Source organism: Cricetulus griseus, chromosome 3 (genome assembly GCF_003668045.3).
Source record: "Cricetulus griseus strain 17A/GY chromosome 3, alternate assembly CriGri-PICRH-1.0, whole genome shotgun sequence".
Classification (NCBI taxonomy): domain Eukaryota; kingdom Metazoa; phylum Chordata; class Mammalia; order Rodentia; family Cricetidae; genus Cricetulus; species Cricetulus griseus.
The window spans coordinates 274,507,215-274,575,172 of record NC_048596.1 but is presented as its reverse complement, the minus strand read 5'-3'; the positions used below and the strand labels follow the sequence as shown (position 1 = coordinate 274,575,172).

The window sequence follows — 67,958 nt, the reverse complement described above, 5'->3', positions numbered from 1 at the left end:
CACCACCCGCTCAGCATTAGCCAGCCAAGTTGTTGTTCGAAGGTTGAGCCTGAGGAACGGGGGCATGCTTGCAGTCCCTCTCCCTCCAGAACATCTATGGCTGAAAACCAATCCTTCTCCCAGAGAGGAACCAGTGTCAGGAGGTCCTTTCCCCACAGCCTGGAAGAAAGATTGCCTGTGAGGCTTGGCACGGCTACACCAACTTCTTGGCTTCAAAGAAACTCTTGAGGTGCCTCATCTGCCAGACACCAATGGCCACGAGGATGAGTGTTTGCAGGATGGACCACCACAACACTCGCTGGTTGGTGCTCTCACTGGTTTGCCGGAAGCGCTCCTCCCGCCACTGTGGGGGAGATGAATGGCAAGTCTTTAGTACAGGGCTGCTAGAACACATGGGTTCCCAGCTTGCAAGGATGTCCCAGGGCCACCCACTCTGCCCACCTTCCAGCCAAAGGCCTATGGGGACTACCTTCATCATCGACAGTCAGCTGACTGCCAGCAGACTAAGCATTTCTCCTAAGTCTGTCTGTTGTCTGTCAGGTACAGTCCTCACTTGACCCTTCCTGACACCTGGAGAAGAAGTAAGGTGGTGGTGACAACCCCAAAGGACAGAGGTGTCCTCAAGTGCTTAGTATGGACTTCCATCCAGGTCTCTGAATCTGCTCCTTCAACATCTATGTGTCATATATTCAGACTGCAAAGTCGTGGGCCGTGAATACATTTTTGTTTGACTCACACAGTAGTTTTTTTTTTTTTTTTGGGGGGGGGGCTTGTATTATGTTTTCCTTCAAGATGTGGTCTCACTGTGTATCAGACTGGTCTGGAACTTGCTATATAGACCAGGCTGGCCTCAAACTGCCACTGATCCACCAGCCTCTGTCTCTAGAACACTCAGATTAAAGGCATGTGTCACCTTGCCTGTCAGCATCTAAAAACTAGGGAAATGTCACACAAAAACCTGGATCTTCGCCTTTAATCCCAGTACTTGGGAGGCAGAGGCAGGTGGGTCTCTGTGTGTTTGAGGCCAGCCTGGTCTACAGAGCATGTTCCAGGACAGCCAGGGTTACACAGAGAATCCCTGTCTAGAAAAAACAAAACAAACACAACCCCTGGACCTTTATCTCCTATTGGGGGAGGGTACTGCTAAAAACTCAGGTTTGCATTTTTGCAAGGAGGCCCTGGCAGACACTGTACAATTTCCCTATTTAGACAGGTAACTGCCTCACAACTCCTTAAGGTAACAGATTCATTCATGGTGCCGTTCTGGTTCCTAGTCACAAATAACTTAAGAGGCTCTTGGTTCTGGCAGCAACTTTGGTGCTGGTGTAAATCACCACGCTGCTCTTCTGCATGTGACCGTGAGGCTCCATTACGAGATGGACCCTGTAATACCCACTCACCTTTTAGAATTGCACTCTGGCATAACTAAGCCCCCTGGGGTTCCATAATGAATCTTTGCTGAAACTCCTGGCTGAGGCAGTGGCAGCATCTGAGGAACTTGCCACGCCCTGCCCGGCCCGGCCTGGCCCTGGCCATGCCCTGCCCGGCACCCACCCGCTGGTAGTTCTGCTCTTTCTGGATCTGCTCCACTTGCTCCACTAGCTGTCGCACTCTTAGCTGCAGCTCACTCAGCTTGTCTTTGGCAGCGATTTCTGCGTAGTCGTTCGCATGCTCTCCTACTTGGATGTCAAGGTGAACTCTCTGGAGAAGAAAAAGTGAGGTGAGAGAGTCAGGCAGTCCTGCTGCCTTTGAATGCCAGACTGGCAGCTGATTCTTCTACTTTCCTTCATTTTTTTATTCAGCTAACATGCTGAGACCCCACTCAGAGCTCCGGGCACACAAGCAAAATTGTTCTGACTAATGCTTACACGGTTTGTTCTCTGTTTAACTGTGGCTTCTGCAGATCAGAAATGCTTCAAAAAGCAAGAACAAGATTTTAAAAATACATATATTTAAAAAGTCAACTATGGTGACTTTTCTGATCATTCTCTAAATCAACTCAGTGATTTGATATACACACATACATCAGTAACATTGCATTAGGAATTATAAGTAACCTAGAGATGATAAAGTATATGGCAGGATATGTATGCATTGTATTAAAATACACTATTAGGGTCCTAAAAATGGCTATGCAAACTGTTCAGCTACTATGTCCTGTTATGTCCACAGGAAATCCAAAGGCTTTAAAAAGGCACAAAACCCAATATCTGTCCACCACCCCCACTCACAGTACCAACACCCCCCCACACCCCCCACTCCCGCCAACATAACTGACTGAAAGCCGTTAGTCCCACATGGATGGACCCACTTACCAGCATGCCTCCAGCAAAGAGGGAGAACTTGGTGGAATTGGAGTGAAGGCAGATCTGGTGTTCACCAGGGGTATGGGAGGTGAATGTGAACCTGCCCTCAGAGCCATACTGCCGGGCCAGGATGACCTGGAGACAAGGAGGAGTTTCAGTCAATGATGCTTAGGAAGGCTGGAAAAGAACGGTGATAAAGGCTCCAAGTACCACCAGAGATGGGAAGGAGAGCCTCAGACAGGTCCGTCGCAACACTAAAAGATTCAAAGTTACTCAGCCACAGTTACCAGCAGGCCTGAAGGGCCTGGCATCAGGCTAGCAAGAGACTGCACCCAGGAAGGACTTCACTCATTTTTAGCTCTTTCCATGTCGTTTTGTTGTTCTTGTTGTTTTGGAGACAGAATCTTATTATGCATCTCTGGCTGGCCCAGAACTAGATAGCCTGCCTGCCTCTGCCCCCCAGGGGTTGGACTAAATACACACTCCACCATGCCCACCTTGTTGCAAGACTTTTTTTTCTTTATGTGTTATGAGTGTTTTGCTTGCATGTGTGTATGTGCTCCGTGTGCATGGCTATGAGTGTGTGTCAGTCATGTGGGTGATGGGAGAAGTGAACTCAGGTTCTTTGCAAGAACAGCCAAAGCTCTTAACTGAGGCTGAGCTCTCCAGGCTCTTGATGAAAGGTGACCCTAAGTCACTACTACAACTATTCTGATGATAAGTGACAAGGAAACTATGCTGATTTTCGTCTTAAAAACATTGTGTTAAGGCCTGGAGGTGGTGGCGCACACCTTTAATCCCAGCACTCGGGAGGCAGAGGCAGGCGAATCTCTCTGAGTTCGAGGCCAGCCTGGTCTACAGAGCGAGTGCCAGGATAGGCTCCAAAGCTACAGAGAAACACTGTCTCGAAAAACCAAACAAAAAAATACATTGTGTTAAAATTAAAGGCACTCCTTTTTTTCTGGCCTTAATAAGAGCTTTAGCATTAGCAACTTTTTGATATCCATCACAAGTGAACTTCCATTTCACAAGCTAGAGAAGTGGTTCAAGGCCACTATCCGACTTGGAGGAACCACGCAGCAGTCACTGAGAACTCGACAACAGCTGCTACCTGTCCGGCAACCGCGGCCCAAGCTTGAAGGGAAAATCGGCATCTTTCCACATCCCCACCTGTCTTTCTCACTCGACCAGATAGGCTCGGCGAGGGCAAGGGCGAGCTCACCTTGTCCTCGGGGTCTTTCACCTCCACGAACATGCCAAGCCCAGGGGTGGCTGGCTGGTACTCCTCGCGCTGTTTGTCATACAGCTGCGTCCGATAGTTTCCTGGAGAGATGCGGAAAAAGGGAGATGAGACGAGCCTGATGCGGCGCCGGGTCAGCTACCCGGGACGGTTCGCATCCCCAGCCCCGCGCGCGACCACTGATTGTCCCAAACGCGCCCCTTCGCCCCCGCACCGATGACCATGGTCTCGTCCGGAATTTCCTCAATAAAGCACTTCTTCTCTGTCTCCCCAATGTGGAAATACAGCGCGTCTCCGCGGGCTGCAAACCACAACAGCAGCAGGAGGGCCCGCATCCCTCGTCCCAGCAAGTGTCCGGGTGGGGTCCCGGAACTCCGCACGCCTTGCTCCGCAGCCATCTTGCCCCACCGGCCTGCGCAGGCGCAGACCGCCGAGCCACGTAGCCCAGCGGAGGCTACCGCGGTGCCTGCTGGGACTGCGAGTTCCGCCGCCTGGACTACAAGTCCCAAGATACCCCGCGCCTCCGCGCGGCAGTACCTGATTGGGGCCGGTCTGTGCAGGACTCCGATTGGGGTCTCCGAAATGGAAGGCGTACTTTTGATTCCGCTAAATAGCGAGATGACTGGTAATGGTTGTCAGACTTTGATAATACTGTGAAACCGAGGCAGGTATTCGAGGTCGCAGAAAAAATATGAGCAGAGGCAAGATTCGAACCTGTTTCGTTCAGTAGTAATACAACTCTCCCTCTTCCCCACGCTCTTCCACTCACTCTTTGTTTTGAGACAGGGTCTTGCTCTCTAGCTCTGCCTAACCTAGAACTTATGATGCAGACCCCCTCCAGCCTCAAATTTGTGTGATCTTCCTGTCTCTGCCTCCCAAGTGCTGGGATATAAGCATGCAACCCCGTTCAGCCATCCTACGCTCTTTTAGTTACTGTTTGCATGGCCTATAGTTACCGTTTGTATCTTTTTTAAAGATTTGTTTATTATTATATGTATAGTGTTCTGCCTGCACAACAGAAGACGGCACCAGATCTTTTTTTGTTTGTTTGTTTTGTTTTGTTTTTTGAGACAGGGTTTCTCTGTGGCATTGGAGGCTGTCCTGGAAGTAGCTCTTGTAGACCAGGCTGGTCTCGAACTCACAGAGATCCACCTGCCTCTGCTTCCCGAGTGCTGGGATTAAGGCATGCACCACCAATGCCCGGCGGCACCAGATCTCATAACGGATGGCTGTGAGTCACAATGTGGTTGCTGGGAATTGAACTAAGGACCTCTGGAAGGGCAGTCAGTGCTCTTAACTCCTGAGCAATCTGTCCAGCCACCATTAGTATTTTTTTATTCATGTCTTTGTATGAAAAATGAACCTCTTAATCGACAATATATAATTAAATCATGTCTCTAAAAAGCCATCCTGCCAATCTCTACCTTTTAATTGTAGAGTTTATACCACTTGCATTTAATTGTCAACAAGATTTATAGCTAGCGTTTTTGTTACTTGTTTCTGTATGTCTTATGTTTATTGCTCACCAATATTTTATATATTTTGTAGAATTTCAGCATCCTTTCTTTTTGAAATAAAGTCCTACTGTGTACCCTGGCTGGTCTGGAACTTGGTATGTAGACAAGGCTGGTCTTGAACTCATAGAGATCTATATGCCTCTGCCTCCCGAGTGCTGGGATTGAGTTAATCTCTCCATGCTTGTAGAGCCCATGAAGGATACATATCCCTCTCTAGGCCTGAGATCGATGGAGATAAGGGAAGCAGGGAAGCCCACAAGGCAAGAAGAGGGTCCCACATTGTAGCTCGTAGAAGAGTGACTTGAAAATTTATTAAACAGGCTGATAGTGCAGAGAGATTCCGTGGAGCAGGAGGTCCAGAGGACACCATAGGAAGACGGATGGGGAAAAGCCACAGAAATGCTAGATCTGATCTTCCTTCAGGCCTCTGGGGTGCAGGAGGGCAAGAGACCTAGGTCCACAATGCCACTGGAGATCTCCCAGACGAAGCACTTGTACAAATTGTGGGCCTCAAACAATTTACTTTATAATCCATGAGAACCAGCAGCTGCAAACAGAAACAGGGCAAGGCCTGTCTACATAAGCAATGCTTATGGTCCTTGCTTTTGGTCACAGCCCAAGTTTTGTACTTCCTGGCTTCCTCACACTCCTGCCTCTTTGATTAGAGATGCCCCAGTTGTCCTGCTTCCCTTTCCTGATGGACCAATTCTATGGCATTGTCATCCCAAAATAAGCTTCTCTTCCATTAAGTTGCTTTGTTAGGAATTTGGTCACAGAGATGTAAAAGTAACTAAGTGCTGTGGGAATCTAGCAGAGTTGCTGTGTCAAGGGTAAACATTACAACACAATAGCTGTTTTCTAGACGTGCCTTAACCTTAAAGAGATTTTGGTGGAAACAGCTGACTGTTTTCTGTGATTTATAGAGTTGTGTTTCTAAGGGTGTTTACAGCCTTTGCATGACTTTGATCACAAGAAACTCCGGTCACACCTGAAGCTCTTGGGTTATTGGGTATTACAACAGTACACAGTGAAGACTAAAGTGGCAGTGGTGTGACATTTTCCTTCAGAAGGCATATAGATTAGATCAGCGCATATGAGGAACTTGTTTACTCAAAAAACAACTTTGTGCAACAGTCAATAAATGCCAGTGGCCATGTCAGAGGAACAGGAGGTGGCAGCTGAGCTTCAGGAGATTAGCCCAACAGAATGCAGGTCACTGATGAGTGAATCAATGAAGCATTAATCTAATTTTTGTGAATAAAAAATCTGAAGATAAATATTGGGGTAAGAACCTGACACAGCAGAAAAAAGGGAACAGCTGCCAGTTGCTTACTACGTCTTCCATTCCTCAGTCCAAAAAGGGCCAAGATCCTCTCTCAACTCCACCTTATTACTTCCTGTCTCCTCGCTGTGTACAGTCGTCCAAACCTCTGTGGTCAGTTAATGGCTAGCTCCACCCTCTGACTCCAAGCAAGCTTTATTTGTCAGAACACAATCAAAATATCACACATTTCCCCGTTTTTGTCTAAATAAAAAGGGAAGGTTTTTGTAACAATAACTCTTTCTGCCAGCTGCCTGAGTTCCCCTGCCACGTTAGGGCCCCCAAATAACACATGTAGTCTTATATTATTTACAACGCCTCTGGCCAATGACTAGGATTCCTTAATTGCTAGCTCTGTCTTAATCATAACCATTAACCTATGTATTTTATAAAGACTTATCTTATTGAGGACACCAGTGGCATGCATCCTCTCTTCCCGGGATCACATGGCGACTCTCCTCTTTACTACATTTCCCAGAATCCTCCTCGACTCCTAGTCCTGCCTATCTTGCTTCGCTATTGGCCAACAGTGCTTTATTTATCAACTAATAAGACAAACACACATAGAAGGACTTCTCCCATCAGGTTTTAACTAACATAGTAAAACTATATACAATAATTACAAAACTATAAAAATATATACAGGTGATAATTACGGGCCCAAGTGCTGAAATTAAAGGCGTGCGCTAACCACGCCCAGCTTTTTTCTGAATTTTTTATCAAGGAAAACAGTAACTACCTAGTGTTTACTTCTATCAGAGACCTGAAAAGGATATATTACCTGAGCAAATAGGAAGTGCAGAGCAAACAACTTACAAAACTAAGAAATGACAGAAACAGCTGGCTGCCAGCGTTCCTCTGTAATGTCCCCACTGTTGGAAAGCTATTTAAGAGGATGGTTGAATATACTGGAGACTCCAGATTCCAGCATGGGCTGAGAGCCCTCCTCATGTCTGTGTCTTGTCTTTATGCCGGTTGGGTAGCTAGGAGTTTCCCGAACCAGCATTTGCCGACTCAGGGATGGACCCGGGGCCATTCGGCTGGCTCTGATCGCAGCCCCAAAGACATCAGTCTGGAATAGATGGCCTCTGTAGCATGGGACTGATACGAGCCAGGCCCCAGCACAGACATTTCTGTGAAGCAGGATTTTTGAAGGACTGTCTTACCTTGTCTTGACAAAATTTGGCAGTCACTTTCTTTTGTGTCCTGCTTGTCCATTTTGGACAGCACATTGTCAGCAGTCGAGGCAAGAGCAGTTACTTGCCCAATGGCTAACATTGCCACAAAGAAGGTATAGCATGAATTCTAATTGTTCTTAATAATAAAAACTCAAGAGTCAGGTATTGGAGCTAATGCTGAAGACCAGAGAAGCAGAGTGGCCAGCCACTACAGAGTTCTCACCTCTATCAATGGTCAGACCAAAGAGGCGATCCTGTCCTCAGACTGCTCAGACTGCACTGCTCCTCAGACTCACCGAGATCCTGGTCTCTACTTCCTTATATCCCTCTCTCCACCCAGCCATAGGCCTCCTGTCTCCACCTCCCTAGTGCCGGAATGAAAAGTGTGTCACTCCAAGTGCTAGGATCACCTTTGTGTGAGCTCTGTTTCTCTTTAGACAAATGCCCTAACCTGTATTTCTTTATTAAACTTAACAGTTTGTAATAATAATTTTCAAGGACTAGAAATTTACATTACATTGTTAAATGAGCTGCATAGGTACAATAACTTAATGTAGAAATGTAACTACAGTATGTTCTAACAAAAATAACCTTAAATTTGCATCAGTATATAAAATATCTTAAGCAAGAGTAGAAACATATATACGGTATAACAAAAATAACCTACAATTTTTATCAATACACAAAAACCCATACCAAGGTAAAGTATTAAAGACTAATAGAGGGCTGGAGAGATGGCTCAGCGGTTAAGAACACCAACTGCTCTTCCAGAGGTCCTGAGTTCAATTCCCAGCAACCCCATGGTGGCTCACAACCATCTGAAATGAGATCTGCTGCCCTCTGCTGGCCTGCAGGCAGAAGACTGTATACATAATAAATAAATAAATAAAATCTTTAAAAAAAAAAAGACTAATAGAGCAGGGCAGTGGTGGTGCACGCCTTTTATGCCAGCACTTGGGAGGCAGAAGTAGACAGATCTCTGTGAGTTTGAGACCAGCCTGGTATACAAGAGCTAGTTACAGGACAGCCTCCAAAGCCACAGAGAAACCCTGTCTCAAAATAAAATAAACTAAAATGAAGACTAATAGTTGCTTTATTGGCTTAAAAATATTCAATAATGTACTCTTTTAGCCTGTCATTTCTATATTCCCCCCTTTTTCTTTTCAGAACAAGATCCCTGAATCTAATCTCCTTTGTTCAGCTTTTATCCTGATCATTATCAATTACAACTTGTAACCAAACACCCTAAACAATGACAAATGTCCATATCCCACTGAATGACCAAAACCCACCCACCCCACCTCTTGGGAATGTGGGTGTTGATGGGGGAAGTCCTTCTGTGTATATGTTTGTCTCACTGGTTGATAAATAAAGCACTGTTGGCCAATAGGAGAAGGAAGTTAGGCTGGCCTAGGAGAGAAGGAGGATTCTGGGAAATGTAGTAAAGAGTCCGCCATGTGATCCCCGGAAAGACAGGACACATAAGCTCGGCGTCCTTGATAAGTCTTTATAAAATATATAGATTAATGACTATGGTTGATACTTAGGACAGAGCTAGCAAATAAGAAATCCTAGTCATTGGCCAGCAGCATTGTAAATAATATTAATCTCTGTGTGTTATTTGGGAGCCTGTAAGGAGCCATTACAAGCTAGTGCGCATGCTCACTAGGTAACTTTGTAACTTTCCAGCCCTTGGTCTCCGCCCCTCCCGTGACGTCATATGGTCCGACGAGCTTCAGTCAGAAAGTAACACTTCTGAGGCTGCGGTTGCCAGCCTATATAAGGAGGGGTTTTTGGGTGTTTGGAGTCTCCGCCCTGTAAGCTTATGCTCTCCCTCTCAAGACGCATTAAAGCTTTACTGCAGAAGGATCCTGAGGAGTGTGCCGCGTTGTTTTTGCTGGCGAGACGGTAGCGCGGGACATGAGCCATAACATAGCGGGAGAACTCAGGCTGCTGGCTGGCAGAGTTATCGTTACAGGGTATCATGTTCTTAAAATTACTTCCTGTTGGCTGGGGATGATGGCATTTTACAGGGACCATGAAAAAACCTGGGAGAGCTAGGTATATTATTTGTTGTCCAGTGTCTGTGTGATGGAAACTGCAGGGCATACCTCAAGTCCTGGCTAGAGAAGCCCGTGAGCTACTAGCCACCTTGAAATGATCCTGAGCAGTTTGTGGTCCAAAGGCAATCTGTGGATGGTGTTTGTCAGCTTAGTGGCATTACAACAATACAGGTGGAATCGTTGTCCTGGGACCCCATCCTCATTTTTTGGAGACTTATAAAACGTCACTGTTAGCAATGGTCATGGTTCACTGCAGTGAAATTAAACATTTTAAATATCATATGCAGCAGATCTCAAAGAGGTGAAAGAACCCTAATTTGTTATGTACATCCCGAGTACCAAAGCTTAACCCCTGGTTACCCGACAGAGGTTTCCCCAGTTACCCGACAGAGGTTTCCCCAGTTACCCGACAGAGGTTCCCCTAGTTACCCGACAGAGGGTTCCCTGGTTACCCGACAGAGGGTTCCCTAGTTACCCGACAGAGGGTTCCCTAGTTACCCGACAGAGGGTTCCCTAGTTACCCGATAGAGGTTCCCTAGTTACCCGATAGAGAGTTCCCTAGTTACCCGATAGAGGTTTCCCCAGTTACCCGATAGAGGTTCCCTAGTTACCTTGAATCATGTACAGGAAGCAAGTTAACACCTTTTTCCAGAATCAGTACTCTGTATGAACATTAATATCGTGACAAGAAGTTTAAAAATATATATTAATTTTATAAATTTGAGATATTTATACCTTAAGAAAAGGGTTAAAGAGTCAAAATAAAACTGAAGAATTATGAGATTATCGGCAATAACAAGCATGCTTGGGTTTAGAGAAGGAGAGAGCCACGCCCCCATTCCAAAGTCTCTTTTAATCTTTCATTGAACTGGGACTACAAAAAGACTATTTGCCTTATGTGTCTGTAGAGAACAGCAGAAACAAATATTTGGGAAGATTTATGAAATTTTATCCTGTTGTAAATGTGATATACCAATAGGCCAATTTACTTTTTTCTTGGGACATTTCCTCTGGATGATTCAACCTTTTTTTTCAAATGTCTCATTTGTCCAGTGGTTTTCAAATTCTTTAGTTGGATGCCTTCATTTTTCTTGAAAGACAAAAACAAAACCCTTCCCCAACCCTAACATTGGGGAGTTTCCTTTTTGCAAGTTATATTTGATCAAATGAAAAGCATTTGTTAGAATGCCTTTTGTTACTGCTGGGTGGTGGTGGTGTACACTTTAAATAACAGCACTTGGGAAGCAGAGGCAGGTGGAACGCTGTGAGTTTGAGGCCAGCCTGGTCTACAGAGTGAGTTCTAGGACAGCCAGGACTGTTACACAGAGAAACCCTGCACAGAAGAAAAAAAAAAAAAAAGCACTTGTTGCTCTTACAGAGGACCCAAGATTCAATGATGATTCACAATACAAGTGTAACTCCAGTTCCAGGGCGTCCTGTGGCCTTTTCTGATATCTTCTGTCACCAGATGTGCACATGGTACATATACACACATGCAAGGAAGATATCCAAACACAGAAAATTTTTTAATTTTTTTTTTTTTTTGAGACAGGGTTTCTCTGTAGCTTTGGAGCCTGTCCTGGCACTCGATCTGGAGACCAGGCTGGCCTCGAACTCACAGAGATCCGCCTGCCTCTGCCTCCCGAGTGCTGGGATTAAAGGTGTGAGCCACCAACACTGGGAGAAAATTTAATTTTGAGACAGTTGCTCATTGGTTTCATAAAGAGCTAACTGGCCAATAGCTAGGCAAAAAGGGGTTAGGCTGAAGAGCTAGACTGGAAGAAAAAAATGCTGAGAAGGAAGGTGGAGTCTCTAGGAGGCTCTGAGAGAGAAGGAAGATGAGCTTCCTGTATTATGTAGCTCAGGTAGGCTTGATGCTAGTGGTGAACAGAGGTATGGCTCTTTTAAAAGGTCCTGCTGCTGGGACTAAGTAGACTAAGTAGAAATGCCTACAGCAGTGTGGAACAAAATAACTTGTCATAGCTGGGGTGATAAATGTGGCTCCTGCTGGTACCCCTGCCATGAGGCTAAAACTTACGCAGTTTTGCTTACCCAGGCAGAAAAGGTTACACACACACAGTGAAGCAGACACGGATATAAAAACTCTCTAAGAAGGTTACAATAGGTTTAAAAATGAACATAGGCTTAAAAAAAGAAAAGAGATAGGATATAGAAAGTCATAGAAAAAAAAGTTTAAAAATAATAAAGTAGTTGTTACACTCAGAAACCCTGTCTCAAGAAAGCAAAGAAAAATTACAATAAAGTGTTCAAAGCATCAGGTGGTGATGTATGAAGAAAAAGCCACACAAAGGTGAAAAATATACACGAGGAGTCTGGATCCAGTGTGTTATTGTATAGTCTTTGTTTTTTTTTTTTTTAAAGATTGTATTTATTTATTATATATACAACATTCTGCTTCCATGGGTCACCTTGTCTGCCCCTTGTTGATCTGCATTTGTTAGTCAATGTTGGCCTTTACCACACCATCTTCATATGCCAGATGTCTGTGGCCTTCTGTTTGGATTACCTCTGGAAGAAACATTGCCTACCATCCCTTTTCAGATGGCCTGGTTTACCACACAATTAAAACATTAACCAGCAGATTTTTCTTAAAATCCTTAGAAATCACTTCTAATCAAGTATCATCATATATGTGAGATCCTATTTCAGCTGCATTTCTAATCCATTCATCTATGGGTGCTGATCTTGTCTTTAAATGCCTAATCACTCTTTTGAATTTTCAATTAGCATTTTCAAAAGTCAAAGACTCAATTAATATTTTTCTAACTTCTGGATCTGATAGCATTCTATTTACAGCTAAAGTCAATCTTTATAAAAAAAATCAGTGAAGGGTTTTTTTGGACCTTTTTATAATTTTAATAAGTGGTTCAATCCTCTTCCCTGATTCTTCAATTTGGTCCCAAGCATTCAAAGCTGTAGTACAGAACAGACTCAAGGTATGATCACCAAATGTAATCAAATTTGCAAATCAACATAATGGCCCTCACCACAAGAGTTCCTGGTACCAACAGAGGCTGCAGGAGGCTCTGGAACCCATGGGACTGGAGTGAGCCTCCATGTAGGTGCTGGGAACTTAAACTGGGTTCTCTGCAGAGCTGCAAGTGCCCCAAACCACTGTGCCATCTCTACAGCATCTGGATCAGGACATTTAACACATGTTGGAAAGCTGGGTGGTGGTAGTGCTTGCCTTCAATCCCAGCACTCAGGAGGCAGCCACAGGTGGATCTCTGTGAGTTTGAGGCCACATGGTAGTGCCTTTATTAGCATGGCACGTTCATCTCCTGCTCCCTCTGTGTCTGGCTGGGGACTCCTCACCCCTTGGCCCTTCTCCTTCCTGCCTTATTTTATCCTGTCCAGCTATTGGCTAGGCAGCTTGTCCATTAAACCAATCACAGTGACATATATTCACACAGTCTAAAGGAATATTCCACAGCAAATCTGTTTCAGTGCATGACACTGGAGTCTTCTTCAGAACAAAATGATCAGAATGCTAGGTAACTTCCCTCTGCTATCCAAAGAACTGAACTCAGGGCTTCCTGCATGAAAGGCAAGTAATCTGCAATTGAACTTTGTCCCCTTCCCTTAGTTTTTGTGAGACAGGGTTATACTGAACGTCCTCTCCCCTTTTTCCTACTACTGGTGGTTCTGTCATTATTTTTTTAAAGGCCACTTTATCTTGGCCACACTAAAGACGTAATGGTTCTATGGACAGCAATCACCAACATGAATCTTGTAATTATCTGATAGTGACATTAATACCTGTCCATGGTAGCACCCAAGTGTAATCAACATACTTGGGAAGCAGAAGCTGGAGGATTGGTGCAAGTTGAAGGTCTACAAAGTGAATTCCCCGCCAAGGCAGCTACTTAATGAGACACTGTTTCAAACAAAACAAAACAAAAACAAAAACAAACCAGAAATAGGTTAGGTGAGATAGCTCAGTGGATAAAAGTACTTGCCTCTAAACACTTGCCACCAAGCCCTATAGTGCTAAGATCCACATGGTGGAAGAAAGTAATGATTTTCAAAAGTTGTCCTCTGATCTTCACATATACCCAGCGTCGCAAAGACACACATGCACGCAGGCAGGCACACAGGCACTCACACGCAGGATTGAAACTATAAAATAAGATAATTAAAATGTAATTTTCAAATCTTTATTTACTTCTTGGTAGTTAAAGTTCCAGATTCAGTCCTGGTTGATGACACCAACGTAAATTCCATATCCAACTACCAGAAAGTTTCAAAGCTCCACTGGCCAAGGCATGAGACAGACAGCACTGGAAACTTTAAAAAAAAGTTGGTTCCATGTGTCTGTATTTTTCTCCCACACAAAGATGCGTGGAGATGACATTTTAACAATTGAATGTTTAACTGTTACACATTTCAAATTCTCCTTTGTGTGCCCTTAAAGTCTTGCTCACACTGCCTTTGTATGTGCCCTAATCATTTCACCCTTGGCACCCCTTGTCACCCCGGTCTTCCAGGGACTCCCAATGACCTAGGTCTGGGCCCTGCAGTTCCGATCACAGAGCAGCACAGGTGAAGACGCAGGTACCCTCGGTGCCTCTCACCCCAGGCTGACCACGAGCCCTTCGGCTGTGGCTGGACGACATCTAGCAACCTTGCGTTTTCTCCTGCGTGCTTGTCCGTTGCAAAGCGGGAATAATTCGTACCTGTCCCCAAGCGCTGTGGGGGGAGCCAGGCGATGAATGGGAAAGTATCGCAGCACGGATCAGTTAATTCACTCTTCGTTTAAGGGACCGTTAAGCTCGCTATCTCGGCGCCACACGTGTCTCTCCGGCAGGTCGTGGCCTTGGGCAGGCACGCACGCTTAGGGTAGGATCTCGCCTCTGGGCTGCTCTCCCACGGAACGCGGGGCGGTGCCCTTGTCAAACATGGCGCCGGCGGTTTCGGAGGCGAGTGCGGCGGCGCGGACTCAGCGTGCCCTCTGACCTGTTGGCAGCGGGGGGGGGGGTGCCGGTGCGCCGCTGTTGTCCCTGTGAGGGAGCGGCGCGGCGGCGGCGGCGCGGCGGCGCAGGCGAGCGGCGAGCGGCGCGAGAGGCAGCATGACGCGGAGGCGGAGCAGGCCGAGCGGCGGCGCGGGCCGGCGGAACGGGCGCGGGCCGCGGGGCTGCAGAAGCCCCAGGCGCCCGAGCCGCAGCCGCCGCCGAGCCTGGAAGCGGGCGCGGGCGCAGGGCCCCCGGAGGCGCCCGCGGAGCCGGATCGCGACAGCCCCAGGGAGGAGGACGAGCCCAAACTGGCTGCAGGCCCTCAGGTAGGAACGAGCAAGACGACTGCGACTGCTCGGCTGCTTCCACCTCCCCGGCGCGGGGCGGGCGCGGGCGCGGGGCGAGCGGGCGGGCGGCGGGCGGGCACGGACATGCTGTCGGGCTGGGGCCCGATCCCCAGCGCGGAGCAGAGTCTTCACCCCCCTTGCCGGGAGTGCAGGCTGCACCCCTCTCGGAAGCCGGGGCTCAGCCAGCCCCCTGGCGACCCTTGTGAAGCTACCGGTGCCACCCCGACTCCGGAGCCAAACGTTCTGGGCATTCGGGTCCCCGGGGCTGGCTTAGGTCCTGAGACCACAGCTTAGTTCTCTGCCCCCCCACCCCCGCTTCCCTTTGGAAGCACCTGACTCCCCCGCCCCCCAGGAAAGCTCCTCTCGGGGCGCTGGAACCTCCAGGCTGCGCCTCTGTGCGCCCCCGCCCCGCCCCGCCCCGCCCCCAGCAGCTCCATTCCTTTCCCAGCACCGTCTGCAGCCACTGCCCTCAACAGCTGTACCTCTGCATCTGCCTTCTGGGACCTCCCTCCTTTCCCCACCCAGCAGAGCAGTTGGAGCAAACAGGCAGGCTGCCCCAAGACTGTTAGAACAACTCCACTGAGGAGGAAACCTCCTGTCCCATAAGGCGGCCCCTACTCCCCGCCCCGACCCCCGCCAGCCCTCTAGTTGGTGAATCCTGTGGGAGTAAGAGTATACGGGAGGATTCTCGAAGGCTTCCAGCTTGCCACCTGGAAGGTCACTTTCTTTTGAGCAAAAGAGAGAACAGGAGAGGCCGGGGTGGCGTGGGCCACAGTTGCTCAGGGAGGGTTGTGGCACCCGGGGCTGGGTGGCTTGCCCTAAGCTTGCTCTGACAAAAGAGTTTTGAGTTGGTTTTTTGGCTGAGCCTGCCAAGGAAGGCAGGCCCCTGCAGGAGTCTTGGAGGGTCGGATGCAGCGCCCGGATGAGGATGAGGCGTGGCGGAAGATGCGTTTGGCTCTGCAGACACTGCATCGGGCAGCAGGGGACTCTGGGAGGCTGGTGCAGCCTGAAGGCATGGCTCTTGACAGCCTTCTAGTAGAATCTCTGGAGTTGTGCATGTGAGTGGGGTTGCCATTTGGGGTACCATTCCCGGAAAGCTTTCCCTGACCTCCCAGTTACACCAAGTGCCCTCTCTGCCCACAACCCTCTTTGCTTCCCTCTGGTGGCACCACTCCTTCTGTGATGAAACTTGTTGATGTGTCTGTCCCAAGCCCTAAACTGTAAACACAAGGAACTCAGAGAATACCATTTTTTGTGATCCTCCTTACCTATCCCAGGCTTTGCCTTTACGGAGTAGAACTAACTGGATGAATACGAAAGAGAACTAATTAGCCCAGAACCTGTACTTACCGTAACCCAGTTTTGATGCTGGTCTCTCTCCTTTGTGTCTTGTATCACGGTGAGAAGATTGTTAATTAATGAAGATGTCACAACTTCTTGAATGTCAGAAGCCTGGCCATCATCGTGCCTTGTAGCCTAGGCTATGAGAAATTTCAAATGAGACTAAGAGGGTATTCTCCTCCTGCTGGGTCTAGCTTTCAGCCAAAGGTTGCTTCCCTTTCTAATATATTTGACCCCCCCCCCACCACCACCAAGAGTGTTGTTATCTAGAAGAGAGAGCCATGGAGATGTCTGTTGTCTTCTTCCTCTCCCATCAGACATACAATACTTTAGGGTACCTGTCACATAGAGAGGCCAGAAAGTTGGGGTGATATCTTAACATTCAGTTTTATTGAAATACAGATTTTCCCCAAAATTATAGCCTTCATAAACTCTTCTGATCAGTTTTTTTTTTTTAATAGATTCTCATCTAATCTACTTCTTGACCTAATAATTCATTCCTTTATTCATGCCAGGTGATTGGCATGGCTTACTTGGAACCTTTCCACCTCTCCTGTGTTTCTCCTCAGCATCTAGAACTAATATGATGCTTAACCACTGATACAGTTCTTTGTCTGCCTTTCTATAGAAGTTCTAAAATGCAAGAATCTTGTCAATCACTATCAGATCCTTGTTCCTAGTGATTAACAGATATTAGTAAACAATCTAGAGGTGTAATTACAATTTCCACGTTTTTCAAACGGAGAAACAAACCCACAGCAACTAAGTATTTACACAAATAATTCCCACTTAGAGATATAGGGCAAAGATCCAATCAAATAAGAATTCACTCTCAGTTACTCAAGGGAACGGGAGCATCAGCAAACCCTGCTGTGATTCTGCCCTGCTTTCTGCTGGGGGTAGAGATGAGAGTCAGGAAACAGCCTCTTGTGCCCTGGTCCGAAGTACCTGGTGTCAGGGTAGAGATGGTCATTGCTTCTTTGTTCATTGTTAGGCCTTTCTTACAGATCTTGGTTCCTAACCCCATACAGTTCTGTCTGGATGTAGAGTGGATAAGGGAGGGGACATTCAGTGTTAATGTCACTGCTGAACCAAGTTCACGGGTGACAAGTGAGACCACTTCCAGTCCATAGACTTATTCTAAGGTCCCAAACTCATATACTGTTTTAATTTTGTTTTTAATCTTAATGTAAGCTGCTATTCCGAAGGAAATGTGTGACAAGGTGTGGTGATTTGTGCCTATAATTGGAGCACTTGGGAGGCTGAGATAGGAGGATGGCTTTGAATCAAAGCTAGTCTAAGATAGGCCAGCCTAGGCTACATAGTGCATTTCAACAGCAATAGGGAAAAGATTTTTCATACTTGCATTTGTGCCTCTTAAAACCGTAAAGTCTCTCCCTGAGTCATCTCTAGTGTCTGAGTGGCGTGTGCTTCCCTTAGGTAGCCTGTGTTCCCGCCTCTTGGTTCTTCCCATACCTGTTTATGCATTTTCATAACGTGTACACGTTTACATACAAGGCCTTAAGATTATTTGGGACCCCCAAAGTCCTTTCACTTGTTCTAGCCCACTAAATCTGGTCTATTCACCCAACTTGCCCAACCGTCCTTTACTTGAAGATGGAGCTTAAACAGGTTGCTGCCTTATTAGCAAAGGATGGTAGTAAGGTAGAGGCGGGTCACTAAAAAGCAGTCCCAGGCAGCAGAGAGAGCTAGTTTGCTGACTTGAGTTCAATGCCCTCCTTTTCCTCCTGCTTTGTGTCTCAGAGCTGCTGTCTGTCCCTTTTGAGTCTCATCAACAAGGGAGTGGGAAGCAGCCTTGTACGCAGTGTCTTGTGGGTGGCAGGGGCCGTGCTGAGTGGCCAAGGCCAGCCCTACACTCTTTCTGCCAGCTGCTTTCAGTCTCACACCACTCAGCTGATAACCTGTGTGCAGTGAGCACCCAAGAGGCTTGCTGAGGAAACCGGCAGTGAGATCACCCTGCCTTTTCCCTCTACAGCATCCCCCGGGACAGACCAGTTTAGTGCAGAGGGTCTCCAGAGACCTGATTCTCCACTGCTCAGAGAAAATCTGTTCCCTCGAGGGACTGGCCGAGGTGATCAGTCAGTACCTCTATTCAGACCATTTCGTTATGTTTACTTCACTTAGCAAGCTTCCAAATGATCTCTGTAACCAGGGCCTTTGTTTGAGGTACACAGAAGGCCAAGGTAGTTCCTCTCCTCCAAGACCCTCCCTGCTGGCTCAGGCCTGCTCCGCTTTCATGCCATGGGGAGGAGATGATAGGAGCGGGCAACCCTGCTACCCAGTTCTCTGTAAGCCAGAGAAGACTCTCAGTGCAGAAATGCCAGTGACCTCTGACAATAAAGACTTGTCCACTCAGTTAAAAAAATTAATTTCCTCAAACTGTTCTCAGAGTGTTATTAGCTTAATGTCTGATATAACACCGTCACTTACTGTATCTAGGATTTGTTAGAGCAGGGACCATTTTAATTAAATCACATCAGGCTATGTATTATGCATGATCTTTATTGCTCAGTGCATGACTATTGTGTACCTCACAATGCCTGACTCACCGGTACTCTTTTAGGCCAGCTATGGCACATATACTGCCATACCCAGTAGTCCTCTTGCCTAGCAGTCACTTACTCTGCCAACGCTAAGTGACCCCACAATGCCAGCCTGTGGACTAACTGAAGATCAGAAGTGAATGAAACCTGGTTCCTGTCTTCGAGGAGCTAATACTGTTCAGGACATGTGTATAGTAAATGCAATAGTTCCAGAAGAAGGCACAGTGTTGGCTGCCTTTGAATAAAGGTTTAAATCCTGCATCCTCTTAAGTGGCCTTTAGAAGAGTTTCAGCCCTCTTGGTTTGTTTGCCCCTTTATAAAATGACAGTAAATCCAAGCTTATCAGGCTAATGTTAGGGGACCAACAATTCCTACCTGTCAAGCACTTGAACAATTGTAACTATTTTTGTAGGTGCTTGCTGCTTGGGATGCCCAAAACATGGTGACCCAGGGAAAGCTGAGACAGAAGCTCTTCAGAACCCAGTCTTAATGGTTGACTATTTCCAGAAAGTAAGGTGGAGAAAGCAAGTAGCCTCTACAGCAGTGGTTCTCAACCTTCCTGATGCTGCTGCCCTTTGGTTCAGTTCCTCATGTTGAAGTGACGCCCCAACCATAATTTTTTTTTTTTTTTTTGGTTTTTCAAGACAGGGTTTCTCTGTGTAGCTTTGGAGCCTGTCCTGGCACTCGCTCTGCAGTCCAGGCTGGCCTGGAACTCACAGAGATCTGCCTGCCTCTGCCTCCCGAATGCTGGGATTAAAGGCGTGCGTCACCAACGCCCGGCTCCATAAAATTATTTTTGTTGCTACTTCATAACTGTAATTTTGCTGGTCATAAATCATAATGTAAATATCTGATATGCAGGATACCTGATATTCGACCCTATGAAAAGGGTCGTCGCCCCCACCACCACCACCACCAAAAGGGGTTGAAACCCAGAGGTTGAGAACCACTGGTCTACAAGGGAGGCAAGCCCTGCCTGGACTCACTTGGAGAACAGTCATGAGTCAAGCTGATGTTCCACTGCAAGTGGTGTGGGCATTGAGGAGTCAATGGATGATGTGAAGTAGGAAGGCAGACTTGACGTCATGAGCCCTCTGTGATGCTGTGTGAGGAAGTGATTGCTCTCTTTAGTCCGTGTCGCCCTCACCGTAGGCAAACTAATGGCCAGATCCTTTGTTCTTTGTTCAACCCTATCCCAGACCTGCTAGGGCAGGAGCCCACCCAGGATCCACTTTTGGATTGTTCTAGGAGATTCTGAGTGTGGCTGGGTCTGGGAGCTGCTAAACTGGGGAAGCCTAGCATTGTGTGTGTATGTGGGGGGGTGGGTGTTTTGCTTTTTTAAGGGGCTGAAGGCTTGAGGATATAGCTCAATGGTAGAAAACTTGCCTAAGGTTTAAGGACTTGGGTTTGATCCCTAACATCATTTTAAAAAACTAAAACAGGTGAGAAAATTGGCTCTGGGGTTAAGAACACTTGCTGCTCTTTTAGAGATCTGGGTTCAATTCCCAGCACCCACATGGTAACTCATAACTGCAACACCAGTTCCAAGGAATCCAACACCTTCTTTTGGCTTCCGTGGGCACCAGACATGAAGGTGGTGCACATGCAGGCAAAACATTCCTACATGTACACACTCACACAAACCAGCCAACCCTGCCTTCCTCCACGTCTAAGGTTGTTGGTTCATTAATAATATTCAACTGCTAGTCTTCTGTTGTATATTAGCCTGCTATGTGCCTCTGCTGAATGTCTGGAATACATGATTCTGGAACAGTGCAAATGTCCTTGGAAATCCCGTGGTATTGTTGAGATAACAGGGTTAAAAAATTAAGATATGTGAGGTAAGGCCATGCATGGTGGTGCATGAATGTAATTCCGGCACTCGAGGCAGAATTTCTGAGAGCCCTGTTTTTTGTTTTGTGTGTTTGCTTGTTTAAGACGAGAGACCACCTCTATTCTAGAGAAATGTGAAAGAGCTTAGGGTAGTCCAGAATGAAGCCCAGTTCATTCTGACTATGTACTTGGATGATTTCATACCCAAGTTGAGTCTTTAGAACAAAAGGGAAAGGCAGTGCATTATGTAGCTGTGGAAAGGAGTATATAATGGTTCTTCATGGGCAGGTAAGAACTAGGGAAAGGCAAGCTTGTGTACTAGAAGGTTCTGAGTTGCGCCTTTCTATCATCCTCATACGGCACGTTAGGTAGCCATTAGCTGAGTAGCATGAGGAACATGTTGCAGTATCATAAACCATCCGTCTCCTTATCGTCTGGCTAAAGCTCTTGGTTCCCTTTTGATCCCCACCCCTCTTAGGATGAAAGAAGTAGCTATTTTTATTCTGAAAAAGGGTGTGGGGAAACTAAGGCAGGAAAAAAGGGCCAGAGGAACTGCAGACACCGAAGATCTTTATTAGGAAATGAGGGCCATGTTGTAGAGCATGGGGTTCAGAGATGCCTTGAAGGTCATTGTTTAGTCCTCTGTCCTGTGCTGCGAGTAATAAATTTGGTTTGGGCAAGTCTCACTTAGTAAGTTTCCCTATCATTTCTTCCAGGGCAGAAGAGGAAAGAAACTAACGGGTATTGAGCACCTACTGTGTGCCAGACCCAGGCCAGGTACTTTACATAATTTATTTCCTTCTGTCCTCACAACTCTGTGAAGTATGGTGTTATTCCCATTTCATAAATCGAGAAACCTGAGACTCAGAATTTGAGTAATGCTCTGAAATACTGGAAATGGCCGAACAACAATTTGAACTTAGAACCATGTCTCCAAAGTTCATGCTCTTTTCCCTGTGAGAAACCTGTCCTGGAGTTAAGTGTAGTAAAACAGCAGTTGGCCAAGGATTCAGTTAAGTGGACAGCTTGGGCCCTTCCTTGGCTACTTGTTCTGAAACAGTGGATCGGATAGGCTTGTGGGGTCATTAGATCAGCAGCCTCACTGAGTTGTCCTTGCTTGGCGTGCACACCAAAGAAAGTTCTCTACCAATTGACATTATAAAGTGAGCCTGTTTTCTTCCTCCAGGAAGGGCCACACTGAGTGAGAGTAGCAACCAAAGTTGCAGACCACTGAGATGGGGTTTGGTCAGCTCCCAGAGCATTAGCTGCAGCTGTGATTGCTATAATTCCAGGAGTCTTAGCTCTGGTTGCCTTCTTATCAGAGCCATGCCTTCAGCATAACATTTCAGGAAAGGCACTAGTTTTGCTGTTTTAAATTCTATTCGTGATGTTAAGTAGCTGACATGGTGAGCCAAAAGGGCAGTAAAATTCCATTTATTTGACACCTGTTATGTGACAGGCAACAAGCCATCCATGGTTTCTGAACATATGTAAATGATCACCAGCTACTCCATCTCCAGAGAGCTTCATTCTGCCAGGAATATGGCACAGTGTGACAGGTGTCATACTAGAATTACCCTAACTTAGAGCAGAGTTCCCTTGACCTTTGACTAGGGTTTTACAGGATGCTAGAAATTTACCAAGGGGTTTCCCAGCGTGTAGCACAGTGACTGACATAAAAAATTTTAGCTGCTATTGTCAGCTATTTTGCCTTGGTGTCAGGGAAGCTCTTGGAGTTTGGTATCTTGAGAGGAGAGTACTCTCATGGGCTGTTTCAGAATAGAATTTAGAACCTGTGGCAGGGCAGCTGGCTAGATACAGGATGTGTCTTGGGAAATCTGGTGCAAACATACATGAACTCTTGGGAGGAACTCCTAGGAGAATGAGACTAGGCTAAATGTTGAAAATCAGTCCAGCTTTAGAAAAGATCTTGGCACCTGTCTAGTCTGGTGATCAGGGTTATTCTCTGACACTTGCCAAACTGGACAGAAAGACCAGTGTGAAAAATTGAGTCATGCCCCAAAAGCTGCACACAACAAACCATATATACTTGTTGATAAGGATTATTGCCAGCACATAGTAGGTCCTTGGTTTGACCTCCAGGACTGGAATAAAAAGACCAATAATATTTAAGTTACCAGATTAACATAAATTGCAACTTTTACTAAAAGTAATTATGTGGGGGCCAGTGAGATGGCCCCGTAGGTAAAGCATTTACTGCTAACCCTGAGGACCTGAGCTCAATCCCTGGGATCTACATGGTAGAAGGAGAGGAAGACTCGGGGAAGTTGTCCTCTGATGTCCACACATACAGCATGTGTGCCCCTGTGCATGCATACTCATATACAAATAAATAAATGTGCTATTTTTAGAAAACAATAATTATATATTTAATTTATATGTTGAATAGAAGAATGTTCCTGTTTTCATTTTTGCAGACTTTTTATAAAATAAAAATGGGGGAGGAGGCTTGCTATGAAGTGTAAGAATCAGGGTTTGGATCCTCAGCACTCAAATAAAAAGCTACTGTGGTTTTATATACTTGTAACGCTAGCACACAACTGGAGGTGGGGCTATGTGAAGACAAAAGGACTGCTGAATTCCTGGCCCGCCAGCCTGCCAGCCAGAAATGACAAGCTCCAGGTTCAGTGAGAGACACGAGCTCAAGGAAATAAAGCAGAGTGGTTGTGGTAACACACATACCCCCACCACCACCACACACACACAAATAGAGTAAAGCCGGATTCTTAGGTTGAGAATGTACTTCAGATGGTAGAGTGCTGGCTCACCCGAGTCCAGTGTTGAAGTCTTCATATTCGTTTTACTTTAAAAATCCACTGTCTGAGCCTAGCACAGTTATGCATACCTTTAATTGAAGATGCAGGCAGATCTCTGATTTTTGAGGACAGCCAAAGCTACACAGCGAGACCTCGTCTCCCAATGAAAGTAAAAAAATAAAATCTGAGCCAAGTGGTGATGGCACACACCTTTAATCCCAGCACTTAGGAGGCAGAGGCGGTTGGGATCTCTGAGTTCCAGGATAGCCTGGGCTTCACCAAGAAACCCTGTCTCAAAAAAAGAAAGAAAGAGAGAAAGAAAAGAAATTCTGTTGTGCATTTCAGATAGATCCTTTACCAATGTGAAATCATGCTTTAGTCACTTGAAAAATGAGTTTCATTTATCATGCCAACAAAATAACATTTGTTAATGACCCACTGATTTCCTCAGACAAGTATTGAACACCCTAGAGCTCATGGTAAGTGATAACAAGCTTTCCCAAGTTCTAAGTTTCTGTTTGTTTTTTTTGTTTTTAGACAGATACTCACCCTGTACCCCAGGCTGGCCATAAACTCATAGTGATCCTCCTGCTTCAGCTTCTGGAAGTGCTAAGATTAGAGGTGTGAGCCACCATACCTGACTTTCAAATTTGAATTGTTGCTTGAAAGCTTCAGTTTTTATTATTGGCCACAAATTCTTGGCTGTTTTTCTTGAAGTAATGGGCTTGCTTTGTTTATATATTTTTGAGACAATGTCTGCTAATACTCATGTCTGAATAACAAAGACATTCTTTTGAGGTAAAACTGGTATTACATGAAGAAGAAGAAAACTTCCCCTTTGGTCTGTTTATCCAGGAAACACTGGTTGACTTAACTTAGTGCCTCTTGGACCAAGCAGAGACAGTTGGGCTGGTAAGGGAGCAGAGACACTGGTTTCGTGGCTACAGATCCCAGCTTCTCAACCCTGGTGTCCCTCTGCTCTAGTGATGTGCTCACTATCGAATGGGTTGCCTATGAGCAGCCCCACTGTGCAGAGATTCTGATTTCACTTGAAGAATAAAACAGTTACCCTGAAGTCTTTTTTGACAAGATACAAAATCAACATAACCACTAGAATTTTTCCTTCCTCATGTTTTGTTTAAAATTAAACCTATACCTCAGAGGCTCTGAAATTTAATCTAAGGTGAATGGGAACAATTAGTTGCTGCCCGGGGATTCTGGGTTTAAGAATTAGTTCCATGAGCCTTTGTGAGGGAAAAGTACAGGGTGTTTTCATTCACTTGATGACCATGTTTTTGTTCAGTGATAACAATACAGCTTTGAGACCAGCAAGTTGAAAGCCTAGGTTCACTGATTCAAGGCATAAGTGGCCATGTTTGTCAGAATTTGAAAAATAACAGGAGGTCACAGTGAGAAGAAGCCCCAAGCCAAGAACTTTTCTCAGCCGTAGCATTAATTAGAAGGCCCTGTAGCATTTCTAGGTCTTGGGATTCTTATCGCCCTCAACAGTTAAAGCAGAGTTGAGGCACCAGCCAGAGGACTCAGCTGAAAGACCTGTATTGCCAAGGTTAATAACCTTAGCAGGATTCTTGGACCCTTGTGGTAGAAAGAAAGTTTGCTCCTGAAAGTTGTTCTCCAGCCTTCAGCCATGTGCCATCGTATGCATGGACACTCACATGCACGCACACATGCACACGTGCACTGAATGTAATTTAAAATTAGTAGTTAAGAGTGCATAATGGCTGGGCGATGGTGGCGCACGCCTTAGTCCCAGCACTTGGGAGGCAGAGGCAGGCGGATCTCTGTGAGTTTGAGGCCAGCTTGGTCTACAAGAGCTAGTTCCAGGGCAGCCTTCAAAGCCACAGAGAAACCCTGGCTCAACCCCCCCTCCCCCAAAAAAGGTGCATACTGTTCTTGCCGAGGACCCGAGTTTGATTCCCAGCACCCATGTTGGGGTGGCTCACAACTGCCTATAACTTATCTCCAATGCCTCTGGCTTCCAAAAGCACTTGTAAACACATACATATAATTAGAAATAGTAAAAATAAATATTTGAAGCCGGGCGTTGGTGGCGCACGCCTTTAATCCCAGCACTAGGGAGGCAGAGGCAGGTGGATCTCTTTGAGTTCGAGGCCAGCCTGGTCTCCAGAGCGAGTACCAGGACAGGCTCCAAAGCTACACAGAGAAACCCTGTCTCGAAAAACCAAAAAATAAACAAATAAATAAATATTTAAAAAATAAATAAAAGTTAAAGCAGAGATGAATTGTCAAGAGACAGTCAGGTATAGATAGTGGCACACACTTGTAATCCTAGCACTCAGGAGGCCGAAGCAAGAAGATTGAGTTCAATGGCAGCCTGGACTTTTCTAGACAAGGTTTCTCTGTGTAGATCTGGCTGTCCTGGAACTCAATGTGTAGACCAGGCTGGCCTCGAACTCACAGAGATCCTCCTGCCTCTGCCTCCCGAGTGCTGGGATTAAAGGTGAGTGCTGCCCCCGCCGCCGCCACCGCCCAACCTCTTTTGTTTTAAGAGGTCTCAGCCAGTTTTAAAGAGAAGCAGCTCACACAAAGGTGGTTATAGCACTTGGAGCGACACGTCTTTAATCCCATTGCTAAGGAGGTGGGGACAGGAGTGATATGGTTGGGCGGAGAGAGGGATATAAGGCAGGAAGAGAGGAGAGAGATGCAGTTTGAGGAACAGTGCAGCCTAAGCAGTCTGAGGACAGGATTGCCCCTTTGATCCAAGCATTGGTAGAGGTGAGAATTCTCTAGTGGCTGGCCACGTTGCTTCTCTCATCTTCAGCATTACCTCTAATATCTGACTCTGAGTTACTATTAATAAGACCTATTAGAACTCTCACCACAGGCCCCTCCAAATTGCATGGTCCTGAAAAGCAAGACTTAAGTATATTAAACTTAAGAGAACACTGTGGATAGCCAGTCCCTAGTATAGACTTGTTAGGAACAAAACATCCAAAGGGCCTGGTCTGTCAATTGAGTGCTTACTGTTTTGATCCCTTTAGCTGAATGTCCATGTCCCTGTGTCCCGTCCCCTCCTTAGACCTTTGGGCAACTCTGTGCAATGCAGATGGTGTCCCTGCTTCAGTAAAAACTTAATTAGCTTTCCATGTCTGCTTCTTCCTGTACCAGGAAAGACAGCCTGCCCGATAGAGTGACTTTCATTAATAGCTAGTTCATTTATTTTGTGGATTAAGTTGGATCTAGAGTTACATTATTTCCTGATGGTCTCACCAAGCTGCTTCCAGCTACAATGCTATGACGACACTTCACAAATCTGATGAGTTAGCCTTGAGCCAGGCTCTGCTGCCCTGAGTTTCTGCATCCAAAAGAAAAGGCAAAAGAAGCTGGGTGTGGTGGCACAAGCTTTTAATCCCAGCATTTGGGAGGGCAGAAGGGTCTCGAGAGTCTGAGGGCAGCCTGGTTTACATATCCAGCTCCAAGATAGCCAGGGCAACATAGAGAGATCCTGTTTCAAAAAAAAAAAAAAAAGTTAAATAAATGAAACAAAGAGCATGATGTACTAGATGGGCATAGGGAAGAAGACTTCTCTCAGATTGTCTAGAGGCGTGTGTATTTAGGATGGGGCCCTTCAGGCCTGCTGGATTATTTGTGGGGAAGTGGGGATAAAGGGGTCTGAAGTAGAAGACTTCCTTTAGCAAAGGGACAGGTAGGGAAGTGCAGAGCATTGGGGACTTACACATTTGATGTCCTGGGTTAAAGGCAGAAGTTAAAATGTTTACAGAATCCAGGCATGGTGGGTTATGACTGTAATCCTAGCACTTAGAAGGCTGAAGCAGGAGGATAGCTACAAGGGCAGCCTTGGCTACAGTATGAGACCCTGTCAGCCCCTAACCCCCCCCCCCAAAAAAAAAAACAATATCTAACAAGTCATCTTGTGATCATTGTATATGACAAGTGCTTATTGGTGTAAGATTCAGTGACTATATATAGTTTCCTTAGTTCCTGTCATGGAATTAGTGCCACCTGTTTAGTGCTGGCCGAGGCTCTTCACATTTCATTCTCAAAGCTGACCCTACAAGTTAGGATTTCATCCCATTTTAGATGAGCAGAGAGTGGGACCTGCCAGTATCATACAGCTTTAAGTGATGGTAGCTCAGGATTAACACCAAAGCCAGTGTTTCCACTGCACCACAGCTCCACCTACAATTATTTAGACTCTAGGTACAATCACATTTGTTGCACACTCAAATTACAAGAATTCTGTTTGCTTTTGAAAGAGAATATAGAAAACATTTTTTTTTTGATGTATGTGTATGGGTGTTTTACCTATATGCATGATTGTGTACCACGTGGGTGCTGGGAATCAATCCCAAATCCCCTGGAAGAGCAGCCAGTACTCTTAACCATTGTGCCATCATCCCTCCAGCCCTGTGTGATCTCTGAGAAGGCATTTTTTGTACTGTGAGGTATACATATATGCACTTGCATTATTGTTCAAAACCATTAATTAGCCAGGCATGATGGCACATGCATTCAGCCTCAGCATCTGGGAGGCAGAGGCAGGTAGAGCTCTTCGTTCAGACTTACATAGTGAGTTCCAGGCCACCCAAGGGCTACATAGACCCAGTCTCAAAAAAAAAAAAAAAAAAAACCACAGAAACAAAACATTTGAAAAACTTATAGGCTATATAAAAGCTTGAAATGCACAGGTCCTTGTTTTGATCTCTAGCATTGAGAGACAAAAGATTGACTTAAAGATTTTTTTGTTTTGGTTTTTTTTTTTTTTGGTTTTTCGAGACAGGGTTTCTCTGTGGCTTTGGAGGCGGTCCTGGAACTAGCTCCTGTAGACCAGGCTGGTCTCGAACTCAGAGAGATCCACCTGCCTCTGCCTCCCGAGTGCTGGGATTAAAGGCGTGTTCCACCAACGCCCGGCTGACTTAAAAATTTTTACTCTTAAATATTTTCCGTGGGCAGACGTACTGGCATGTGTGCATGCCCACAACCCCATCACTTAAGAGTAGACACAGGAAGATGAGGAATCCAAAACCATCCTTTGCTACAAAGCCAGCCTGAGTTTCATGAGACCCTGTCTCAATAACCAAAACAAAGAAAAAAGCCCAGCAACTACAGCCCCATGTAATGATTGTAGGATCCTCGTGTCCAAGTGAAGCAAGAGCTGTAATGAAGACCCTCAGCCAGGTGTTGGTTGTGGTGCACTTCCTACACCCTAGGAACAAAGCCATGTGTGCTGGTGGCCTCCTGTTCTACCTGCAGTTACTACAACTCACCTTACAGCCTTGAGAAATGACCTAGGTACCGTTCTCAGAAAGTTCCCCTTTGGGGCCTGTGAGATGGCTTAACAAGTACAGGAGCTTGCTGCCAAGGTTGACAACTTTAGTTCAATCCCCAGGACCCACATGGTGGAAAGAGAGAGCAACTCTAGCAGTTTGTTCTCTGACCTCCACACAGGTGCCCAAATGTGCACACACATCCACACAACAAAAAGTCCATTTAAAAAAAGTCTTCCTTTACCTTCTCAAACCATTCTCCTCCACCCACCCTCCCATGCTTGTGACAGATGAGCCCCATCTGCCTTTAACGTTAAGCAGCTGCCTTGCACATTGAGACATCCCCCCACTTGTAAAATGCTTTTATCTCTGGTGCTCTGGCGTCCCTAGTGCTTTATTGCACTCCTGGGGTCACTTCTGGTTCCTTCCTTTTTGGAGAAACCAGGGACCCAGGGTAGTATGATGGCAACATGGCAGACTTAAGGATACTCGGATCCCAACTCATTGTCAGAAGGTGATGCCACATCAAACAACAATGGCCCCCCTTGCAAACATTACCTAGTGGAGGGTAAATTTGAAAGTTACACAGAGTTGTGGGACAAACCACCCTGCAACAAAACCATTTACTATTCCTCCTGAATCTACTGCTTGATGGGATATTGCTGCTGCTCTAAGTAGGCCTATCTGATTTCAGCTGGGCTCCCTCAAAGATTTGATTAGTTAGGAGCACTCCCATTTTCTCCAGGTCCACATATGGGGCAGGAGTCTGGCCAGTCCCTCATGGTGTGCAGAGGCAGAAGACCATGCCAGGCCATCCATGCAAGAATAGGAGGAGAAGTGCATGCACACTATTAAGATTGGTGCTGCCAGTATGTCTGCTAACATCCTGTTGGCCCAAAGGAAGTGACGAGGCCATGTGCAGTGTCAGTGAGAGGAGACTAGAGTTGGAAAATAGAGAAAAAACATTAATTGGGACTGTAAATATAATTAGGTTCCCAGTTAGAAACTTTCAGACTGAAATGACGGGGTCAGATTTGTTGTAGGAGGAAGAAACAGACCAGTAATGACCTGGGCCTGGGCTATGGTATGTGGCATTCTGCACAGCTCTGCAAGGTGGGTAGGAAGCAGAGCTCAGAGAAGTTAAATAACTTGCTCAAGGTCATCAGCTGATTTGTGGTGAGGCTGGGATAATAGTGCGTGTCTAGCCCCGGAGTCTAGGTTTTATTACCATCCGTACTCCAAAGAGCACCAGGGTCTGTCTTCCTGTTACTCTTTCTACAAACCCTCTTCTAAAACCCCACTGCCGAAGGAGCTGTCCATCTCACTCCCATTTTCCTGCCAGGTGAGGACTGGTCTATAACCTGCATAGAACTGTGGCCCTTCCTAGGCATTTCAGAGAGGGAGAAGCCTCTTTATTCTTTGATATTGAGGACATGAGCATGAGTTTTGGAGTCAGATTTACTGGGACTCAACCATTCACGAGCTCTGTAACCTTGGGCAACTCATTTAACTTCTTGAAATCTGTTTCTTCATCTTAAAAAATAAAAAAATGGGAATAAGAACACCTTGTTTGCAGAGCTGTTACAAGGACTAAAGCTAAATTATGTTTATAAAGTGCCTATCCCAGTGCCTGGCACGTAATAAGTGGTGTTATGAATACTGCTAGAGCCATTTCTAAGGACAGCCTCCCCTCCTGGGAACCCTGTGTCTGTGTGTTGGACAGGTGCCCCCCACTTCCAGCCAGTCTGTGCAGACTTGTTGCCTGCTGTGTCACCGCGAGCGCAAAGGCTGGGAAGAAGGCCCTTCACAAAATGGACTGGTGTTGCAGGGTGAGAAGCTGCCCCCTGACTTCATGCCAAAGCTCGTCAAGAACCTCCTAGGCGAGATGCCTCTATGGGTCTGCCAGAGTTGCCGAAAGAGCATGGAGGAGGATGAAAGGCAGACAGGTCGAGAGCATGCAGTGGCGGTAGGTAACAGCTGACAGGTGACCCCTGAATGCAGGGTCGCTTCCTCCCTGAGGAAGTCAGGCTGTTTTCCCCTGGCCTCAGGAAGCGCTGTCCAGGCTGCTCTGAGGAACCATCCGGCTGCACTCAGGGTACAAGTTGGGTTTAGATCTGAGGGTCGAAGTCATTGGCCTGCTAGTAGACATAGGTAGAGCATGACCTTATCCTGTTACCTGATGCCTTCAGTCCAATGGCTGTTTGAAAGGCCACCACTGTGACACAGGTCAGTCAGGAGACATCAGTCATAGCTAGGAGCCTTGGAAGCCTGCCATCTGAGTCATGTCATCCCGACTCCTCACCTTTTCATCCCCTGTAAACTTTCATTTGCCCATAATCAGTTTAGTTTCAAGACTTCTAGCTTGGTACTGGAAATGTAGCTTGGTGATAGAATGTTTGTCTTGTGTGTGCAAAGCTCTGAAATTATTCCTTGGTGCTGGAAAGAAAAGGAAGGAAGGAAGAGGGCCAGGGAGATGACTTGGTAGGTAAAAGCACCAAAGCACATGCCACACAAGCTAAGGACCTGTGTTTGAGTCCTTAGAACCCACATAAAGCCACACATGCTTATTTGTAATCCCTGTGCTCCTGCATCCTGCAGTACAGTTGGAGGCGGAGACAGGACAGTACCTAGAAGCTGGGGGTCAGCGAGCCTTTCTTACACAGTGGCAAACCAACAAGGTAGAAGGCAAGGACCTGCATCCAGGCTTGCTCTCTGATCTCCGCTTGTATACTCTGGCACATGTGTACCTCCACTTACACATACATGTACACACATCATACACAGATATTCAGAAACAGAAGAAAGGGCCAGTTGGTGGCACTCACCTTTAGTTCCAGTTGGTGGCACTCACCTTTAGTTCCAGTGCTTGGAAGGCAAAGGTAGGCAGATCACTGTAAGTTCGAAGCCAGTCTTCCTACATAGTGAATTCCAGGACAGCCAGGGCTACGTAGAGAGTTAGACCTTGTCTCAAAAACCCAAAGAAATAAATGAAAGGCTGGGGCTAAAGTGATGGCTCAGTGGTTAAGTGCGCTAGCTGCCCTTCCGGAGCACTGGGCTTTCAGTCTCAACATCCACATGGTGGCTCATAACCTGTTGTAATTCCAGTCCTGGGGGATTAATGCCTTCTTCTGGCCTCTGTGTGCATATGGTACACAGACATACATTCAGGCAAACACTCATACACATAAAATAAAGTCTCAAAACTTTTACAAAATAAATGGAAGGAAGGAGAAAGGAGAAAGGGACGGGAGCGTGAGCACTAAATCACACTTGTGATCCAAAGACCTTCCGTCTTGTTGGCTTCTTCACATGCAAGTGGCCGGTGTTCTTAGACAGGCTCTGCCCTAGGAGCAGCTCTTTGCCCACTGTCCACACAGCCATGGAACTGGGAGCACCATAGGCTCTTCCAAGTGCTTGCATGGCCCTTGATTGTAATTCAGTGGGCCTTGTGCTATTTGGCTTCAGTGTAGCCTGAGGGCCTGAAGGAGCGGAAGGTCCGCTCCACTGTCTGACCGTGAGCCTTTTTCTCTCTCCTTTCCAGATCTCCTTGTCACACACATCCTGCAAATCACAGTCTTGTGGGGGTGACTCTCATTCATCCTCGTCCTCTTCTTCATCATCCTCATCTTCCTCCTCCTCTTCCTGCCATGGGAACTCAGGGGACTGGGATCCCAGCTCGTTCCTGTCAGCTCATAAGCTCTCAGGCCTCTGGAATTCCCCACACTCCAGCGGGGCTGTGCCAGGCGGCTCGCTTGGGAGTCCTCCTGCCATCCCTGGTGAGTCTTGAAGCTTTGGAAAGTTCTGGGCCCCCTTCTATGTAGCTAGCTGTTTGCCTCTCTACTTTGGTCCAGTCAGTGAGAAATTTGGTTATTAAAAAAGTAAACATGGACCTGTTGTGATGCCAACAGGGACAACTTAGACCTTGATGATATCTGGGTGACCTACAAGACTCTGAAGTTATGGAATACTTGCCACAGAGAAAAAAAATTGCCCTCATAGCTGTCATTGGCTTAATACTGGGGTCAGGACGGGTCCTCATACTGTGTGAGGAACAAGTGGCCTGGGAAAGCCTTAGGGAAGTGAGAATTAGGTCATGTACACCTGCCCTCTATACCGTTGATAACCTGGCCACTTCTGCTTCCTTGGCCTCCCTGGGCTTTGTTTGTCTACCTTAGGGATAGCTGTACAGCACTGTGTTTCACCAAAGGAGACTGGCAGGATAGCAGACAGGCTACAGGAGTCTTCCTTAAACTCAGTACTAGTGCTCAGAGACCCAGAAGGAAGGCCTTTGGATTGTTACTGTCATAATTCTAAATGGAGGATGGGGTTCTTCGAAATGGTACTGTTGTAAAAGTATGTGAACTGAAGGCATAACTCCAGTTATCTTGTCTGTGCGGAAGTCATCAGAGGGTTTTCCACCTTCAGTCAGAGATCTGTAGCCACCCAGGAGCCAGGCATACCTTGGCTGCTCTGGTTGAGGCAGATCCCAAAGTTGCTATGGCTTCCTTTCTTAGGCCTAAGGAATGCCTACATGTAATACGTGTAAGTAGCTCCAAGAGGAACCCAGAGAAACAGCAGAGATATCCTCTGTGCACACCACAGCTGAGCCACAGCCTCCCTGGGCTTGGGCTTCTCAAACCTGTCCAGCAGACCTGCTATCCATATGCTCCTCAGGGGCCTTGTGCTGAGAGGCTGTGCTCTGGTCCCAGCAAGCAGGGTGATGTGGCAGTGAGCCGTGGGCTCTCCTTCCCAGGTCTGAACCCTCTTTCTCCCTCCACCTACAGGTGAGGCTTTCCCTGTCTCGGAGCACCACCAGCACTCAGACCTCACTGCTCCCCCTAACAGCCCTACCGGCCACCCCCCACATCCAGCATCTTTGGTTCCTTCTCACCCTGGCTCCTTCAGCTCACCACCTCATCCACACCTGCTGCCCACCACCCCGGCAGCACCTTGCCCTGCCCAGGCTTCAGAGTGCCCTGTGGCTGCTGCCACTGCCACCCACCCCCCAGGACCTTGTCAGAGCCCCCATCTGCCCTCCACCAGCATGCCACTCCTGAAGATGCCTCCACCATTCTCTGGGTGCAGCCACCCCTGCAGCGGGCACTGCGGTGGGCACTGCGGTGGGCCTCTCCTCCCACCATCGAGCTCTCAGCCACTCCCTAGCACTCACAGGTAAGTGAGTGGCGTGGAAGGCACCGCTTCCTTCTCACTGGAGCCTAAGAGTTATGGGAGACTTGCCAAGAACACTTTGAGGATAGAAATCAAGTGTAGATTGGGCTGGAAGAAGTAGCTCAGTGATAGCTCAATATGCACACAATGTTAGCATGCATAAGGCCTTATGTGTTCACCCTTAGCACCAAAACAAACTCTAAATTGAGAGATTTTTCCTTATAGGATTTTTTTGAGGGGGAGGTTGGTTTTTGGAGACAGGGTTTCTCTGTGTAATAGTCCTGGCTGTCCTGGAACTCTCTCTGTAGACCAGGCTGGCCTTGAACTCTCAGAGATCCTCCTGCCTCTGTCTCCCAAGTGCTGGGATTAAAGGTGTATGACACCACAGCCTGCCTTTCATTTCCAAATTTTTAACCAAGAAAAGTACTGTTGATAAGCATGCTACACCTGTGTTTGAATAGATGCAGGCGCTTTAGAGCCCTGGAAGCTCTGTGACTCTGTGGAAGCCATCTTAATATGAGTGTGTTAGAGGCAGATGTGCTATGGACACTGCCTGTTGTGCATCTGTGTTTCTCAGACCTCCTGAGGAGACCTCCCTGAGAGAGATCTCCCTGAGAGAGACCTCCCTGAGAGAGACCTCCCTGCCCTGCTGCCCCCACTCAACAACCTGCCGTCTCACTTGTCTGTCTCATGCTGACAATGATGACAGTACAGACTCGAATCCTGCAGTTTTCACTTAGTAGTACTGTGTTCCTGTGTTTTGTTCTTAATGCTCAGGGGCTGGGGCTGGAGAATGCTAGCTGTGGTTCATTTTTATTGGTCTCCAGTTATAAGACATTTAGGTAATTCCATCATTTTAACAGTATAACCAACATCTAAAGATGTACTGGCCTAAAGCCTTTTCTTCCTTTAGACTTCTCACCACTATTTCTTGGGAGGGTTCTTAACACACATTGGGAAACTGCTTTCTCCCATGCATAGTGTTGCATGCCTATAATCTAGCAATTGGGAAGCAGAGGCAGGAGGATCTATAGTTCAAGGCCAGCCTCATCTGTGTAGAAAGACCTACAGTGAAGGGTAAGTGAAGGCAGAGGGAGGACAGACACACAGCGAGCATGCGTGCAGGGTCCTCTGGTAGACGCAGAAGTCTCAGAGTTTAATCCCTAGCAGTAAGAGAGAATAGCTGAGGGGACTGCTTTTTATAGGGTTCTCCATGTAACCACCAGTAGAGAATAGTGATTTGTCTATATCTTCAGAAACACTGAATGTTTTAATTTTCCTAAAAGGAATTTTGCTTAATGTAGTGGAAGAATTGTGAACTTGGAGTAAACATAGGTCTATTGGTAACTTCTGCTGACTTTTCTAACCCTCCCATGTGTTTACTGACCTTTGCAACAGCAGACATGGGCTACACTGGCCTGCCCTAGACTGTCACCTTATTCTTACTTCCTCTGACACATGGGACCAGCTTCTGCAGTCCTCCAGCTGCTGCTGACCCATCACAGGGCTCTGGTTCTTCCCAGCTCTGACTCTGGGACCACGCAGCCTGTCTCATCTTTACTCTAGGAAAGTAACATGTATGTTAGAAGTTGCCCCAGCTTATTGCCAGAGTTGAGGCAGAGTAAGTGGAGAAAGCATGAGCCCTGTGCACAGGGAAACCTGGATTTGCGGTTTACTACCTGTTGTGCTGTCCTCTGAGCCTCAGTCTCTACAACTGTTAAATGCTGAGATTGATAGTGATTTTTACAGGGCTTCAAGGATGGCTAGATAACATGCTGAATATGTTTCTGGGTCCAGGCAGTGGCTCTTGTAGCCCCCAGGAGACACGTCTGCCTTTTTTCATCACAGAGCTCCTGATTAAGGAAGCTCTCTACCTGCTGACACAGATACCAGATGCAAATGTGCTGTGAGGACCCTGAGAAAGTAGAAGCAAAATTGTTTTCATTGATCATTTGGGGCTGTACCAGAGGAGCCATCCGCCCATGAGTCAGTCAGTTCAGATTCCTGTTCGCTAAGCACTTGCTGTGTGAGGTTGCGTGCTGTGTAATGGGACTCCTTCAGAATCTACGTGGACAGATGATGAGCAGCCCATTATCACAAGGCATGATAAAACAGCAAGCTCGTGCGCTATCCACACAGGGCCCTCACAGCTCCCACAGAGTCAGTCTTGCATTTGTGATGGCCTACGAGGCCGTGGAGACTCTTAACGGGCATTGCTCTTCCCAAGAGGCACTGGTGTGGCAGGTGAAGGGCAGCTGGAATGGCAGCTGGGGACGGGGACACTTTTCTAGGCTCCTGCTGTGTTCTGTGCCTGCACCACTTACTCTCACTTCTGGGCCCTTCTCCCTTGCAGCAGGGACCCTGGGTGCAAGGGGCACAAATTTGCACACAGTGGCCTGGCCTGTGAGGCAGATGAGGGTCTGGGCGAGGAAGAGGATAGCAGCTCTGAGCGCAGCTCCTGCACCTCGTCCTCCACCCACCCACGCGATGGGAAGTTCTGTGACTGCTGCTACTGTGAGTTCTTCGGCCACAATGCGGTGAGTGAGCCTGCCTGGGCAGAGAGGGCTGGGCAGCCAGGGGGCAGAGGAGAGACCCCTTGCTCATGGCAGTGATTGCCACACTGGGACTGAGAGTCCTTGCACCGACATCTGTTTGCTTCAGCCTCCAGGCATATTTGTGAGGTTGGGTTTTCCTAAAGTTTTGTTGGCTGTGTTTTTCTCGTGGTTTCTCTTAAGATTGACTTTTTTTCTTTAGGCAAAAGTAAAGGAAGTGGCAGAGAGAAAGCTAGGATTCTGATGAGGATGTATATGTGTGTAATCCCAGAGAAGTGAGTGCTTGTGCATGAGGAAGGCAGAGTGGAAGCAAAAAGTTCCCCAAGTGTGGCAGCCAGCCGAGGTACAGGCCATGAGCACAGATGGCACCAACAAGGAGGCTCAGACCAGGGTACATGCTGTCTCTAGGCAGGAAAGCAATTCAGAAGTCTCAGAAGGAGAAAAGGAAAAGGCTACTGGCTAGGGCAGAGCAGTTGAGGATAGGCGATGTGGAAGTAATTCAAAATTATTAGTCACATGAGCTAGGCATTGTTATCTTCATTTTAGAGGTGACAAAATTGAGGTTCACAAAGACTCAGTGACTCACCCAAGGTCATACAGCTTCCAAGTGATGAAGCCCGGACTCAAACCTGCTTGCCTGGCACCCCGGTCCTTGATCACGGAGCTCTGCCCTCGTCTTCTTACCTACCACTGCTTCCAAGTCTACTGAGGATGAAGTCATTTGGCCTTGGTGGCTGATGCTAGAGAGAATAATTGTCTGGCTTCTCACCACATACCTGGTGCCATCGGGTGGGAGCGCAATGGGCCTCCCAAGCCTAGGGTATAATATCAGCACCTCCCCTCCCCCAGCCACCCGCTGCCCCGACGAGTCGGAATTATACTGAGATCCGGGAGAAGCTCCGCTCGAGGCTGACCAGGCGGAAAGAGGAGCTGCCCATGAAGGGGGGCACCCTGGGCGGGATCCCTGGGGAGCCTGCGGTGGACCACCGAGATGTGGATGAGCTGCTGGAATTCATCAACAGCACGGAGCCCAAAGTCCCCAACAGCGCCAGGGCCGCCAAGCGGGCCCGGCACAAGCTGAAGAAGAAGGTGGGTGTGGGGGGGCTCAACTCTACTGCTCCTCCTCCCGGAGGGGTCCCTCACCCTAACCTCTGGGGTATGATTGATGCTGGCTGCCAAAGAACCTTGGTGTGGCTCAACTGCTATGGGAAGGTCTGGATGAATCTGGGAGGCACCAGGGTCAGGGAAAACCTGGGGCAAGTAACTGGAGAAGGAAATGGCCTGAGTCCTCCAAGCCGAGGTCATTTATTCATTTAGCAAGTATATCCACAAATAGTGGGAACCAAAATGTTAAGTTCTCACCCTAGAGAAGCTTAGTCCAGTAAGGAGAAGTCTCTCTCTCTCTCTCTCTCTCTCTCTCTCTCTCTCTCTCTGTCTCTCTCTCTCTTTTTGTGAGTGTGTGTGTGTGTGTGTGTGTGTGTGTGTGTGTGTGTGTTTCTTTGTCTTTCTTTCTCTCTCTCGCCCAGAAGTGTCTTCACAAGAGGTTGACTCATCACCTGAGTCCCAGGGAGTAAGGACAGATTCTCACAAGCAGTGTGGTAAAGCCAAAGCTGGAAATAGCGGAGAAGTGGGGCAGGTAATGGAAGTAGAAGCCAGCCTCCGAGGCCCTGCTGAAGGTCAGTTTTGACAGGTCTCTAGATGAGAGGGTGTCACCAGATGGTTGTCATCAGTTAGTACACTGGTCAGGCCTGTGTTTTGATTGTCGTGTGGTGGTGCAGGAGGCACATGGGAAGACAAGGGAAGAAAACTTTGAGTTTCGTACCTAGGCAGGGAAATACAGGACCAAGGGAAATGACTGAGGGTGGGACTGGAGGGCAGAAGTGACAAGCTTGGGTATTCTAGTAACAGCACAACAACACAGTGATGGGTGTCTCCCGGGTGGTGGCCAGCGTGCTGATGGTGCTTGTGACAGACAGAGCCAGGATGGCAGTTGCAGAAGACGGGATGCAGTTGGAGCACATTGATTCAGAGGGCAATGTGAGACACCAAATGCAAGTGGAGGCATAAGACCAGCAGTTGCCAGCAGAGAGATGTAATTGAAGCCAGGGGAGTGAGCCAGTCCTCGGCACTGAGGGCTAAACCCAGGGAGCTATTCCTGGACAGCCTTGCTGCTGGATGAGCCTTGAGTTGATGGCTTGTCACCTGGGAGTTCATTACTTCTTCTCCTGCCTACTACCAGCTGTGTCTGCACAGTTCCACATGCAGGAGCCACCATCTGAAGAGATTTGGCTTGACAGCCAGCTAGTTCCAGTTCTTGGGTGGTCAAACAACTCCTAGAGTTCTGGAAGGCAGAAGTGATTCTCCATCCTTTCAGCCCAAGGACAACCAGGATCCTTCTGCTGCCTGAAGTAGCAAACCAAAAGGTCCCGCTGTTAGCTTCAGAGAACAGTCAACCTTCCTTTACCCCCACCCACCCAAAGTTGCCCTCCTGAGGTTTTCAGTGAGTTACTGTGGTCTCTGGCCTCTTTAAGCAGTCCCCAGAGGGCATGTTCAGTAGTTCCCAGGTCTGGTGTACTTTTTAACTGTATACCCTTCCTGAAAGGCTGTCATTCCAGGACTCAGTTCATGTTTCCTCCATTGCAGACACCCTCAGGGAAGTCTTCCCTGCACCTTGCGTCTCTCTAGGCTGCCATTCATCACACTCCTCTGATCTCATGCTGCCTGTACAGTCACTGTCAACCAGGCCCTCTGAGCTCCCATTGGTTTTAACTAGTTTAGCTGCCATCAAAAATCCAGCTTCCCTGGTAGGCATGTAGCGATGACTGCTTACTCTCCTACCTTGGGAAGTAGGTGAAAACAGGGCTTTCCTGATCCCTCACCCTACTGTCTGTCACACATTACTTCCTATTTCTGGCCTTTAGGCACTACTCCCTGATCCTTTGACCCCTTACTGTGTCGTCTGCATCCTCACAGCCATTCTTCTTTGTCCACTTAATGTCCTCTGACCCTTTCTCTTCTTCCCATGCCAGCCTAGCACTCACTTGAGTAAGTGAACTAACCCGCCATTCGGCCTTTTTCTTACCGGTTCTCTTGCCTGTTGCCCTTTTGTCACATCTGCTCAGAAAAACTGAAGCCCATGCTGCCCTATTGCCTCCCTAATACACCCAGAGTATAGCATGTGACTAGGTTTATGTGATATGCAGCTGGGTGTGCTCCCACTTGCTTGAGCTCTCGTGTTGGCTGGCTGGCCTGTAGTTCCATGGTTCTTTTATTCTTTGTCATTCCCATTCATGGGACCCTTTTGTCAGACCCCTGATTCTCCATTCTTGAGGCTGTCAACTGCTTTCCCCTGTCTTGTTAACAATTCTGTTTTCATCAAGGAAAAAGCCATGGGATAAACCTCCCCATCTAAAGGAAGGGCTGTCCCTCTCGCATCCAGTCCATACAGTCCTCCTTTGCTTCCCCAGCTCAGGCTTCCTGCTGTTTCCAAAGCCTTTGATTGGTAGACATTGTCTGGGGCCCAAACTCAGACTCCGGCCACAAGATCTCAAGTCTCCCCTCTGGTCTGGCTCCATCACATGCATGCCTTTGTGCCCGCTATTGAGTTCCTGGAAGCTAGAGCCAGCCTTTCCCGCTCTCCCTGTTTGCCTCCTTCATCATAGCTATAATTTTTGAAAGCTCTACATCCATGTTCATTGTTTTCACTTCCCATTGTCCCCTAACCTTCAGTCACCACTTTATTGCCAATCCAAGGTATGTCTTGGTTATGTGTCTGTCATAGTTGTCTGCTAAGTGACATTTGACACTGTGTTTGTGCACCCCTTTAAACTGTGTCTTTGGCTCCCTGACTTTCAGGCAAGTAGGGCCTAGGTACGTAGTGGCAGTGGGCGCACCATCTTCTCCATGTTTCTTACATTCATTAGCTCCTGTCCCTCACCTAGACTTTGTAGAGCACATCTCTCTGGGAAAGAGAAGCGGTCCAGGTGGTATTTTTACCCTGTACTTGACACTGGCATCTCTGCTAACTGTTGGTCCTTCGGGAATATCCTGTAGTCACCTCAGACTCAGTATATCACAAAAGAAGCCTGCCTTTTCTTCTACATTATCTGCTTAGTAAAGGGACCACTTCACCCTGGGCACTGTCGTGAGGAAGTGCATTGTGACCAAAAGCAGTGAGCCTTGGAACTGGACTTCGGTTTGAAGCTCAGCTTGATCACACTTGCTGTATGACCTTGGGCAAATCACTTCATCTCTAAGCCTTGTTTTTTCCATCTATGAAATGAGAATAACAGTATCCTAAGTGGTAGATGGCCATGAGGGTGGGGTGAGATGACGCATGGAAACTTGGGCAGAGTGCCTGGTACAGAGGTGCTTGGTGCATGGGGGTCACTGTAGCAGCTCTAGGGGTAAAGTTTTCTGAACATGTGCCATTTTACCTTCCTGACCACAAAAATATCTACCTATGTTAACCCCACACCCTCAACTCAGACCAGTCCACTTTTCTCTACCCACAGCATCTGATTTTAAACCCTTCAGTTGGTAATCATTGACTGCCTTAGGTTCAAACCCAGACTTGTGCACAACCTGCAGAGCTCCTTAAGATCCAGCTGCTGTCTAGCCTACCAGCTCCATCTTTCAACCTCTTATTTTTTAAACTGCCTGTCTTCTAAGGTCTAGACACCACACCTCTTCTGGCAAAAAAAAAAAAAAAAAAAAAAAAGTAAAACAAAACTTTGCTCTAGCTGTACCCTGGTGTAGTTTTTGCTTGCTATTGATACACTATTCCACTTGTCCCTGCTTTCACACTTGTTCCTTCTTCCACCTAGAATGTGCTTATCTCATTTTTCTCAGGGTAATTTCACTCATCCTTCAGTACCCCTCCAGGAACGCTCTCACATGACCCAGGCTGGGTTAAAAGCACCTTGTGCACCATGTACTTTGTGCCCTGTAGCGTTTAACCCTGTCACTCTGAATTAAACAGTCCATTTATATGTCTCTCTTCCTAGGCTAACTGAAGCTGGAAGCAGAGACCGTGTGTCTTGTATCCAGCTGCACTCCCAAAAGCTTAGCCCACTGCCTTACAGTCGGTGAGCAAATGGAACTGGAAAGTCTGCAATTTCTGAACTATGCTTGGCGCCTTGTCCTGATTTTGTCACTTAGTAGCCACCGAACCTTGAGTCAATTTCATATTCTTGCCAAAGTCAAAGTTCATCATCTGTAAACTAGGCATCATGCTGCAGCAAGGGCAGTGGTGAGGGTTAAAAAATGACCTGCTGCCTGGAGCCGGATTTTTGCATGGAACCTCGCTGTGTTTCTGTACTTTCTCCTTTTGGCGCCAGTGTTTGTGATGAGGAGGTGCTACCCACACCAGTGCTTTTCAGACTTTCTCAACATAGAGCAAGCATTTCTGTGAATGAGCAAAAACTTCTTACCCCACAGAGAAATCCTGTCTCGAAAAACAAGAAAACAAAAAACCTTTTTATTCATAACAACCCGAAGCCAGGCTCTGCTGACTCAGGGAGACAGGGAGAGGCCATCCTTTCAGTCTCCAGTACACCTGCAGACACTCCTCCAGGCCACACTGCTGCTCTCCTGAGTAGGCAGGGTCCTAGCACATGGGAAGGAGACAGGCACCAACCCTTTATAGCCATCCTCAGCAACTTTTTCTCCTAAGTGCTAAACTTGGACCTTAGGGTTCAAGGAGAGTAAGTGATTTGTCCAAGGAACTCTAAGGAAAGCTGAGTTTAGGTATGCAGTTTTCAGAAAGACAAGAGAACACATGCCTGCCCCCTGAGGCAGAGGATCACACTGTTTCCGTTGATTCTGTAGTGATGGCAAGTCTTTTCTCCTCAGATTCATTCTCCTCTGTCTCCCCCCTCAGTCTGCAAGTCAGCTGGATATGCGTGAGGTGGGGCTCTGCCACACCCTTCCCATCTGACTCCCAGCTCCCTGTGAAGGCCTTAGTTAGTCTCTGGTACCTTGGGTTTGGGCAGACAAATGTGGATAACTCCACCCCTAGATGGATTTCCATTCTCCTTATTCAAGTCTGGGGCCTCCCAGTCTTCATCTGCGCTCAGGGGCTGCTCTTAGATCTTGTGAGGACCCTGTCACTGATGATGGTGTGCTATAGGACATGCTTTAGATGTGGGCTGGGATATATGGAACTGGCTGAGCTATGTATGAGAGACCTTTTTTTAAAAGATGCCCCTCTTCAGTAGTACAGCATCAGAAAGGCGCTTGCGTGTCAGCCACTCTGAGCAGCTCAGTTCCTATATCTTATTTCCTTTAAGACTGCATAATAATATTTTCCCTGCTACCTACAGAATTGAAGAGACTGCCTGCCTCTCCATAGCCATGCATCCCCCACTTTGTTCTTTATTCCAGAATCATTGTCTCTACTTTGCAGATGAGTCTACTGGGGCCTAACTGGGGAATGAGTGAATTACTCAAGCTCATGCTAACTCATGCCTAGGAAGCAGGTCTAGCCTTCTTAGACCCAGAACTGACACAGGCTCATGATGGATAAACTGTCAAAACCCTACCCTCGGGAGCTTATTTGTGCTTCCACCCCCAAGACTTGATACCATCTGGTGTCGCTGACCCCTCATTCCTGCAGGGCTGAAGACCATGTGGAGATCACTAGTCTCTGCCTTCAGCAAGTGAGTGGCAAAGCTAAGTCCCGGGCTAATGTGTCAGGTGTCACATTGTACCTGGTGGCTGACAGACCTCTTCTGAAACTGCCTCTTTTATTGGCAGGAAAAAGAGAAGGCCCGGTTGGCAACAGAAGCTCTGAAGCAGGTGAACCGTGTTTCTGGAAGTCAGTCGCCAAGGCCTGCCAGGGAGAGGCTCCTAGAGTGGCCTGACCAGGAGCTGGACCGGGTCAATAGCTTCTTGAGCAGCCGCTTGCAGGAGATCAAGAGCACCGTCAAAGACTCCCTGTGTGCCAGTTTCAGCACATGTGAGCTCGACATGGAGAGCAGTGGCTTTCAGGAGGGGACTTCAGAACCTCAGCCCCAGACTCCAACCCCTTCAGACCTCAATGGATCCTCTGAGCAGCAGCCTGACATCAACCTTGACCTGTCCCCTTTGACTTTGGGCTCCCTTCAGAGCCACTCGTTACAAGCTCCAAGTGAGCCAGTCGCAGCATGGGCAGAAAGGAGAGACCCTCGTCCACCATGGACAGAGACGAGGGGTCCCCCACCTGGCGTCCCTGAGAATGGGCTCGTGAGAAGACTCAACACTGTGCCCAACCTGTCTCGGGTGATCTGGGTGAAGACACCCAAGCCAGGCAACCCTAACTCTGAGCAGAGCTCAAAGGAAGTCCCTAGCTGCAAGCAGGAGCTGTCTGAGCCTGTGGCCACAGGTGGGAAGCCAAGAAAGAGCAAGAGACAGGGAAGTCAAGTGAAGAAGACTGAGGCGGGTCTGGCCCCCTGGCCTCCAGCCAACCTAGAGGCTCCCAGTGCCAAGAGCCAGACATCTAGCCCCAAGCAGCCAGGCAAGGGCCCAGAGCCTGCCAAAGTTGGTAACTGCGCAGAACCTGGAGAGGGCAGCCGGGGGAGCAGGCCAGGACCAAGTTGGGCTGACAGCCCCAAAATTGAGAAGAAGGGTAGTTCCTGGCAGAATTGGCCCAGTGAGGCCAAGGCACGGACTCAGGAGCAGGAATCTGTGCAGACCCCAGGCCCAGCCAAGCCACAGAGCTTGTCCCAGGGCAAGGGCCGCAGCCGCCGGAGCCGCAAACAGGAGAAATCAGCCTCCTCCTTGGGTGAGTGCACCAGGAACCAAGTGGCTCAACCCCCACCCCCAACGAGCCATGGGGTGGAGGGCAGTCCCCGTGTATGGGCAGCACTGCCCCCAGCATGACCCCAGAGGCCTGGCCATGGGCACTGAGCCCTCCTGGCTGTGTCTTCCTAGACGATGTGTTCCTGCCCAAGGACATGGATGGGGTGGAGATGGATGAGACAGACCGAGAGGTGGAGTACTTCAAGAGGTAGGTGTGTGCTGCTGCCTTTCTCCAGCTGAGGGCACTCTATGCCCATACCCAAGTCCCATGTCGTGTCTCAGACCTGAGACCGTCCGTAAGAGAGCCTCACCACCCTTCTAGGCCCTTCCATGGAGTCTGAACCCAGGGAACCGCTTTGTATGACAGAGCATCTGAGAAGGTGCAAGGCGTAAGGAGAAGGAGCCATGTTGGGACAGAAAAACTAGGACTTTTTCCAGCTTTATCCATTTTTATTTCTTACTCATTTTTGGACAGGGTTTCAGTGCAGCACTGGCTGCCTTAGAACTCATTATATAAATTAGGCTGGCCTCAAACTCAAAGAGATCCCCCTTCTCTGATTCCCAAGTGCTGGAGTTTTCCTTGTACTTCCAGTGGGTCAAGCTATAGGAACCGTCTACACAGTGAGATTCAGAACTACACAACCCACTGATTGGTACTGTTAGATGGCTAAAGGCTCACGTGATAGGGCCACTTCGGGAAACCTTCACACCAGCCAGGAGGTTAGAGGAGACCTTTCTGGGAGAGGACTGAGATTGAGCTAAGCTCACCAGGTGAAGTGATAGTAGTGGGTCAGTGTGTACAAAAGTCTGAAGGTAAAACCAGCTCATTACAGTGGGAGTAAGGGAGAGATGGACAGTTTGTGTCTCAGAGCAGCCAGTGAAATTCTCTTGCCTGTCAAACCCAAATACCTGGAAGCCACAGTGCCTCCTTAACGCCAACTTGTTTCTTTCCTTTTGTTTTTAAAGAGGCTGACTGTATAACACAGGCCTCAAATTCATGCTAGTCCTGAGTGCTGGGACTACACTGTATAGCACCACTCTGGGCTTCCAGCTTGTTTCTTAGTGAATGGAACATGTTTTGTCTAGAGGTGGGGTTCCCGTGAGGACAGGAGAGAACCTTTTACTGTGTTTACCCATATTTTTCTAAACCCAATAGGTTCTGTTTGGATTCTGCAAAGCAAACTCGTCAGAAAGTTGCTGTGAACTGGACCAACTTCAGCCTCAAGAAAACCACTCCTAGCACAGCTCACTGAGGCAGAGACCTCAGCTGGTACTTGCACCCCCTTCTCCCATCCCTGCCACTTCTGTGCCCCTCTTCACCACTCTGTGCTCTGGCTCTGGGGACTGGGGCTTAGGGCTTGCTGTCCCTGCTGTCTCCCCTCTATAGCAACCACATATCCAGGCTCAGTTGCTGCTGATCTGTGCTGTCCTTTTCTGTGTCTGCTCACCCACGGCCACCTCCCTGGTTAGTCCCCCCTCCCCCTTTGCCGCTGTTTCTCCTGAAGGTCTGCTTCTTAGGATGGCATCAGTGGGGCTCAATCTCCTCCCAAAGCCTCCAGGCAGCAGTAGAGTTCATGGAGCTGCACCACGTTTGGGCATTGGGCTTAAGTCCCATTTGCTCCCCCAGTGTAGACTCTGAATGCCACCCACCTTAAGCAGTGTGAGAGACCAGCCCCTAAGGGAACAGTGAGGGGCAGGTGAGCTACAACAGGCCTTCAAGGCATTAGTGGAGGCTTTTTCCCCAGTAGGACAAGTTCCCTGAGGAACTAGTAGCTAAGCTGCCTTTTGGGAAGAATCTGACCCACAAGCAGCTCTGGCCACCCCTCCAGCCACCTGCACAAATCCTTTTGTCTGAACTATTGACATATTGGATAATGTTTTGGGGTGGGGTGCCCAAGACTGGAGAAAGACTCCAGGCATGGAACTTTACTGCGGAAGAGATATGAAGGTTGTACACAATATTGGGGCCCAAGGCTATTCAGTTCCATGTTTGGTGTTTTGGCTTTTTTTTTTTTTAATGATTTATTTTTACGTGCATTGGTACTTTGCCTTCGTGTATGTATATGAGAGGGTGTTGAATCCCGTTAGAGATAGTTATGAGCTGCCATGTAGGTGCTGGAATTTGAACATAGTTCCTTTGGAAGAGCAGCCAGTGCTCTTAACCTCCAATCGTCTGTCCTGTCCCACAGTTCCATGTATTAATCTTGTGCTGTATACCTGGATCAGGTCTTTGTCTGACAGCTACAGAGCTGCCCTTAATACAGTGGGAGGCTTAGACAGGTGGCCTCATCTCTGTTTGCATACTCTTGAGGTCCCCATCTGTCTCTGTGCTCCTCTCCTCTTTAAAAGGTGAAGTGGTCAGCCTCCTGGACCCTGAACAAGTCCCCAGGCAGTATACAGGCCTGAAGCCAGGACAGTCTTCAGAGCTGAGGCCCCTGTGCTGTGTACATGCTGTCCCCAAGATAAGACTGTTTTCTGCAGAATTGCCTCAGGCTTCCTGTGTTTTGAGGCATCTGATCCTCTGCCTGCCACACTGGATAACCACACCCCAAGGGCATCTTCTGGGCTAAGGCACCCACCCTGTTACCTTTCTTCTCCACCACCACAAGAGCTAGGAATAGCAAAGACTGCAGACATTTATCTGTTGCCCCATGGAAGGAAAAAGGGTCACACCTCCTCACATAAGTCCAATTTCCCTGGTTTCTTGGGAAACCTAATCCAGCCATCAACTTCTACCTGGGCTGATCTCTTCGAAGATAGGAAGGCCGTAGCCCTCCTCCCGCCCTCATGAGTGCATGTCCTAGAGTCTCTCCATCATCTTCAGGCAGGATTAGGACCCTGCAGTGCTGGCAGACTCAGGACCCCACCCATTCTGTTTCCTTGGAACCTGAGTAGGAGTCCAAATACAGGACTGAGAACCAGCAACCAAGCTCTCAGCCCTGACCTGTGCTGCAGAAAGGGCCTCTGGTCTCTCAGGGATTGTCCCATATGTTGACAGAACCTCAGGACTGGGGCTCTGTCCCTCAACAGTTTTAAACTTCATTTTCCACTAGAAATTTTCAAATTTCCATTCAGGACACAAAGCCAGCCGGGGTCTGGGGAGAGGCTGGTGCTGTGATCCACCCCAAACCAGAGCCAGAAGGGCAGGGTGGGGGCGGCATGGGATGGAGCTGGTGCTCACTGTGACTCTGCCATTTTTTCCCTTCAGGCCTACCCAGGTCGACTTCTCCAGGTCATCTCAAGGCCCCAACTCAAGCTGCAGATGGAGTTTCTCCTCCGTGTGCCCTTCTACCCGTCCTGACCTCCCTGCTCCTACCACCCTGACCAACCAAAAGCTGAATGGATGCCATGCTCTGGACCTCAGCAGAGCCGCTTCCTGGTGCTACGCAGCCTCCACACGCAGAGCCCAGGGAAAGAATGGGCTGGCCTGTGAGCCAAGGGCTGATGGTACTGCTGGCCCAACACTGCTCTCTTTGTGTTTGGTTTTGTTTTGTTTGTTTTTTTTTTTTTTTTTTTTTAATTCTTTACTTTTGATACTGTGAATATCTTTCATGCAGAAAGATAAAGCAACATTTGGACACAGAGTGTAATGGTGATTTGCCGGTCTGAATGGGGAGTGGGTGGGATCTGTGTACTCAAAAACAGAGGATCTGTCTTGGTCACCACTATGGAGCGTACTTTGTATAAACAATTTGTCATATTTTCACTTAATTCTTAGAGTCCTCCAAGCATTCCTAAATGTGACTGATAGCCTAATTTAAAGAAGAGGAAACCAAGGCTCAGAAACTACGGTGATGGCCCGGCGGTTGGTGGTGCACACCTTTAATCCCAGCACTTGGGAGGCAGAGGAAGGTGGATCTCTGTGAGTTCGAGACCAGCCTGGTCTACAGAGTGAGTTCCAGGACAGCTTCCAAAGCTACACAGAGAAACCTTGTCTTGAAAAACAAACAAACAAACAAAAAAACAGAACAAAAGACAGTACAGTGATTACTGAACAAATTAGTCTGGTTAAGTGGGCTAAAGTACAAGGCTGTGATTCCACTGCCCAGGCCCTTCCTTTTATTGGGAGGACCCAGGTACACGAGACTGGAACACTCTATGGGCTGTAGTTGCCCCTGATCTTTGGAGATGCTGAGAACACAGTACCTGCTCAATCCATGAAGCAGTTCAGTTTGGTGCTGAAGGCCTGGAAGATTCCTGGAGAGCCACTGATATTTGACACTTTTTATTAATTTATATTGTATGGGTGTTTTGTCCACATATATGTGTGCTCCATGCACGCAGTATCTGTGGAGGCCAGAGGAGGGCGTTGACTCCCCTGGGGCTGGAGTTACAGATGGCTGTGAGCTACCATGTCGGCGCTGGGGATTGAACTGGGTCCTCTGAAAACAGACAGTGCTTCCCCCCCCACCCCCCCCAGGGTTTCTCTGTGGCTTTGGAGGCTGTCCTGGCACTCGCTCTTGTAGACCAGGTTGGTCTCAAACTCACAGAGATCCTCTGCCTCTGCCTCCCGAGTGCTGGGATTAAAGGCGCGTGCCACCAATGCCCGGCCAGACAGTGCTCTTAACTGCAGAGCGATCTCTCCAGCCCCCAAGAGAGTTCCTGACCTTTAGTCCACATTGAAAGGCCAAAGAAGTGGTAACAATAATAAAGTAGATGTGTTCAGCAGTAAGGTAAAAACAGGCAGCAAAAAGCTTTTCCCTTATGTCCAGGCCATCACCTGGGAAAGTGCTTCCCATTCTGGAGGAGGTCTTCACCCTCAGTAAACCCTTCCGGGAAATGCCCTTACAGACCCACCCCAGGTATGGATGTCTGCTAGCTGATTCCAGTGTTAACCCTTACCCTTAGCTTTTTCCTTTCAAGGTGGCCATGTGGCTGCAGGTTGGATATGGTCTTCATACATCTGTGTGAGACCAGGTGTAGTGTAGGAAAGGCTATGAGGCCTTTGTGCACCCTCCACCTATAGCCATGGCCAAGTGAGAACCACCTACACCTTACCAACAAAGTTGGAGCAGTTAAGGGCAACCTGAATTTTTATGAATTAGATCTGATTTCCTACTGGGAATGAAATATGTTCCCATGGACCTGAGAGTAAGACAAATACTGAACATCTACAAAGTCAAGAAATTCACTTCCATCCTCCCAATTTATATTTTAATATAACAGGATTGCTAAAAATACCTTACATACGCTATGTCCAAACTGCCTAGAGTAGTTATTTTCTATTAAATGCACTTTTTGGGGTTTTGTTGTTGTTTTTGATGATGATGTTTTTTTTGTTTTTGTTTTTGAGACAGGATCTATATAGCCCCAGGTGTCCTGGAACTCACTATGTAGACAGAGCTGGCCTCAAACTCACTGAGAGTGAGTTTGCCTCTGCCTCTGGAGAGCTATAATTAAGGTATATAACACCACACCAGGCCTAAATGTCTTGGTTTTTGTTGTTGTTGTTTGAAGATTTATGTATAATGAGTGTTTTGCTTACACCATGAGCCTGGTGCCCAAGGTCAGAAAAGGGCATTGGATTTCATGGAACTAGAGTTACAACTGTTTGTGAGATACCATGTGGGTGCTGAAAATCAAACTGGGTCCTCTGCAAGAACAAATGCTATCAATGGTAGTATTCAGACATTTGCCCTTAGGGTCCTGACAGGATACCATTCACTGTGTTCCCTTATAAAAGGCAGGCCTTACCCGGATGGTGGTGGCGCACACCTGTAATCCCAGCACTGGGGAAGCAGTGAGTTCAAGGCCAGCCTGGACTGATTCACAGAGAACACACAAAGGCAGGCCTTGCCCACCTCCTGCCCTCCCTTTCTGTTGTCCCATCCCTGTGTGCTCCCACCTTGTATGGCACCTACTCTCTCTCCCACTGTTTTTTAAATTATAACATTTAGTCCTGAGCCATTTCTTCCTAAATGCCATTCTTAACTGAGCTTTCATGGGTAACACAGTGTCTGGAGGTGTACTCTGCAGGCCAAGAGCCATCCACAACTGGGCATCAGTTTCCTTCTAAAGAAAGGGAGCAGGATTCCTGCCTCTTGACCTGTTCAATCCCCAGGGAAGGGAAAGCAGATGAAGCCTTCCTCTGTATCTGTTGGCTGTGTTTCTCATACTTTGAACAGCTATCTAAAATTCCAGTTGTGCCATATGTGAAGGTCTGGTCAGGTACTACAAGTCTTTGGTGTTGGGCACTCGTTCCTAGCATATGCAGTCACCAGTGAGGCTTGGCGACCTTAGTTCTAACTTTGGCTCACACTCTCCTCTTCCACAATTACTCATCCTTTATGAATTCCAGTTTTTTGTTTGTTTGCCTTAAGTTGGCAAAGCTGGCCTCAAACTTAGAGAACTGCCTGCTGTGCTCTGCTAGGATTAAAGGTGTCCGACTCCTGGCTTTTTTTTTTTTTTTTTTTTTTTAATTCCTGCTCATCGTTTGCATGGTACAAGAGAAGCCATTTGCTAGGAGTGTCACGAAAATCGATTTGTGTTGCCTTGGGATGATTGTAACCGTGGCACACAATCTCAGTACTCCCGAGCCTGAGGCAGGAAGATCACCACAAGTTTGAGGCCAGGCTTGGCTATAAAAACAAATCCTTAGCCGGGCCTTTAATCCCAGCACTCGGGAGGCAGAGGCAGGCGGATCTCTGTGAGTTCGAGGCCAGCCTGGTCTCCAGAGCGAGTGCCAGGACAGCCTCCAAAGCTACACAGAGAAACCCTGACTCGGGGGGGCGGGGGAACAAACAAAAAACAAATGCGTACATTTCTCATAATCTAAAAACAAGTAAATAGGTTCTGTCTTCACGGCGTGTCCTGTCCCTCCGCTCCCTCTTGGAAACTGCTGCGTGTGATCAATGGTCCTATTAGGGACAGTCTTAGGACGGGGACTAGTTCTGTCATTCCTCCTAAAGTGAAGTTGGGCGCGTGACAACCTGAGCGCAGCCCCTTTCCGTCTACCCCACTGCAGCTTGCTCTACTCTCAGCCCCGCTCCCGCTCCGCTACCGGTGAAGCCTTCACTTCCGAAGCCAGCGCCTCCAGAGCCCTCTAGATTCCCGGGCGTCCTTTTACACTTACAGGGCCTCCACTGAAGACGCTGACTGCCGGGGGTGGTGGCGCACTCAGGAGACAGGCAGGACAGCGTGGCTACACAGAGCAATCCTGCCTCAAAGAGGGCCCACCGTGACCATTGTTTTACTTGTGACCGCGCGGGGCAGAGGCGTCACCCTGCCGGCCATCAGTCCTGCCTGCTGCGGGACTGCGGGCCTGGGTAGCCGCGGGAACCCCTCTTGCAGGGCAGGGCCCCAGGCCACCGGAGGGCGCAGCATCCTCCCGGGAACATGCGCGGAAGAACGCCCTGCTCCGCACGGCTCGAGTCTTCTGCGCATGCCTGCAGTCCTCCCGTTACCCACAAGGCCTCGCCAGATAGTTCCGATAGGCTCCGGCGCCCGCCCACAGAAGCGCTGGAGGAAGTTTGTCCCGGTACGCGATCCGGCGCGCGCGCCGTTGCTAGGCGACGACGACAGTTTGTCGCCGTCTGATTGGAGTTCAGATGAGGCGTGGTTTTTCGTCCGGGCATTGCGCATGTGTGCGACCAACGATGGAGGAGTCGGAACCCGAGCGGAAGGTGGGAGTGAGGCTGGGCCCACGCGAGGGGGAGCGGGAAGGGGAGGGGCCGTGGGCTGACTCGGGTCTCCGCAGCGGGCTCGCGCGGACGAGGCGGCCGCGGGAGGGAGCCGCTCCGAGGACGACGATGACGACGACGAGGACTACGTACCCTATGTGCCTCTGCGGCAGCGCCGGCAGCTGCTGGTGAGGGCCGCCGTCCGGGGGCAGCGGGGGCGTGTGGTCGGCGTCGGCGGGAGGGGGCGAGCCGGGGAGCCGGGGTCCTGGCGCCGACCCTCCCGGCGCTATGCACCCCGCCCCCCCATCTGCCGAGTCCTGGGCTTGACTCTGAGGGACGCTGCTGGGACTTCAGCTCCAGAAGCTGCTGCAACGAAGACGCAAGGGAGCTGCGGAGGAAGAGCAGCAGGACAGTGGCAGTGAGCCCCGGGGAGATGAGGACGACATCCCGCTGGGCCCCCAGTCCAATGTCAGCCTCCTGGATCAGCACCAGCACCTCAAAGAGAAGGCTGAAGGTAGGCTGAGCCGGGAGGAGAGAGGCTGAGCCTGGGATACCGTGCCCCTGACTCTCTGACATCTTCGGCTTTTGTCAGCGCGAAAGGAGTCGGCCAAGGAAAAGCAACTGAAGGAAGAAGAAAAGATTTTGGAGAGTGTGGCGGAAGGCCGAGGTATGATTATAGCTGGTGCAAAGAGGAGGTGGACTGAGCCCCCCCCCAGCCCCAAACATATTGTGTCCCAAGGGGTCTGAAGCAGGAACCCCACTGAGCTATGTCTGTCTCCTCAGCCTTGATGTCAGTGAAGGAAATGGCCAAAGGCATCACATATGACGATCCAATCAAAACCAGGTATGTCTTTCCAGTCAATGTTTGTGGCTCAAGACGGGCAGTGATACTGAGGCACAGCCATACCTACAGCCTGGGCTAACCTCTGCTGTGCGCTGCCTACCTGCAGTTGGACCCCCCCACGCTATGTCCTGAACATGTCTGAAGAGCGGCATGAGCGAGTTCGGAAGAGGTACCACATCCTGGTAGAGGGAGATGGTATCCCACCGCCCATCAAGAGTTTCAAGGAGATGAAGTTTCCTGCCGGTATGTGCGGAGAGGGAGAATCCATGCTTTTTGTAATCCAGCCTCTGTGAGATTGTGCCCCAGCTCCCGCTGAGCGCAGCAGCGGGGATGGAAGGGTTGAGATGGGATATCCCTTTGTGGTTGGTGGTGGTGGTTAGTTCTGGCAAAGAAGTTCTTCCGAGACAGGATCTCACTCTGCAGCCCAGGGTGACCTCCGATTCATCCCTGCCGAATGATAGTGCTAACATTGTCAGCATGACCTCCCATGCTCTGTGTGGAGAGGTAGGCTTGAAACCAGGTGTCACTGTGGAGTCCGGCTTGTCCCAGAACTTAGCTGTGCCTCCCAGATTCGGGGCTACGGGTGTGTATCCCCCCTGGCTAGAGAAAGGGTTTCTTTTCTTTTCTTTTTTTTTTTTGGTTTTTCAAGACAGGGTTTCTCTGTGTAGCTTTGGAGCCTATCCTGGCACTTGATCTGGTGACCAGGCTGGCCTCGAACTCACAGAGATCTGCCTGCCACTGCCTCCCGAGTGCTGGGATTAAAGGTGTGCACCACCAACACCTGGCTGAGAAAGGGTTTCTTTAAGCTTGTTTTCAGATGCCTCAGCTGTACACGTTCACTGTCTTCTGCTTGGACAGAGCTTTAGTGAGAGCACTGTTAGGCTCAGATAGATGGGCACCAGATGTTTCATGACTTGCAACTTAATACGCAGAGCTGGTTTTACAGGATTCAGAACTCTAATAAAACACCCATTATTTTTTACAGCCATCCTTCGAGGTCTGAAAAAAAAGGGCATTCTCCACCCAACACCCATTCAGATCCAGGGCATCCCTACCATGTGAGTCTGGGCTGTGGGCGTGGGGCCCTTGAGAGCTACAACAGAGAAGCAGGGCCCATTTGTCCAACTGTCTTCTGCTGGGCCCAGTCCTGAAGCTGTCCTCTCCCAACAGTCTGTCCGGCCGGGACATGATTGGCATTGCCTTCACCGGGTCAGGCAAGACACTGGTATTCACACTGCCTGTCATCATGTTCTGCCTGGAACAAGAGAAGCGGTTGCCTTTCTCCAAGCGTGAAGGGCCTTATGGCCTCATCATCTGCCCCTCGGTAAGATAGGATAGCCTGGGGTCAGGATAAGGACTGAGGCTGACTTCTGGTACCAGCCTTATCTCTATGCCTTTAGCGAGAGCTGGCCCGGCAGACCCATGGCATCCTGGAATATTACTGCCGTCTGCTGCAGGAGGACAGCTCACCCTTGCTGCGCTGTGCTCTCTGCATCGGGGGAATGTCAGTAAAAGAGCAGATGGAGACCATCCGACAGTATGTACAGACACCCTGTCTCAGGCATCCCCAGCGTTCCCAGAGAAGCAAAAGAACCCTTTAGTTTAGCGCATGCTCTCCCACAGCTACGTGAGTCCAGCCCTTGAGGGAAAGTGGGGGTGGGTGCGGTGGAAGGATGTGCTGGGTGTCGTGGGAATGTGAAAGATGGGTTGTTCCCATTCTCTCGAGATGTAAGAAGTCAGGGAAGGCTTTACAGGGAAGGTGCCATTTGAATTCTTGCAGAGGGGCAGTTCAGGCATGAAGCTCAGAGATGAAACCTAGGGTGTCCCGAAAAATCAGAGCTATTCACTGTGATTAGCCAAGGAAACTAAGGTACTGACATGAGGCCAGACCCCAGTAGCATGTCTGACCTTTCCAGGTAGTAGTATAGTCCCAGGAAGACATCTCCAACTCGATGAACGTGGCCCTGAGATCATAGTCATAGCATATGCCTTGCCTGATCCTCAGACCATCCCTGTGTCTGAGGTATCTGCAGACTCAAGGAAGATGTAGGCACAGAAAAGATAAAGTCAGCTTATGAGAAAAGTGAGTCCAACAAGGGGAATGCAGGAACCAGGGGTCTCTAGACAGCCCTCTTGGGAAGGTGTTTCAGGGTGAGTACAGGCCAGAAAGGTGCCCCACCACCACCACCAGATAAGCAGCATGGCTGCACATAGGGGCAAGTGCTGAGACACAGGGAAGGAAACAGCAAAAGCAGAAGCCAAGGTCCAGCCTCTGATAGGTGATAGGGAGAGCCAGGTAGCCCAAACCTCAGGGTTTCTTTTTGTTCTCAGTGGTGTGCACATGATGGTAGCCACACCTGGACGCCTCATGGATTTGCTGCAAAAGAAAATGGTTAGTCTGGACATCTGTCGCTACCTGGCCCTGGATGAGGCTGACCGAATGATCGACATGGGCTTTGAGGGCGACATCCGTACCATCTTCTCCTACTTCAAGGTGCCCCACCCCTGCCTCACTCAGGCATTCCTGCACAGACATGTGTACACTCATGTACTCCATGGTGACCTGCAGAGAGTCTGTGCACTGTCATGCCTCTGCTTTCAGCACCCTCAGACCCCATCCCCTATATGCCCTCCGTCTAGCCCTGCATGCCCTTAACTCAGTGGTTCTCAGCCTTCCTAACACAACCCCTTAACACAGTTCTTCATGCTGTGGTGGCCCCCAGCCATAAAATTACTTTGTTGCTACTTCATAGCTGTAATTTTTCTACTGCTGTGAATTATAATGTAAATGTCTGATATGTAGGATATCTGATATGTGACCCCCCCCAGAGGGATCATGACGCACAGGTTAAGAACCACTGCCTTAGCCCTAGCCCCACTCTTCCTCAGGGCCAGCGGCAGACTCTTCTCTTCAGTGCCACCATGCCGAAGAAGATTCAGAATTTTGCTAAGAGCGCCCTGGTAAAGCCCGTCACCATCAACGTGGGACGTGCTGGAGCAGCCAGCCTGGATGTCATCCAGGTAGGCAGGCACTCCTAGCGAGCAGTCTTACCAGTACAGGCTGAAGCTAGCCATGCTCCCCTGATGCTGAGAGTCCACCTTGTGACCTTTAGCCAAGGCCATTCTTAGGCTGTCCAGCCCTCAATGGCAAGAGACTTCTGATCACCCAGCCCAGACTGAGAGCCCCGCTACAATCAGGGCCATGAATGGTGAGCCTAATCTTGGGGTCACCTGACCTGGCCCTTATGGTGGCAGGAGGTGGAATACGTGAAGGAGGAAGCCAAGATGGTGTACCTGCTCGAGTGCTTGCAGAAGACACCCCCACCTGTGAGTACAGCTGGACCAGGCTGGTCCCAGAGTTCCCAGGATGAGAGACGATGGTAGGGAAATATGATGGGGACTCAGTATGACACCTTCTGACTAGAGTTGGCCTTTTTGGGCAGGTGCTCATCTTTGCAGAGAAGAAAGCAGATGTGGATGCCATTCACGAATACCTTCTGCTCAAGGGGGTTGAGGCTGTGGCCATTCATGGGGGCAAAGGTCAGAATGGTCACTACATTGGCATAGACCTGCTGCCATGACTACTCCCTGCCTTCCCATTCCCTGCCCTTGCCTGGCCAGCCTGTGCTGCTCCCAACATTCCTACTATGTTCTGACACATAACCTTACTCACCCTAGACCAGGAAGAGCGGACCAAAGCCATTGAGGCATTTCGGGAAGGCAAGAAGGATGTCTTAGTGGCCACAGATGTGGCCTCCAAAGGCCTGGACTTTCCTGCCATCCAGCATGTCATCAATTATGACATGCCTGAAGAAATCGAGAACTATGGTAAGAAGTTTGGGATATCAGTGGGCTGGACGGGAGGGCCAGGTGTCCAAGGGGTAGGCTGCAGACTTTCTTTCCTCACAGTGCACCGAATTGGCCGCACCGGGCGTTCAGGAAACACGGGGATTGCTACCACCTTCATCAACAAGGCCTGTGGTGAGTCTGTCACTGTAGCTACCTTGGCTCTGCCTTGGGCCCTCCATGTGTAGCCATCCAGGTTGTAGCTCCAGGATGGAGCCTGATGCTACCCCACTATTCTCCTTCCTTAGATGAGTCAGTGCTCATGGACCTCAAAGCCTTATTGCTGGAGGCCAAGCAGAAGGTACCGCCTGTTCTCCAAGTGCTGCACTGTGGGGATGAGTCCATGCTGGACATTGGAGGTACGTGTTGAGCAGGAGCTCCATCTCCAGTGTGCAGCTGGGTGGCTGGGGCTGGTAAGGCAAACAGACTGAAATAGCAGGAAACTAGTCCAGAATGGTAGGGCCAGCTTGGGGTCTGAAACTTGGTCCTGTGACCTTGCTGACCCTTCTCTCCACCCCCCAGGAGAACGTGGCTGTGCCTTCTGTGGAGGCCTTGGCCATCGGATCACTGACTGCCCCAAACTTGAAGCTATGCAGACAAAGCAGGTCAGCAACATTGGCCGCAAGGACTACCTGGCCCACAGCTCCATGGACTTCTGAGCCGTCTGTCTTCCCTCTTCTCCCCAAGAGGCATCAGTTGCAGGACTCCAGCCGTGCATACACCAGCCCTCAAGACAAGAAGCCAGCCCCCTTGGCCCAGCTGGCCTGGGCAGTCCCAGTGCCCCCAGAATTACTATTTTTGTTCTTCCCCTGCTGTCATTAAAGCACAATCCCTTCTCTTCAGCTCTTCCTCTTTCTCGCCCACCTGCCCCGTGGTTCCTGGACAAGCCTTACCCTCTGCCCCAGAGCCACCCTGAGGCAAGACGTCAACATCTCCCAGAGTTGCCAGCCTGCTGTAGAAGGGACTGGCCAGCTGGTGTCCTATCTGGGGGTTCAAGAGTATCTGGTCAGGAATGCCCAGTAACTCAGGAGCCACAGTTGGGGGTCACGGGGAAATGGTTGTGTCCCTAGTCTCCCTGCCACTTGACACTGCTACTCTTCCTGTGCCTGCTCCAAGGCCTCCAAAGCCTCTGGCTACCCCTCCCTGCCTCTGCAGGCTCCCAGCCAGAAATCCCCTGCTCTATCTTCTGAGGAAGTGGTAGATGCCACAGAACTGCCATTCCAGCCACAGACACCCTCTGCCTCTGTTGGCCCCCACTCTTTACTGGGCTATAAGGACAGCAATGAGCCAGGTAGATGCTGTCATAACTGGGGAGCCACAGGTAAGATTCATACATGCAGACATCTGTTGCAAGACTAGCCCACCAACCAGGACTTCACCTTGCAGCAAGAGGGGGCAAAGAGGCGGCACAGCCGTAGCCAGGGCCTTGGTTCTTGTGCACCAGGAACACTATGTAAAGCGTATACTGATTCAGCAAAGACAGCGGTTGCTCAACCTGTGTTTGTCACTCCGTGTGAGGCCAGTGGCAGGCAAGTTACTTAACATCTGAGCCTTAATTTCCTCATTATTAAAATGTTGATGAGAATGTAAAGGACAGGGTCAGACTGAGCTCAGAGCCGCCTGGGCCACAGTAGACAAGGAGCCAGGAGCCAAAGGGCCCCTTGAATGTATTTCCTGTCTACTTTGTGACCACCAAAGAGCATTCCTCACCCTGGTTACAGCAGTCTTTCCCAAGGTGACATTACATGAGTGACGCAATACTTCCATAATTAATATTCGTGCACAGCCCCAGTCAAGGTCTCTAACAAGGCAAGTGGGATGGGGCGGGGTGGGGTGGGGCGGGAGGAAGACTGGGGCAGGAAGCAAAGCTTTAAGGATCATGTGATCTCCCTGGGGAGCACCCTGGGGGCTTGTCACCCACACTTGAGTGACAAGCAGTGAGCCTGACTGGAGCCCTGCTGCTTGTTGTGTGTACTGTGGGCTGCTTCTCTCTCCTACCCTGAAGAGTGGTCAGGGAAGGCCTCCAGGAAGAAGCAGCCGCCTGTGGCAGGAAGAGCAGTGGTAAGGATTGCCCAGAAGGGACTAATGTGAAGAAACACAATGGAGGAAGTAAAGGCGAGAACACAGGGGGTGGAGTGGCCCAGACGAGACTGAGAGGGAATAGCGGGGGTTGGTGGACACAGCCAGGGTGGGCCCAGGCCTAGTGAACTTTGGAAATACTTCCGATTGGGCTGGGAATATAACTCAGTGGTAGATCAATTTCCTTAGCACACCCAAGGCCCTGGTTTAAACCAATACTGCTAGAGAGGCAGGTAGGCCTCAGAATGGCAACCAGGAGAGAGAAGAGTCTTAAGGATGGGGCCAGGGCTGTGCAGTTCCCATCCTTGGGGTGCACAGCTGCCTCAGGATGGGGGAGGGTTCAGAGCTCGTGACTCAGGGCATCCATCCTGTGGTAAAACACTCACGTCCAGCTGATCCAGGTACATGCGCAAGAGGCAATGGTCCCCCAGTGGCCTCAACTCCCCATAGGCGTGTGTAGTCTTGGAAAGGCAAGAACCCTAAGGTTCTGCTGTCCCTTCAGTGAAGCCCAGGCTCCCCTCCCCCTAGCCCTGCAGCTGTCTCTGGACAGAGGGAGGGGGAAGTGGCCAGAAGGGGAAGTCAGAGGAGCTCCCGTCCAGCCAGCCTGTCACCAGTCTCCTCGGGTCTTCAGAACAGCCGTGGTCATGGAGTCTGTGGAGGCCCCGGTCAAGGATGGCATCCTCTACCAGCAGCACGTGAAGTTTGGCAAGGTGGGGACCTCAGGCTGCCAGCCATAGACAGAGAATAAAATCTCTGCTTAGCCAGCCAGCCTGTATGGACCTGAGCGAACCGGGAAGGGAATCTGGGTGGGCTGAAACCTGGGAATTTGGGAGTGGAGGTTCTTGGCCTTAGGTTAGGGCTGAAGCATCCTTTGAAAGCCTCCCTCAAAATGGTAGGGGTGCCAAGACAGTGGAAGAGTCTCAAGCAAAACCTACGTGTGCGATGGCCCCGAAGCTGGGGAAGGTCAAGGCCTGAGTGGCAGGACCCTTCCCAGCATGGAGTAGCACCCTGCAGACGAAAACTGGGTCCCCAGACACTCGGGAGGAGAGGGGTCGAGGGTTCATTTTCCTCCTTGAGCACAAGATAGTACGCCCACAGTTCAGCTGCAGCTGCTCCCTGGGTAGAAAACTGTTTCCTTTGCTAGATATCATTTGCATGTTTCCTTCCTTACCAGCATGAAGCTAAGGCCTCCTTCCCACCGCACCCAGTCATGGACTAAGTGCCCATTTTGGTTGGGGGTTAGCAATAGACAACAGTGTCCATTGGCCTGCCCCAACCACTAGATAAGCCGGTGGAAGTCCCAGGCTCCTATCTCATGGCCTTGAGAGACTGCTTAAGGTTTTGTTTGGTTTTGGGGTTCTTTTTGTTTGCTTGCTATTGCTATGGAGATCATTCAGAAAAGGGCAGGGTGGGATTTGAACTTGGGATTGACTAACCCCAAATACAGACTTCTTCCTGCTTACCTTTGCCCTAGCAAAGCATCCTCCTTCCTTTGTACCCTAAAGACTTAGAGAGGCAGAAGTCAGGTGACCAGTTGCTCAGCAGTTTGTACAGAGTTGAGTGGCGGGGGGAGCCTTCTCCCCAAGAGTCTATTTCTTTACAGAAATGCTGGCGGAAAGTGTGGGCTCTGCTGTATGCAGGAGGCCCATCAGGTGTAGCTCGGCTGGAAAGCTGGGATGTTCGTGATGGTGGCCTGGGGCCAGCAGGCGACAGATCCACAGGGCCTGGCCGACGAGGCGAACGTCGGGTCATACGCTTGGCTGACTGTGTGTCTGTCCTGCCTGCGGATGGTGAGAATTGTCCCAGGGACACTGGCGCCTTCCTGATCACTACCACTGAACGAAGCCACCTGCTGGCTGCACAGCACCGCCAGTCATGGATCGGCCCCATCTGCCAGCTGGCCTTCCCAGTGAGTATAAAGTGAACTGACCTGCGGAGACCACCTTACCCCTCTTACTCATGTCCTTGCTTAGTCATACTCTGCCACTTGGTAAGCACTGGCAAATCTGGCCAACAGCTCATAAGTCCATGAATCTCAGATCCCCATGCATGCTATAGAGAAAATCCAACAGTAGATCAGGAAACCTCCAAAGAGGAGAGTGGGCTTGCGCCCTGAACCCCAGTTGAGGACCCACCAGGCAGAGGATTGAGAAAGGTGTCCAAGACACACTGACAAGTATTGTAATGCTGGTGTCACGGGCAAAGGCCCTGGGGTGGGAAAACATGGTATGGGAAGGAGCAGAAAGTAGGCCAGCAGCTGAGGCCAACAGGAGTCAGTGACTTTAGGAAGTTCAGTGAGAGCCTGTGGGAACCTCCTCGGGCCATGTGTGGATTGGAGGTTTCATACTGAATCAGAGGAGATGGCTTTGGAGTATTAAAGCCAGAGGCTGATGGTTGTGAAAACTAAGGGTTCATGGTAGAAAAAAACAGTCAACTCTGGTAGTTCCTTGGAAAGTTAATCATGGAGCAGCTGGAGAGATGGCTCAGCAGTTGAGAGCACTGGCTCCTCTTGCAGAGGCCACAGGTTCAATTTCCAGCCTCCACACCGCACTCACAACTGTTAAGTCCCAGGGATAAAACACCTTCCTTGGGCCTCCATAGTCTGTGTTCACTTGTAGTACACAGACACATGTGTAGGCAAAACACCCATACACATAGCAATAAATAATAAACACTTTTTAAAACCAATCAGGGAGTTACCATATGGCTGCAATTCTCCTGATTCTTGTATAACCAAGAGAATGAAAAGATGTTCAGGCAAAATGTGGCCACCAGTGCTCATGGCAGCACTAGTCACCATTGCCAAGAAATGAAACAACATAGGACTATCCCCTGATGAAAACAAAACCTTAAGCTGGGCAGCATGGCCCAGGCCTGTAACCCCAGCATTTGGAAGGTGGAGGAAGAAAATTCAGCAGTTCAAGGTCATCCTTAGCTATTTGGCCAGTTCCAGGCCAGCCTGAGCTACTTAGACATTGCCTCAAAAACAAGACAATAAAAAAACAACCAGCCTGGCAGTGGTGGCACACACCTTTAATCCCAGCACTCAGGAGGCAGAGGCAGGAGGATCTCTGTGAGTTCAAGGCCAGCCTGGTCTCCAGAGCGAGTGCCAGGACAGCCAGGGCTACACAGAGAAACCCTGTCTTGAAAAACTAAAACAGGCCAGGTGTTGGTGGTGCACGCCTTTAATCCCAGCACTCGGGAGGCAGAGGCAGGAGGATCTCTGTGAGTTCAAGCCTGTTCTCCAGAGCGAGTGCCAGGATAGGCTCCAAAGCTACACGGAGAAACCCTGTCTCGAAAAACCAAACCAAACAAAAAACAAAAAAAAAAAGAAAGAAAAACTAAAACAAACAACAAAAAAACAACCAACCAAACAAAACAAAACAAAAAACAAGGAATCTTGAACAAATACAGCACAAAAAGCTAGCATATACCATTTTTTAATTCATAACATATCCAGAACAAAGAAACACATACAGACAGAAGGCAGGCGCATGGTCACCAGGGGCCGTGGGAGGCAAATGGTAGTACTAGACTGTCATTTGTGATGATGAGTTTTGGAATTAGGTGCTGCTATGGCTATACAACCTTGTGAATATAGGAAAACCACTGAATTGGGTATTTTAAAATAGTAATGTTGATTTGTATCCTTGTTTTTTAATTAAATGCTCAGAATGAAAGGAGGTGGGGTTTTGGCTTTGGCCATGCTCTTGTGTCAAGGTAGTTACACAGTGGACTATCAGAACCTGAAAGAATTTCAGACCTGGTTGTGGGATGGAAGTCGGGAAGGTCAGGGGTGACCTGCAGGGGGCGATAGGGAGATGATTGGAGAAGCCTGAATTTTTACTTGCTGCCCCTGCCTTTTCATCGCTGCAGACTATCAAAGCCACATGGAAACCAACCCAGCCCCTGGCCACATCCCCCTGGTTGCCTCCAGCTTTAGAGCACTAGGAATAGCCTTGCACTGCAGGGGTAGCCTTGCTTCAAGACCGGTTCTCAGGGGGCCCAGTGGGGATTGCTGCCCATAGTACGGATGGGAAATGACACAGGGGATCCCAGAGTCCTGCAGAGTGTGAGGCAGAGTGGGACTGGTTCGTGGAAGCTGTTGCCCGCTGACACTGCTGGGGAGGAGGAGCAGGATGGGTTCTAACTGATGACTGTAATCTCTTCCTTAGGGCAACGGAGAGTGTTCTTCCAGATCGGGGCAGGCTGAGACTCCAAAAAGGGGCTTTGTTGCCATGGAGGAAAACTCTATCTACTCCTCCTGGCAGGAAGGTGACTCGGGGGAGACCCTAAGGCAGGCCTGTGCCCGCCCACCCCAGCACTGTCCCTGAGAACTGATAAAATGTCCTTGCTTCCCGAGTACAGTGGGTGAGTTTCCAGTGGTGGTGCAGAGGACAGAGGCCACCAGCCGCTGCCGCCTGAAAGGGCCTTACCTCCTGGTGCTGGGCCAAGATGATATTGAACTTCGGGAGACTTCCAGCTCCCAGGCCTGCTACAGCTGGCCGTACCATTTCCTGCGCAAGTTCGGCTCTGACAAGGTAAGGTGCTGACCAACTTGACAGGTCCCTACAGGAAACAGTGGTCCTGGCTCATCAGCCACTGACCCCTGCCTGCCTGTGTCACTTGTGTGCAGGGCGTGTTCTCTTTTGAAGCTGGCCGCCGTTGTAACTCGGGTGAGGGCCTTTTTGCCTTCAGCAGTCCACGTGCCCCAGACATATGCGGAGCTGTGGCTGCCGCCATTGCCCGCCAGCGGGACCGGCTTCCAGAACTGGCCATGTCCCCACCCTGCCCCCTGCCTCGGGCCCTTTCCCTACCCTCCCTAGAGCCCCCTGGAGAGCTTCAGGAGGTGGCCCCGGGATTTGAGCTAGCCACTTCCAGAAAGCTGCCTAGGACTGACCCTGGGCCTCAAAGCCTGCCACTGCTGCTCAGCCCCTCACAAGATGGAACAGTATCTGGTCTGTATGCGTCTGTGTCCAAGCAGACCAGCAGGCCCGCAGCCAGTGGGAATTACCTCTATGAGAACCTGTGCATGCTGGAGACCAGTCCTGAGCTGTCCAATGGGGCTCCCGAGTCCCAAGAGGGCCCTCTTGGTGGCCACAGCCCCCTGGCCAGCCCCATCTACCACAACAACGAGGACCTGAGTTGGCCTGGCTCGGCCCAGGACAGCAGCCTGGAAGCCCAGTACCGGAGGCTGCTAGAGCAGGAGCTGGACGAGGCTGCCAGCCCTGGCCGCTCTGGTGCACAAGCAGGCATCAAGGCCAAGCTGGTGACCCTGCTGACTCGAGAACGGAAGAAGGGCCCTGCTCCCTGTGACCGGCCCTGAAGGCCTGTGCAAAGGTGATGCCCCAGGAAATGGAGGGAGCAACTTCAAACATATCCCCCGCCTCCTCTGACAAGCAGAGACGAGCCAGGCAGCCTGGGGAGGAGCCACACACTGCCCTATCCACTCCCAGCAGAGAGTGTACAGATTGACCAAAAATAAAACTTGCCTACCGACTTCCCCTGGGTTCTGCCTATGACCCACAGTCCATACTGACACATAGTACCCTTATGTTCATTGTAGCAAACTCCAGGCCTTTATGCTGAGTGTCCTGAGCCTGACTTTAGCCACCACTGGGCTAAAATCTACTCGAGGCAGAGGGACAGGAGACAGGTAGTCTGAGCTCTCTGTGGTTCTGTGCAGCAAAAATGACAGCCGGACAGAGGGGGAGACATGAGATCTGTGACAGAAGCACCCTAAACTGAGTCAGAAGGGTAAGCATGGCCCAGCCAGGCAGGCTGTGATCAGGACAGAGGTGATGCCCCAGAAAATGGAGGGAGCAACTTCAAACATCCCCTGCCCCCTCTGACAAGCAGAGACGAGCCAGGCAGCCTGGGGAGGGGCCACACACTGCCAGGCTCAGGAGGGTCATTTATGAACCAGGGTTGGCGGTGGTTGTCCTGCAGTAAACTGGGCGCCATCCTTGGAAAAGATAACAGACTTGGCAAGGAACGATAGGAAGGCTGGTTCTGGGGGACAGAGGAAGTGGGGTGGCTAAGCTGTGGAGGGGGTGGTGGGCACAGGGCAGGGGTGTGGTGGGGAAAGACTGGAAGAAGGGCTGTAGATTGTACACATCCAAAACACTCAGCAGTTTGAAAATATGTCTGGAGAGCCTCTGGCCGGCTTCATCAACTATAAAGAAATAATGAAAATGAAAAACTAAGCAATAAAGTCATGTGGGACTGGAGGCAGAGCTCGGTGGTACAGGGTACAGCTAGTGTGAAGAGCTCAGCGGTATAGGGCATAGCTTGTGTGAGGGAGACCCTTCAACACACACTCACAAGTAAAACAACCTTCAACACACGCAAGTAAAACAACCTTCAACACACACTCACAAGTAAAATAACCTTCAACACACACTCACAAGTAAAATAACCTTCAACACACACTCACAAGTAAAATAACCTTCAACACACACTCACAAGTAAAACAAAAAGACAGCATTATCCAGGAGGCAGAGACAGGTGGATCTCTGTGAGCTTGAGGCCAGCCCCATCTCTATGGTGAGTTCCAAGACAGCCAAAGCTACAGAATGAGAGCACACCTCAAAACAAAGCAAAAACAGGGCTGGAGAGATGGCTCAGTGGTTAAGAGAACTGACTGCTCTTCCAAAGGACCCAGGTTCAATTCCAGGCACCCACATGGCAACTCAAGACTGTCTACATCTCCAAGATCTGACACTCTCACACATACACACAAGCAAAATGCCATTGCACATAAAATAAAAATAAATTTACAAAAGAATTTTTAAAAAAAAACAGCCAAACAAAAAGCACACGCACACACACACACACACACACACACAACAGCAACAATATCAAAAGATTAAATTATAGGGGCTGGAGAGAAGGCTCAGAGGTTAAGAACATTGATCTTCCAGAAGTTCTGATTCAGTTCCCAGCAGGCACATGGTGGCTCACAACCATCTATAATGAGATCTGACCTGCAGGCATACTTGCAGATAGAACACTATATGCATAATAAATAAATCTTTTAAAAAGTAGAGAGTATATTATAAAAAGATTAAATTATACATTATACTTAGTCATTAAGATTTTTACTTGGGGTGGGGGGTTGAGAGGTGGCCCAGCAGTTAAGGGTGCTTGCTGCCTGCTCTTCCAGAGGCTCTGAGCTCATAGCTATCTGTATCTCCAGTCCTGGGGAACCCAATGCCCTCTTCTGGCTTCCATGGAGAATGCATGTATGTAGCACAAACGTTTGATACACACACGCACAAAAATCTTTCTTCAGAAGTTTCATTGAGATCGTGGGTGAGGCGAGAGCTTAGTGGGTAAAGAAGGTGCCGCTGGAATTGGGATTCCCAAAACCCACATAAAAGCTGAGGTGTGTTGCGACCTGTAATCCCAGCTCCTGGGAGGCAGAGACAAGATCCCCATGGCAAACGGGCTAGGTAGACTAGCCAGAGTCAGTGAGCTCTAACTTGAAAGACTCTCAACAGGGTTGGCGAGAAGGCTCAGAGGTTAAAAGCACTGACTGCTCTTCCAGAGGTCCAGAGTTCAATTCCCAGCAACCACATGATGGCTCACAACCATCTGTAATGAGATCTGGCGCCCTCTTCTGGCCTTCAGGGACGCATGCAGACATAACACTATATACATAATAAATAAATCTTAAAGAAAAGAAAAAAGAAATAGTTTTTTAAAAAAGACTCTCAACAACGTGGGAGTGGAGAAAGACAGTGTCAGCTTCTGGCTTCCACACAAAACACACACACACACACACACACACACATCTATGCAAAGAAAGAGTTTTAAGAAAGAGTTTTGCCAGTGCCTACTCCATTCCAAACACTGGGGAGCATTCTGTGCTCCAGACAGCTTCAGCTGTGTTCTCAAGGAGCCCCCACTCCACGGCAAAATGAGCAAATTCCTTTAAGACACCAGTGTTTGCCCCTCTGCCGCCTCTGACTCTCCACCTGTGCATAAACGGCTGTTCCCGCTCCCAAGGGTCTGGCTGCTCAGTCTCTGGACTTTCTGATTCAGCTGTCCACACACTTTGTAGACAGGATCTACAAAGCTTACTAAGATTATAGACATCCACACTCAATGACACTCCCAAGCCTTGTCTTCATGACAGTGACAACCAATCTTGCTTCTTCCCTTACACTCTCCTCCCCTCCTGTCTGGTTTGACTTGCAAAGCTCTCAGGCTCTGGCAAATTCACTGGCAGCTGCGCACACCTGGACAAATTCACTTATGGAGTCTTGACTGTGTTCTCACACAGGCAGGCTCCTCATCCTATCTGTATAGCTCATGTCCCCAAGGGCCCCTTCTGTGCTGGTTTGAATGAGAATACCCCCCCAATAGGCTCATATGTTTGAATGCTTGGTCCCCAGTTAATGGAACTGTTTAGGAAGGATTGGGGGGTGTGGCTGTGTTGGAATGGGTATGGTCTTGTTGGAGGAAGTGTGTCACTGGGGTGGGCTCTAAGGTTTCAAACATCCATGCCAGACAGAGTCTTTCTCCTTCTGTCTCCTGCTTGTGAGTCAGGAGTAATCTCTCAGCTACAGCTCCGATACCATTCCTACCTACCACCCTGCCACCCCTCCCAATATGAGGAACACGGAGTAAATTGGACAGGGTGTCTCATCACAGCAACAGGACAGTAAGACATCTTCAAACCTTTCCATTTGCAGCTATTCTCGCCTCCTTCCTAGACACTGTCAGTAAGCAGCATTCAACAGACATGGACCTGTCACTCCCTCTACTGCACTGACAAAGGGACCAGTGTCTTCATCTGTTCCCATCCTTACAGCAGAAGGCGCGTCTGTCTCTAGAGTGAGCTCCCATCTGAGACGTCCAGAGCTTCTCTTTTGGACTTTCCTCTCTCATTCATTCCGTCCCCAGCATCAGCATCTCGCCATCACCATTTCCAGCCATACAGAAACTGACAGGTGCTCTCTGGCTTCACACCTGGAAAGAACCCTTCCTTTAACCCCACACTCTCCTGCCACCAGCTCCCCACTTCTCTGTTCTGCTCCACAGCGAAACCCCTCAAAAGAGTTCAATTACTCTCATTTCCAGTTTTCCACCCCCACTCTCTCCCTAACTCAGCTTCCTCTTTTGTCTACTGTCCTATTACATAACTTTTCAAAGTCACCAACTGCCAGCCAGACCAGCTTCTCACTGAGACGCTGCAACCCCTCTGCTTCTTGGCAGCATTCCTTGCCTCCTCCTGCATGCTTCGTGGAGTTTTCCTGCTCTCTGGCAGTGCCTCCTGCACTTCTGCACTTCACAGGATGGAAGCCAGTGCCTTTGTCCATGCTAGCCACGATCT

At 49.0% G+C, this 67,958-nt stretch overlaps 4 protein-coding genes and 1 long non-coding RNA gene across 13 annotated transcripts in view; 3 read left to right on the top strand and 2 right to left on the bottom strand.

Annotated features, from left to right (window-relative positions):
* The window catches only part of Tmed9 (transmembrane p24 trafficking protein 9), a 4,498-nt gene extending 518 nt beyond the window's left edge, over nt 1–3,980 (bottom strand). The window contains exons 1-6 of one of the 2 annotated variants that reach the window (XR_004769427.1): nt 3,761–3,980; nt 3,529–3,629; nt 2,316–2,441; nt 1,555–1,701; nt 470–570; nt 205–343 (exon numbers count right to left, since the gene is read on the bottom strand). Coding sequence is in view for 1 of the 2 variants with exons in the window: in XM_027409775.2 (XP_027265576.1) it covers nt 194–343; nt 1,555–1,701; nt 2,316–2,441; nt 3,529–3,629; nt 3,761–3,944 (708 nt within the window). In the remaining variant the exon portion in view is untranslated. Of the gene's footprint in view, nt 344–469; nt 571–1,554; nt 1,702–2,315; nt 2,442–3,528; nt 3,630–3,760 lie in introns of both variants that reach the window. The other variant, XM_027409775.2, reaches the window with a different exon arrangement.
* Nucleotides 3,981–14,794: 10,814 nt separating this feature from the next.
* Fam193b (family with sequence similarity 193 member B) lies at nt 14,795–47,941 on the top strand. 8 transcript variants are annotated; one of them, XM_035442995.1, is made up of 12 exons: nt 15,867–16,003; nt 19,263–19,360; nt 21,400–21,460; nt 30,454–30,696; nt 32,272–32,506; nt 33,515–33,902; nt 36,253–36,436; nt 37,301–37,540; nt 43,208–44,213; nt 44,363–44,438; nt 45,387–45,500; nt 47,439–47,941. In XM_035442995.1, exons 4-11 carry the CDS (start codon nt 30,583–30,585, stop codon nt 45,481–45,483), a joined length of 2,340 nt encoding a protein of 779 aa, XP_035298886.1. In that variant the 5' UTR covers nt 15,867–16,003; nt 19,263–19,360; nt 21,400–21,460; nt 30,454–30,582; the 3' UTR covers nt 45,484–45,500; nt 47,439–47,941. The 8 variants fall into 8 exon arrangements, with proteins under 8 accessions (XP_027265577.2, XP_035298890.1, XP_035298891.1 ...); XM_035442996.1 differs by lacking the exons at nt 15,867–16,003; nt 19,263–19,360 and adding an exon at nt 14,805–14,924; XM_035442994.1 differs by lacking the exon at nt 19,263–19,360 and having other exon boundaries at nt 15,864–16,003.
* On the bottom strand, nt 37,738–51,752 carry LOC113835058. The gene is made up of 2 exons (XR_003484194.2): nt 51,303–51,752; nt 37,738–38,854 (listed from the first exon to the last, which is right to left on the bottom strand). It is a non-coding gene; the product is annotated as an uncharacterized LOC113835058 (long non-coding RNA).
* On the top strand, nt 51,697–57,381 carry Ddx41 (DEAD-box helicase 41). The gene is made up of 17 exons (XM_027409777.2): nt 51,697–51,852; nt 51,927–52,037; nt 52,204–52,363; nt 52,442–52,516; nt 52,633–52,693; nt 52,800–52,936; nt 53,679–53,751; nt 53,864–54,017; nt 54,094–54,230; nt 55,025–55,187; nt 55,583–55,714; nt 55,949–56,020; nt 56,137–56,233; nt 56,372–56,521; nt 56,603–56,674; nt 56,788–56,898; nt 57,062–57,381. Exons 1-17 carry the CDS (start codon nt 51,778–51,780, stop codon nt 57,196–57,198), a joined length of 1,917 nt encoding a protein of 638 aa, XP_027265578.1. The 5' UTR covers nt 51,697–51,777; the 3' UTR covers nt 57,199–57,381.
* A 1,008-nt stretch (nt 57,382–58,389) lies between these two features.
* Dok3 (docking protein 3) lies at nt 58,390–64,118 on the top strand. Its single transcript, XM_027409778.2, has 5 exons — nt 58,390–59,328; nt 60,222–60,527; nt 62,794–62,893; nt 62,987–63,159; nt 63,255–64,118. The coding sequence occupies exons 1-5, from the start codon at nt 59,038–59,040 to the stop codon at nt 63,942–63,944; spliced, it is 1,560 nt and encodes a 519-aa protein (XP_027265579.1). The 5' UTR covers nt 58,390–59,037; the 3' UTR covers nt 63,945–64,118.
* Nucleotides 64,119–67,958: the final 3,840 nt, after the last annotated feature.

Excerpts from the sequence above, each read along its gene's own strand:
- Fam193b (XM_027409776.2), top strand. The coding sequence starts at position 30,583 with ATGCCAAAGCTCGTCAAGAACCTCCTAGGCGAGATGCCTCTATGGGTC. Across the intron at positions 33,903-36,252 it reads CCACTCCCTAGCACTCACAG|CAGGGACCCTGGGTGCAAGG; the intron begins GTAAGTGAGTGG and ends TCTCCCTTGCAG. Across the intron at positions 36,437-37,300 it reads AGTTCTTCGGCCACAATGCG|CCACCCGCTGCCCCGACGAG; the intron begins GTGAGTGAGCCT and ends CCCCTCCCCCAG.
- Ddx41 (XM_027409777.2), top strand. The coding sequence starts at position 51,778 with ATGAGGCGTGGTTTTTCGTCCGGGCATTGCGCATGTGTGCGACCAACG. Across the intron at positions 52,694-52,799 it reads GACGATCCAATCAAAACCAG|TTGGACCCCCCCACGCTATG; the intron begins GTATGTCTTTCC and ends GCCTACCTGCAG. Across the intron at positions 56,522-56,602 it reads TGAAGAAATCGAGAACTATG|TGCACCGAATTGGCCGCACC; the intron begins GTAAGAAGTTTG and ends CTTTCCTCACAG.
- Dok3 (XM_027409778.2), top strand. The coding sequence starts at position 59,038 with ATGGTCCCCCAGTGGCCTCAACTCCCCATAGGCGTGTGTAGTCTTGGA. Across the intron at positions 59,329-60,221 it reads AGCACGTGAAGTTTGGCAAG|AAATGCTGGCGGAAAGTGTG; the intron begins GTGGGGACCTCA and ends ATTTCTTTACAG. Across the intron at positions 62,894-62,986 it reads CTACTCCTCCTGGCAGGAAG|TGGGTGAGTTTCCAGTGGTG; the intron begins GTGACTCGGGGG and ends TCCCGAGTACAG.